Genomic DNA, 72089 nt, shown 5'->3' with positions numbered 1-72089 from the left:
GTTAAGTGGAAAGCTTGTAAAAGAAATTGTGACCTCTGAACTTCGAGGAGCATTGGCTCGAGTTATAATACGAATTGTGAAAGTATATGAGATAATTGAACTCTTTGGAGCATTGGCACCAGTGGTAAAGTGAGTTATGAAGTAAAAAGTGAAAGAAAGAGAATAAGTTATTGAATTATTCCCATGCCGGGATGTTTGTTGCTTTGTTGATTATCTCCCTTGCCGGGATGTTGAGATTTATTGATGTTGTTCCCTTGCCGGGATTTAGCTATTTAATTGTGTCCACTTGCTGAGATTTCTATTATTATTTGTTAATTCTCTTGCCCCATTGTTTGTGATTGTTATTTGGGTGAGGAAAAGTGTTCAAGCACGAAGAGTGATGTCGTGCATTATTTGCTATTGTGAGGAAAGCGTGTAAAGCACGAAGGGTAATGTCGTTCCGTACGATGTGCCATTCCATACCGATATTCATTGATTATATAGTGAGAAAAGAGAGTAAAAGAACGAAGGGTGATGCCATGCACATTGTTATTATATGATTGATTGGTGGGAACGAGAGTAAAAGTACGAAGGGTGATGTCGTGCACAGTTTTTTTATAATATTGTTTGGGTAAGGACGAGAGTAAAAGCACGAAGGGTGATGCCGTGCAGATTGTTGATTTCTGATTCTCGTTGATATTCTAGTTTTGTTGCTTCTCGCCTTACTTGATGTTTTCCATTCAGAATTGGTACCCATTAACCGAAGCATATTTCCCCCTCCTATCTTTATTTGTTTATTTCTGTATTTCTTTTCTGTTGTATATATATTTGAACTGCACAGGTTTATTTGGTAGTCTAATCCCTCGTCACTACTTCGCCGATGTTAGGCTAGGCACTTACCAACACATGGGATCGGTTGTACTGATACTACACTCTATGCTCTTTTGCACAGATCTAGGCATTAGACAGCAACAGTAGTGCAGGAGCCAGCCTTCAGTCCACCGACACACCGAGGTAGCCTTGTAGGGGTACACAGGCCCGGCATCTCCTCTATCTTATATTTCATTATGTTATCTCATGTATTCGAGACAAACAATATTATATTTCTTTCAAACAGTTGTATTTAGTACTCTTAGTAGTCCGTGAGTGATGTGACACAAGTTCTTGGGTAGGGATATATGTTGATTTCTGCGTTATTGTTCAGCTTATTTAATTTAAGTCTTCCGCTTTAATTTCATATTTTCGCTGTTATTTAAATATTTAACGCTTGAGGTTATGCTTGATAAAAATGATTTAAAATAAAGGAGTTAGTAGTTTATGATTTATGGCTTGCCTAGCTTCTACGAGTAGGTGTCATCACGACTCTCGAGGATGAGAATTTCGGGTCGTGACAATTATCATACATTTGTGATACAATTTCTCCAACAACTATAATACAAATACAATTATGATTCAATCATGATACAATTCTGATGTTCCTCATCTTCTTCAAGTTTCAATCACAACACTATACTTAAATTCTGAAACAATATTGTATTATAATTGTATTAGGTATTATTTTAGGTATTGATATATCAGATACGAATCAAATACAACTTTGAAACAATTGTGATACAATTATGAAACAAATATGATACAGTTATAATACAATCGTGATACAATTCAAAAACTTTTCTTCTTCGAGTTTCAATATGAAATTTCACCTAAAACCAACTCTAAACTTAATCAATCTCCCTCAAAATTGAGATATAAACTCCAAGTTATATTCTCAATCGTTTGCAAGAGCATGATTTTGGGGTGGGTCTCTTACGGTGAAGGGATTTGGTAATTGCAAACAGAAGTGATGATTTTGAGGTGGGTCTTTTACGGTGAAGGGATTTGGTAATTGCAAAGAGATGTGATAATTTGGGGGTGGGTTTCTTACGGTGAAGGAATTTTGGATAAGTATTGATTTTGGGTATCTTAAATGTAGGATATTTTGTGTAACTGATACCCACTATTTAAGGCATATTTCATTTCCTCTTTTTTGAGGTTTTGTATAAAACTAGTAAATATAGGTATATAAAGTAATTAATAAGGAACCTAAATAAAAGTAGTAAATATGTTTCTATTATAGTATAGCTAGGTAAAAAGCCCTATTATTTACATTACTCAAGAATTATTAGCTATAATATAGGGAGTATTTCCTATATATACTATGATAGGAACTTATTAATTTATTTTCTCTAGGTTTTGTAGTTTTCAAAAAGTATCTAGGTTTTTCTTACAAATTGTATATATTCCTCCCTTAAAAATCTCTCATCCCATTATTAATGCCTTTAATTTTCAATTATATCCTTTACCTTTTTCCACACTTCTCCTCATTTCATGCTTCCTAATTTTTTCAATACGCTGATCTCCTCTTGTCTCTCTTTTCAATCTCTCTCTCTCTCTCTCTCTTCAATGGTTGCACGTCTTCAGCAAGAAGCTACAAACTTTGCTTCAGCTGTTTAATAGGATAATAGCTCATAATTTACAATTGCTCATCACCATATACAATTATCATACATTAGTGATACAATTTCTGCAACAATTATAATACAAATACAATTATGATTCAATCGTGATACAATTCTGATCTTCCTCATCTTCTTCAAGTTTCAATCACAACTCTATACTTAAATTCTAAAACAATATTGTATTATAATTGTATTAGGTATTATTTTAGGTATAGATATATCAGATACAAATCAAATACAACTTTGATACAATTGTGATACAATTATGAAACAAATATGATACAGTTATAATACAATCGTGATACAATTCAGAAACTTTTCTTTTTCGAGCTTCAATATGAAATTTCACCTAAAAACAACTCTAAACTTAACTAATCTCCCTCAAAATTGAGATATAAACTCCAAGTTATATTCTCAATCGTTTGCAAGAGCACGATTTTGGGGTGGGTCTCTTACGGTGAAGGGATTTGGTAATTACAAACAGAGGTGGTGATTGTGGGGTGGGTCTCTTACGGTGAAGGGATTTGGTAATTGCAAAGAGTGATGATAATTTTGGGGCGGGTTTCTTATGGTGATGGGATTTTGGGTAAGTATTGATTTTAGGTATCTTAAATGCAGGTTTGTCTAATTGATACTCGCTATTTAAGGTATATTTCATTTCCTCTTTTTTTAATGTTTTGTATAAAACTAGTAAATATAGGTATATAAAGTAACTAATAAAGAACCTAAATAAAAGTAGTAAATATGTTTCTATTATAGTATAGCTAGGTAAAAAGCCCCATTTTCCCTATATATTCTATGATAGGAACTTATTAATTTATTTTCTCTAGGTTTTGTAGTTTTCAAAAAGTATCTAGGTTTTTCTTACAAATTGTACATATTCCTCCCTTAAAAATCTTTCATCCCATTATTAATGCCTTTAATTAAAGGATTCAATTATATCCTTTCCATTTTTCACACTTCTCCTCATTTCATGCTGTCACGACCCAAAATCTACTAAGGGTCGTGATGGCGCCCAACACCGTTGTCAGGCAGCCGACGCGGGAGTATTAGTAAACTCTTATTTACTTACCCAATTTGGTTAAAGCATTTCTTAATTTGCAATTAAAACAGGTGATGATAAGCAATATTTAATAATAATTATACAACCCAAAAGAACTGTCTACTAATGTGTGTATCAAGACCTAGTGTCACAAGTAGTGTGCATCTAGTAGAATGTATAAAAGAATAATACTATCCGACTGTCCGGGATAGATTAGACAGCAAAAGTAAAGAAATACCCCATCAAGCTGTTGGACGGCGCAGGAAGGGAGCAACTCACCGTGGAAGTCTCGGTCTATGAATCAGGGCCGCGCACCAGTCTGATAGCCAGATATACCTGCCTCAAATCTTGTACAATTAAGTACAGAAGTGTAGTATAATTACATAAACAATATGTACCCCATAAGTATCCCGTCTAATCTCGAAGAAGTAGAGACGAGAGGTTGACTTGATACTTACTAAGGTCAACAATACAATGTAGAGTTACACTAAGCATGGAAGTCACAAATACAACAGTTTGTAGCAAGAGGAAATATGTCATGTTCTCAACAAATTGTACAATTAGCCATTTACATTTCAAATATTTAGCCGGTCAAGTCATGGACAAGATTTCACATAGATAGACGAGGTCGACGGCCCGATCCAATAGGAAATAAACTATGCACTGCCGAGGTCGACGGCCCGAACCCTCCCATATGACCTCTACCCCTAGCCGAGGTACCTCTGAACTCTCCGGAGAATCGGGCCCTCTTATCCTACTGCATCTATTCTCTACCCCTATGGAGATATCCCTCAATACCGCAAGCAATATTTACCATTAGCTGATACTCTGTACCCATCTCCACCTCTTGGGCCATGCTAGATCGAATACCGGGGTGCAACCCCGTAACAAATCTTTGCACTCTCTATACATATGTGGGAAGTATCATGGGTGCATAGCGAGAACACTCAGAAAACCTCGCTTCATAATCGGTCACAGATATCTGACCTTGCTCAAGATGCTCAAACTGATACCGTAGCTCTTCCCTCTTAGAGGATGGAATGTACCTATCCAAGAACAACCGTGCGAACTGACCCCAAGTGAGGGGAGGAGAACCTGCTAGACTGCCACCACCTACGGGCCCTGCCCTCAAGCTGAAAAGTAGTGAAGTCAACTCCATGCAACTCCAATATCCTCATGTTGTGCAGTCTGTCCCTGCACCTATCTATGAAGTCCTGAGCATCCTCATGATGCTCACCCCCGAATATCGGAGGGTGAAGCCTAGTCCATCTATCCAATAACTTCTGTGGATCGCCATCCGCAACTGGCCTGGGCTGGGGTGCCACTGCAGCAACTGGCAGAGCTCCATCTGCGGGTAGTGCACCCAGAGTCTGATACACTACAACTGCATGACCAAGAGCCTGAGTAGTAGGGGTCTGTGCTCCCCCTCCTGCCTGAGATATAGATGGTTCTGCTGGAAATAAACCAGCCTGAGTTATAGAATCCATGAACCGCAGCATACGACCCATGACCTCCTGGAATCTTGGTGTTGACATGAAATCCATTGGGGCTGGCTCCGCTGCAGGCACCTCGCCCTGCTCCTCAATAGCAGGATCCTCCACAGGATCCACTGGTGGCATAACTGGAGCAACTCTGGGACACCCTCATCCTGTACCACGAGCTGGTGCCCTCCCCGGCCTCTGCCTCAGCCTCTAGCAACGGGGGAGCAGCTCCGCCCGGGTCTGGAACATCAACCGTGCTTGTCATCACCATCCGTGAGAGAATAGAAGAGGGAGATTTAGCATAGCAACCACTGCACGATAGGAAATGAATAAAGAGTAGTTTTCCTAACACCCTATAGCCTTTTGAAGATAAATACAGACGTCTCCATACCAATCCACAAGACTCTATTAGGTTTGGCCATGACCTGTGAGACCTACGTGAACCTAGAGCTCTGATACCATGTTATCACAACCCAAAATCCACTAAGGGTCGTGATGGCGCCCAACACCATTGTCAGGCAAGCCGACGTGGAAGTATTAGTAAACTCTTATTTTACTTACCCAATTTGGTTAAAACATTTCTTAATTTGCAAATTAAACAGGTGATGATAAGAAATATTTAATAATAATTATACAACCCAAAAGAACTATCTACTAATGTGTGTGCCAAGACCTGGTGTCACAAGCAGTGGGCATCTAGTAGAATGTACAAAAGAATAATACTATCCTACTATCCGGGATAGATTAGACAGCAAAAGTAAAATAATACCCCATCAAGCTGCTGGACGGCGCAGGAAGGGAGTAGCTACCGTGGAAGTCTCGGTCTATGAATCAGGGGCGCGCACCAGTCTGATAGCCAAATATTCCTGCCTCAGATCCTGTACAATTAAGTACAGAGGTGTAGTATGAGTATATAAACAATATGTACCCCGTAAGTATCCTGTCTAATCTCGAAGAAGTAGAGACGAGAGGTCGACTTGATACTTACTAAGGTCAATCATACAATGTAGAGTTACACTAAGCATGGAAGTCACAAATAATCAACAGTTTGTAGCAAGAGGAAATAGGTCATGTTCTCAACAAATTGTACAATTAGCCATTTAAATTTCAAATATTTAGCCGGCCAAGTCATAAACAAGATTTCACATAAATAGACGAGGTCGACGGCCCGATCCAATAGGAAATAAACTGTGCACTTCCAGAGGGTCGAATGGCGTATATCTATTCATACCAAGGCAATCGGCCCGATCCACAAATATCAATTAATATCAAGAAAACACACGAAGGTGCATTTATATTCAAATAAAGTCATGCATGGGTTTAACAAGTATATATGCTCACTGTTTTGCCTTTATAAGTCTCTAGCATACCCTAAGTGATCACATGAGCACAAAACATAGAGATATTCACTATATAGCATGATGTGAGTCCTACACTACCCGGACAATTAACATAATAGTAGCTACGCACGGACTCTCGTCACCTAGTGCGTACGTAGCCCCCACATTTAATAGCAATTTACTCAATTATTACACCTATGGGGACAATTCCCTCTTACAAGGTTAGAAAGAAGACTCACCTCGCTTCAAAGTGCACTTCCAATACCAAGAACGAGTCCAAGCCCTAAATTCGGAGCCGAACGATCCCAAACTAGTTAAATGAGGTAAGAACTAGTAAATATAGGTTCAAAAGATCGAATTCTAGCTATTTAAGAAATTCCCCAACCTTTAACACAAATTTCCTAAAATCCGACCCCGGGACCACGTGCTCGGATTTCGAATTTTTTCGAAGGAAGTTGTTCTCTACAACCTAGGGATCGATAATATATGATTTCTAATTTATTCCATAGTAAATTTCGTAGTTAAATCTAAATTTTACTAAAACCCTATGTTTTTGCTCTAATCCCATGATTTCATCTTAATACTAGTATTTAATCTACCCAAGACAAAAATCATTAAACTAGAAATAGGTAGAACACACTTACCTCAAGATGCTAGGTGAAGATTTTCTCTTAAAAGCTCTAAAATTGCCAATGGAAGAGTGGAAAAGTGATAAAAATAGCTTAGAACCCGTATTAAATGAACCTCACTGCCTCAGCGATTTCCGCATCTGCGGTCCGGGGACCGCATCTGCTGTCTAGCATCTGCGAAAATGGACCGAATCTACGAAATGGACCAAAAGAGTTGGGACCACATCTGCGGTCAAGAGGCCGCATCTGCGGCTTGGGAGCCGCTTCTGTGATTTTTGACCTGGCCTGTCTAGGCTGCTTCTGCGATGGAAGGACCGCATCTGCAGTCTCGCACCTGCGGTCCACCAACCGCAGGTGCGGTTATGACAGAAGCAGCAGCTTCAGCTCTTCCCAAAAATTTCCACTTCACTCGAGCCTCGTCCGATTGACGCTCGGGGCTCCCGAGCCTCGCCCGAATATACCGAAAAGTCTGAAATCACGAGACGGACCAACTCAAACCTTCGAAACACCCGAAACAATGCTAAATCTAGGAATTACCCTCTAAAACCAAATGAATCAAACTTATGAACTTCAAGCTCTCAATTTTCCTCCAACGGGCCAAAACGCCCTTAAACTACTCGGATTGACACCAAATTTTGTGGGTAGGTCTTAAATGATATATCGGACCTGTATCGGGCATCGGAACCAACATACGAGCCTGATACCCATGAAATCAATCATTAATTAGTTTTTTAAATCCTTAAAACTTTAGACTAACAATTTCTAATAAAAATTCATTACTCGCCCTAGGGACCTCGGAATTCAATTCCGGGCATACGCCCAGGTCCCATATTTTCCTACAGACCCTCCGGGACCGTCAAATTACGAATCCGGGTCTGTTTGCTCAAAATGTTGACCCAAGTCAACTTAGCCTTTTTAAGAAAATCCTAAGGAACCAAATGGGCATATTTCACTCCAAACTTTTCCAAATCCTGAACCAACCGTCTCCGCAAGTCGTAAATTAACTAAAGCAAGCGCGGGAAGTAGTATTTAAGGTAACATGGTTCAAAAGGCAAAATGACTAGTCGGGTCGTTACATTCTCCACCTCTTAAACAAACGTTCATCCTCGAACGGACATAGAAAAATACATGAGCTGCTGAATAAATGGGGATATCTGCTCCGCATGTCCTTCTCGGACTCCCAGGTCGCCTCCTCAACTAGTTGACCCCTCCACTGGACCCTCACCGCAGAAATTCTCTTGGACCTCAACTAGCGATCCTGCCTATCTATAATAGCAACTGGCTCCTCCTCATAACCCAAACTCTCATCCAGCTGAATAGTACTAAAGTCTAACACATGGGATAAGTCGGCATGATACTTCCTAAGTATCGATACATGAAAAACCGGATGAACTCCCGATAAGCTGGGGGTAAGGCAAGCTCATAGGCAACCTCCCCAACTCGTCTCAACACCTCAAAGGGGCCAATAAACCTGGGGCTCAACTTGCCCTTCTTCCCGAACCTCATAATGCCTTTCATTGGCGAGACATTCAAGAGAACCTTCTCGCCAACTATGAATGATACATCACGCGCCTTCTGATGTGCGTAACTCTTCTGTCTGGACTGAACTGTGTGAAGCCTTTCCTGAATCAACTTCACCTTATCCAAGGCATCCTATACCAAATCTATACCGTATAACTTAGCCTCACCAGGCTCAAACCACCTGATAGGAGAACGACACCACCGACCGTATAAAGCCTCAAATGGAGCTATCTCAATGCTGGACTGATAGCTATTATTGTAAGAAAACTCTGTCAAAGGCAAGAACTGATCCCACTGTCCTCCGAAGTCAATCACACATGCTCTAAGCATGTCCTCCAAGATCTGAACTGTCCGCTCTGACTGACCGTCGATCTATGGGTGAAATGTTGTGCTAAGCTCCACGCGGGTCCTCAACTCACCCTGAATAGATCTCTAGAAATGAGAAGTGAACTGGGGCCTCTATCTGATATGATGGAAACAGGCACACCGTGCAACCGAACTATCTCCCGAATGTAAATCTGAGCCAGTCTCTCCGAAGTATAAGTAGTCACAACCACTATAAAGTGTGCCGACTTGGTCAACCTATCCATGATGACCCACACTACATCAAACTTCCGCAAGGTTCGGGGCAAGACAACTACAGAATCTATAATAATGCGCTCCCACTTCCACTCTGGTATAGGCATCTGCTGAAGTAGGCCACCCAACCTCTGGTGCTCGTATTTGACATACTGGCTATTCAAACACCTAGCCACATACTCCACTATGTCTTTCTTCATCCTCCGCCACTAATAATGTTGTCTCAAGTCAGATACTTCTTCGTAGCACTCGGATGAATGGAATACCACAAACTGTGTGCCTCCTCTAGTATTCTCTCCCTTAGACCATCAACATTAGGAATACATAGGCGACCCTGGAGTCGCAAAACACCGTCCTCACCAATAGAAACCTCCTTGCCACTACCCTGAAGCACTGTTTCTCTGAGAACTACCAAATGTGGATCATCAAACTGTCGGGCCTTGATCTACCCTAATAGTGAAGACTGAGCAACAACGCACGCAAGAACTCGGCTGGGCTATGAAATATCTAACCTCACAAGTCTGTTAGCCAAGGACTGGATGTCCAAAGCTAGTGGCCTCTCCTCTACTGAGGAATGAATGACATCCGCGACCACATTAGCCTTGCCCGGATGATAAAGAACGGTGATGTCATAATCCTTCAGTAACTCAAGACACATGCGCTGCCTCAAATTAAGATCCATTTGTTTGAACAAATGTTGTAAACTGTGATGATCCATATAAACCTCACATGACACCCCATACAGATAATGCCTCCATATCTTAAGAGCATGAACGATCGCGGCCAACTCTAGGCCGTGTACAGGATAATTCTTCTCATAAACCTTCAGCTGGCGCAAAGCATAGGCAATAACTCGCCCCTCCTGCATCAATACATCCCAATCCAACGCGCGAAGCGTCACAATATACCGTATACGCCCCTGAACCAGAAGGCAACACAAGAACTGGTGTTGTAGTCAAGGCTTTCTTGAGCGTCTGAAAGCTCGCCTCACAATTACCGGACCACTGGAAAGGATCACCCTTCTGGGTCAATCTAGTCAGAGGTGATGTAATAGATGAAAAGCCCTGCACGAATCGCCTGTAATAACCTACTAACCCCAGGAAACTCCTAATCTCGGTCACCGAGGTAGGACGTGGCCAACCCTGAACTACCTCAATCTTCTTGGGGTCCACCTTAATACCCTCTCCTGACACAATATGCCCCAAGAATGGCACTGACTCTAGCCAGAACTCACATTTGGAGAACTTAGCATATAACTTCTACTCTCGCAAGGTCTAAAGCACTACCCTCAAATGCTGCTCGTGCTCCCCCAGGCTACGGGAGTATATCAAGATGTCGTCAATGAAGATGACGACAAATGAATCAATGTAAGGCCTGAATACCCTATTAATCAAGTCCATGAATGCTGCTGGGGCATTAGTCAAGCCAAAGGACATTACCAGGAACTCATAATGTCCATATCTAGTCCGGAATGCAGTCTTCGGAACATCCGAGTCCCGAATCTTCAGCTAATGATACCCTAACCTCAAGTCAATCTTGGAGAACACCCTAGCACCCTGCAACTGGTCGAACAAATCATCAATACGGGGCAACGGATATTGGTTCTTGATGGTGACTTTATTCAACTTGCGGCAATCAAAGCACATCCGCATAGTCCCATCCTTCTTCATCACAAACAACACGGGTACACCCCAAGGCGATACATTGGGTTTAACAAACCCCTTTGCTAATAACTCCTCAAGATGCTCCTTCAACTCCTTCGGAGCCCTATGGTACGGTGGGATAGATACAGGCTGGGTTCCTGGAGCCAAATCAATGCAGAAATCAATATCACGGTCCGGTGGCATGCCAGGAAGATCAGAAGGAAACACATCGGCGAACTCTCGAACCACCAAAATTGAATCAATCATCGGGGACTCTGCAGTGGTATCCCGAACATAAGCTAGATAAGCCAAACACTCCTTCTCGACCATATCTCAAGCCTTTAGGAAAGAAATAACCCTACTAGATATATCAACTGCGGAACCCTTCCACTCCAACCTTGGGAGCCCTGGCATCACTAATGAAATAGTCTTGGCATGGCAATCTAGGACGGCGTGATATGGGTACAACTAATCCATGCCTAGGATGATCTCAAAGTCGATCATATCAAGCAACAAGAGATCCGTACTAGTCTCAAAACCACAGAATGTGACCACAAAGTACTGGTAGATCCGATCCACAACCACAGAATCACCCACAGGAGTGGACATATGAACATGAGTGTACAAAGGCTCAGGAGAAATAACCAGGAAATGAGCAAACAGAGATAATACATAAGAATAAGTAGACCCTAGGTCAAATAATACTGAAGCATCTCTACCGCCGACGAAGATAATACCTATGATGACGGCATCTGAGGCCAATGCATCTGGCCTGGCCGGAAGGGCGTAGAATTTGGCTGGAGCGCCGGCTGGATGGCTTCCACCTGATTGTGCAATAGTTGGTTGACCTCTCCCTACCTGGCCTCCATATCTAGGACGGCCCCTTCCAGTCTGCCCTCCACCGCTAGGTGGTAGGGCAGCCGGTGCTGGAATCATAGGCTGCTGACCCTTCTGTACTGCCTTGCCCCGAAGCCTGGGGCAGTATCTCCTCATATGGCTATGATCTCCGCACTCAAAACAACCCCGCGGTGCAGCGACCTGCTATCCTGATGGCTGACCCGATAGCCTGTAGACTTACTAGAAGAAGCCTGAATAGCCGGTGGATGGTACTCCCCGACACAACACTAAAATAAGAATTAGAAGAACCTTGAGGACCTGAATACCCCCCGGAGGAACCCTGAATAGTCGGCGGGCGATACGAGCTCTCTGGCATGGCGCTGAAATAAGGACGCGATGGAGCACCTCGTGCAGGTGGTGGTGCTAAATATGGGGGCCTGCTGGGCTAACCCCTCCCATACTGACCTCTACCCCTAGCCGGAGTACTCTGAACTCTTGGGAGAATCGGGCCCTCCTATCCTGCTGCATCTGCTCTCTACCCCTCTAGTGATATCCGTCAATCTTGCTAGCAATCTCTACCACTAGATGATACTTTGTACCCATCTCTACCTCTCAGGCCATGCCAGATCGAATATCGGGGTGAAACCCCACAACAAATCTCTGCACTCTCTTTGCATATGTGGGAAGTATCATGAGTGCATGGCGAGACAACTCAGAAAACCTCGCCTCATAATCGGTCACAGACATCTGACCATGCTCAAGATGCTCAAACTGATACCGTAGCTCTTCCCTCTCAGATCATGGAATGTACCTATCCAAGAACAACTGTGCGAACTGACCCCAAGTGAGGGGAGGTGAACCTGCTAGCCTGCCAAGAACATAGGACTGTCACCACCTAAGGGCCCTACCCTTAAGCTGAAAAGTAGTGAAGTCAACTCCATGCGACTCCAATATCCTCATGGTGTGCAGTCTATCCCTGCACCTATCTATGAAGTCCTGAGCATCCACATGACAGAAGCAGCAGCTTCAGCTCTTCCCAAAAATTTCCACTTCACTCAAGCTTCGTTCGATTGATGCTCGAGGCTCCCGAGCCCAGCCCGAACATACCGGCAAGTCTGAAATGATGAGATGGAACTACTTGAACCTTTGGAACACCCGAAACAATGCTAAATCTAGGAATCACCCCCTAAAACCAAATTAATCAAGCTTATGAACTTCAAGTTCTCAATTTTCCTCCAACGGACCAAAACGCCCTTAAACTACTCGGATTGACACCAAATTATGCAAGCAAGCCTTAAATGATATATCAGACCTGTATCGAGCTTCGGAACCAACATACGATCCTGATACCTATGAAATCAATCATTAATTAGTTTCTTTAAATCCATAAAACTTCAGACTAACAATTTCTAATAAAAATTCATTACTCGGGCTAGGGACCTCGGAATTCGATTCCGGGCATACGCCCAGGTTCCATATTTTTCTACGGACCCTCCGAGACCGTCGAATTACGTATCTGGGTCCGTTTGCTCAAAATGTTGACCCAAGTCAATTTAGCCTTTTAAGAAAATCCTAAGGAACCAAATGGGCATATTTCACTCCAAACTCTTCCAAATCCCGAACCAACTGTCTCTACAAGTCGTAAATTAGCTACAGCAAGCGCGGGAAGTCGTATTTAAGGGAACAGGGTTCAGAAAGGCAAAACGACCAGTCAGGTCGTTAAACATGCTTCCTAATTTTTTCAATACGCAGATCTCCTCTTCTCTCTCTCTTCAATGGTTGCACGTCTTCAGCAAGAAGCTACTAACTTTGCTTCAGCTGTTTAACAGGATAATAGCTCATAACTTACAATTGCTCATCACCATATACAATTATCATACATTTGTGATACAATTTCTGCAACAATTATAATACAAATACAATTATGATTCAATCGTGATACAATTCTGATCTTCCTCATCTTTTTCATCTTCTTCAAGTTTTAATTACAACTCTATACTTAAATTCTGAAACAATATTGTATTATAATTATATTAGGTATTATTTTAGGTATTGATATATCAGATACAAATCAAATACAATTGTGATACAATTATGAAACATATATGATACTGTTATAATACAATCGTGATACAATTTAGAAACTTTTCTTCTTCGAGTTTAAATATAAAATTTCACCTAAAAATAACTCTAAACTTAACCAATCTCCCTTAAAATTGAGATATAAACTCCAAGTTATATTCTCAATCGTTTGCAAGAGCACGATTTTGGGGTGGGTCTCTTACGTTGAAGGGATTTGGTAATTGCAAACAGAGGTGATGATTTTGGGGTGGGTCTCCTACGGTGAAGGGATTTGGTAATTGCAAAGAGAGGTGATAATTTTGGGGTGGGTTTCTTACGATGAAGGAATTTTGGGTAAGTATTGATTTTGGGTATCTTAAATGTAGGATATTTTGTGTAACTGATACCCACTATTTAAGGTATATTTCATTTCCTCTTTTTTTAAGGTTTTGTATAAAACTAGTAAATATAGGTATATAAAGTAATTAATAAGGAACCTAAATAAAAGTAGTAAATATGTTTCTATTATAGTATAGCTAGGTAAAAAGCCCTATTATTTACATTACTCAAGCAATTTGATATTTTATTATTTTTCTTTGTGTCTTCTTCTCCAGAAAAAAATCCCATTTGAATTCAGAAGGGAAAATGTTTCAAAGTTACAATTTAAATGATATTTTTATCAAATGTATTCAATCCTTCCTCGTTAATTTTTATTGACCCAATTTGTATTTACAAAGTCAACAACTCTCTTCTTGTTTCTTTTTTAATTTGATTTTTGATAGTATACCATTTCAATTATTTCCTGATCATTTTTAATTCGGAAAATTGGTTGTTAATAGTCTTTTCTGTAGTTCGAAATATATACTTGTCACACCTCCTTTTTACCGCCCCGTGAGGGGTGATGGGAGTTTTTTTCAATTAAAGGACGATCGAAACGGGATTTATTTATTTATTTCAGAGTCGCCACTTGGGAGATTTAGGGTGTCTCAAGTCACCAATTTTAATCCCGAATCGAGGAAAAGAATGACTCTTATTACAGTCCGCAAACCAGAAATCCGGATAAGGAATTTTGTTAATCCGGGAGAAGGTATTAGGCATTCCCGAATTCCGTGATTTTAGCACGGTCGCTCAATTGTCATATTTGGCTCATTTATCTGATTTTTAGACAATTAAGAACTTATATGCAAATTTAACTTTTAAGACCGCTTTTATCATTATTTATTTTATACAAAATTGCAACGTCGTGAAAACGCATCTCGAACCACGCCACAACCAGTGCACACGTGATTTGTTGAGGCATTTTGACTTCGTCAAGATCGTGATTTGGGTTACATAAATGTACACCCGTATTTAAGAAAATAACCTTATTAAATATGCGCCAAAATACTACGTGTTATGATACTATTAGGTAGGACTGTGAATTTTACTAAATCGCCCATCTCGGAATCTAGGTATTTTCTTATATTAAAAAAAAAAGAATAAGATTGGAGGACTGCAATTTTTGTATTATTTATATTTATTTATTTTTTAGCGAGATCCTCCCTTATTTTATGAATACCCTTTAATAACTACATCTTTATTATTACTAAGTTTGTCTATAATTATGAAGTCAATCTCTACATACTTAAAAGTAACATATTAATTACTAATTTAAAACAAATATTAATGGAAAGTAATATTACTAAAATTATAATTACAAACAACATGGAATTGTCAAAAAATAAAAAATAAATTAATTATCCCATAGTTGGATTAAAATTCATATTGTTAGTATGACTTAAGCTTATTGAAATTAATTATTTACAAATACTGAAAATTGAAAAAAAAACTTGATTACTAAACCATATTTCTAAAAAATTAAATAATTTAACCTTAACTAACCTTGTTTTAATTCACATCATGTCCTAATACTTGATTCGCAAAATTAATTCATGTTTTAACTGAATTTAACTACATGATTTCGATTAACTTAACGTTGACAATACTAAAACCCTTATGAATAAGGAACTTAATCAATTTTTGCCAAACTGATTCAATAACGCCATTTTTTACGTTATTTCTTCTATTTTAATTATTAGACAGTTTTAATTAGTAATCAGGCTTAAATATATATTACCTAATAATCTGGTTAAGGCGTTATTTAATATATTGCTACAACATGCCTAGTTATGCCAAATGACAGGGATTTACAGAATAATAATACATGAATAATCTAAATACAATAAATAAATAAAAAACTAAATTAAAAATTTAACACTCCATTCTTCGTTTCATCTTACAAAATGCCAAAATTATAATTGTGTACCTGATATTGTCAATATAAGAAGAAGAAAGTCAACAACGTAATATGTAACACAGCAACAACAACAATAACCAGCAATAACCAGTCACAAAACCCCAGTGACAGATTTGAAAATTCAAACTAAAATCCAGGAATGCCGAAAATAACGGACAGAAACTAAGGGAAATTTTCAGATTTTTGAAAGACTAGTTAATCTTCGGGGGTGTACTACTCTCTCTTCTAATTTTCAACTTTTTTTTTATTTTCTTTGTATGTTTTTTCTTTTCTTGAGAGTTTCAATATTTTTTCGGAATAAATGTTCAGCTCGTTTTCTCTCTAATCTGTTCTCTCTCTATTCTCTCTCTGTCTTTTTTATCTCTCCCCTAAAATCTGATTCAAGACCTCTTATATATATCCATCCCAAACCTTTTAATTCATTAATAAAACCACACTTTCTCCTACCAACCTCATTATCTTCCCACTCATCCCCATTACATTAAATAAATATATCAACCTCACCTCATTATATTTTGTCCCCCATGCCTACCATAAACAATTACCATATTCCCCTCCACTACATTTTGTCTTGTCCCCTATTTATATTAAACAACTATATCACCTACACCCCATTACCTTTTGTTCCCCATGCTTAACATAAAGAATTACAAAATGTACAATTCCTAATGACGAAGACAAAAATGGAGAAGAAGAAGAAGAAGCGGGTGACGCAGTAGGGGAAGCCATGGATGAGCTTTGAGCTCACCATGGATGACGAAGCTCGATGGAGGAGGGAAGCTATGGAGTTGTTGGTGCGTGTGTGTATGAGTGTGATGGGGTGGTCGTGGTGGAGGGTGGTCGATGTTGGGCAGCCATGGTTGGAAGGTTTGGAGCTTTGGGGAAGATGAAGAAAAGAAGAAGAAGAATGATAGGGGGCGGGTAGTTTAGTGTTTAGGTTAGGGTTTTTTTGATTTTGTTTTTCTTTTTGTTTTTGTTTTAATTTTTGAAATGCAAGATAATAGGGGTGTTGGGTTATGGACCGGGTCGACCCGGTTTGAACTGGACCGGGTCGTGGGGAAGATTGGACAATTGTTTGGGCTTGGGTTGAAATTTGAAGAAATGGCTCAATCCGATTTTTCTTTGTATTTTTGCTCTTTTTCTTCTTTTTATTTTTCTAGAACTAAATTATAAAATACTTAATTTATTATTAAGAACTAAATTAAGTTATAAAAGCGCAAATTAATTCCCAATAACAATTAACGCATAATTAAGTAGTAATTAAGCATAAAATTGTATATTTGGACATTAAATGCTAAAAATGCAAAAGATGTCTATTTTTGTAATTTTTTAATTTTTGTAAAACAAACTTAATTACTAACAATTGTAGGACCAAATCCTAAATGCAAATGCGACATATTTTTTGTATTTTTTTGTTAATTTAACAAATAAACATGCACAGATAAAAATAATTATACAAAAATACCACAAAAATACAAAAATTGTATACAAAGGAAAATTGTTTTATTTTGAATTTTTTGGGAGTGATTCTCATATAGGCAAAAATCACGTGCTCACAGCTGCCCCTCTTTTAAAAGGAAATCAAACCAATGACTTAATTAGGCCAAGAACTTGTCAATTCAATTGTTACAAACTGGATGTTTTTTTGTCATACACTGAATTAGTACAATTGGGTCTTGCAGAAAGTGAATTGATAATCCCACCAAATAACCAAAAAAAAATAGAAAGAAAAGAGTTTAACAGAAATAGACAAACAAAATTGGATGAAGCATTTTAAGATTAATAAGAGCAAAAAAGAGGCAGCAGATTGCTTTAATGGTTTCAACCCACAAACCGCCCCGCCCTGCTTGAAAGTTTTACAAAAAGGTAGCCAGCCAGCCCCGCCCCGCTTCGCACCCGCGTAAGAGCAAACTCACCCGCCCCGCATCCGAGAAAACTCATCCCACCCCGCACCCGCCCCGCCCCATTTCCATCCATACTGATAGGATACGTAGCATAGTTGCTTGGTCTAGATTAGATCCCAAAATGTTTAGCATAACTGCTTTAACATTACGGTTAGGGACCGCTAAACCAGTTTTGTTAAACACGTACACATATATACATGATAGCTGATTTTTCTTTTAAATATACTCATCAAGATGGGGTATATGTGTAATGCATGTATCATAGGATTGATAATAATACATGAAAAGTACAAAGCCTTTTAGCGAAATATCATTTAATTTTTTTACTAGATCAATTATAATTTAAGTTATTCTCTTGTAATTTAGGACCTTAAAATCAACTAAAATTTTAGTTTTTAATTAATTTCTTATTAAGCTATGTAAGAAGTTGTAGATTCATGTGGATAATGTGGAATGCTATTTATGTGATGAACATAAAACTGAAACAAGTCAACACTTATTTGTAGAAAGTAACTAGATAAGTGATGTGTGGCTATAATTCCATAGTTTCGTACATTATTTGCCTTGCATTTTATATGCTTTAATGATAAATTATACTTTATTTGTGCGTAATGAAGTCTATTTCGTGTGTAGGTGAATTGAAGATGAAAGCAGGGCAAAGGGATACTTAAACGTTGAAAGCGTGCTCGAGAACAATGAACGAGAAACCCGGGCGACGCCAGGCTTGAAACGAACGTTAGCCTGGCGAGGCCAGGCAAAGGCCACTCTTGAAGTTGGCGTTAGGCTGACAAGGCCAGGCAAAGGCCAGGCTTGAAGCTGGCATTAGACTGGCGAGGCCAGGTCCATCAGGCGTTAGGCCAGCGACGCCAAGACAAGATCCAGTTCGAGTTTTGAAGGCTTATTTCGTCTCCTGGTTTGACTAGGACTTGGCCTACACGTTTAGGTCTTTTCCTACATGTATAAATAGATCTAAAAATGCCTCTTTCGAGAGAGATCGACTTTTGACACAATTTAGACCTAGGGATACCACGGAGCCGCCGTGGAGATTGGATAAGGAGACCGGGAATTCGACCTAAGGAGGCAAGAACACATTGGGAGCAAGACGGAGAATTCTTCCACGGGTTTTTCACTTCCTTCTTCCTATTTCCATTATTGGTTATGAATTCTAGTATTGTAGTTATGCATACTATTATGAATAACTAATTTGTTATCTTGGATTTTGATGGAGCCTATTGGAGGATAATTTTCCTATTACGTTAATATAGATTTGCTGTAGCTTTTTCATTATTTGTTTAGCTACGTTTATATTGTGGTTGGTTGAAGAACTCTCAATCGACTGTGCCTATTTATAATGTATTACCTAGGAGAGAGTTCATATTTAGGTAGTTATTGAATAACATCACTCCTAACGTATATGAGGGATCAATATAAAGGATTTAAAGGTGGGATTAGGGATGACGAAACCTTGGTGCGATCCGAGTGAGTCGTACTTAATGTCAGCTAGCATAATTCGGCAGAATATGTCTAGTAAATTGTGGTAATTACTCGGGAGAGAGTTACAACAGTCATAGTGCTCATGATCGGTAGAGAAGACTTAGGCAAATTTATAGATAATATAGCGGAAAGGATTCTGATAATAGGGAAAATCATAACTCTAGACCTCCTTAGTCTTGTCTCAATCCTTATCCTTGTTAATTGATAGTTTTACTGCTTTCTAGTATTTATTAGTTAATTAGATAAAAATAAATATTATAATATTTATAATTAGGAAATTGTTTGGACTTGTATTTCTTAGCAATATTGAACAATTGTAGCTAAGCCTTAGTTCTCTGTGGGATTCAACTCTGGACTTGTAAACCGGATTATATTTGTAACGACTGCTTAGTCCTTTTTATAAGGCATAGTTGGGCGTGATCAAATTTTGGCGCAGTTGCTGGGGAACTAACTGTGTAGCTATAGGTGTACATATTGCTAGGTTGCAAGTATGAACTTTTATTTTTATTTTCTTGTATTTGATTAGTTTTTCTTAGTTTTTATTTTTGACTTGAGAGACATAGCATTCTGGAATTATTAGAGTTTTGATGTTGATAATTCTACTTTTGATCCTCTTTATGCATATTGTGGAGGAAATCACCCATTGTAAAATTATCAAAATATATCCGAGAGCGAGTTATGTGCACCAACTCAATCTTATGTGTGAAATGTGTCTGATATGTGTGGTGGTCAAGATGGTAACTTTCATGGTTGTGATTATATGTTTTATCCTCCCTAACCCCTTATTATGATGATTCTACTTATTCTTATGAGGATAACAGGAACAAAGAACCTAGCGAAGCTGACCTAAAGGAGATCAAAGATATGTTAAAGTGTCATGTGGAACAATATGATGAGAAACCACGACAGATACAAAGGCAAGAGGAAACTATTCACCACTTGGAGGCTCAAGCAAATAAACTAATTGAACCTTATAAAGCGCAACAAGCTTATATTGTGGATAGTAGCCAAGAAGAGCATGAATTGGCTGCTGAAATTGCCATTATATTGGAGGCCTTAAAAAATACGAGGAGGTGCTAGTGGAGAAGGCCAGAGTAGAATACCAACAATCAATCGAACTAGATTTTGAGGATGCCGATGTTGTAGAAGAAATACTAAAGTTAACCAAGGACATTGATAATACATATTTAGTTGACTCTAATATCATTAGTGTTGAGGATGTTGACAATCCCAATGTTCATGCAGTTGAGCGCATTGGTCCACACTCCAAGCATTTTTCACATTGTGTTTGGATGATGATATAGAAATAGAATCATTTGAGCCACTTGAGGAGTCAAGGAATGAGGAACAAGGTGCCTACATTCTAAAATTCTTCTTGCCAGAAAGTTGAGATTACACACCTCATCTAAAGGACGAGAAGTGCAGAATACTACATTATTTTATTGGGTTAGTAAGATTCGTTCCACTACCCCAAGAGCATGATCATAGAGCAGAATAAAAATTTGGGTCCAATTCATAAGTTCAAATTGGAGGCAGAAAGTGATTCGCGTCGAGTCGCGACGTTAAATCAAGCGCTTGTTGGGAAGCAACCCAGCTTTACTGCTTTCTTTTATTCTTTTAATTGTATTATTTTTGTAGTGTCGATTTTTGATTTTCTAGGAGCATGGAAAGCAAAACTATTGGAAGGATGCAACAACAAACCAAATGGTTGAACTAAGTGTGAGGTGCCTGCACGAAAGATTAGGAGAAGTCTGAGTACCCCATGAGCTGCTAGTGCTTCGGCATTTGGTCTACAGGGAGTTTCTTTTACCCTTTTATTAGTTATGGTATGCATTAGGGACAATGCACAATTTTAAGCGTGGGGTGAGGAGATTTTTTGGGTGACTTTCTATGCAATTTTAGTTGTGTTAGTTTAATTAATTAATTTTTTTTATTGAGGGATTTAAGTCTAAACAAAAAGGATTTTCTTTCTAGGTAGTGTAGTAATTCTCCCTTGATTTTTCTTTGTACCGCGGTTCTTTTCCAATGGTTTTGCTTGAACCAGGTAGTAGTTTTTCCTTTTTTAGAGTAAATTAGAATTAGGAAATAAATGGAGGAAGAAAAATGAGATTCCTAGGCGCTCTTGACTTGTTTGATAGTAGCATATTTAGGCTTTGGCATATGTAGTATCTTCCCTATGAGCTAAAATTGCTTATGATGCCTTAGTTATTTGGATAGCATGTTTTGTGACGCCTACGTCTCATTTTTTTGACTTATGTTCACTTTGTGCTTAATGCTTAATATCTTGTGGCTATGTGAATACTTGCATTAGTTTGAGAATCGGAATCAGACCGCCTTAGTGAATCATGTTCCACGTGTGGTGAGATTTTGTGTAGTTCATGTAATGTACTTGTGTCTAGAACTTGCTTGGTATGTGAAAGCGAAATTTTAGGTGAATCTCTATGTGAAAAATAATTTTAGGCTTTCTTTGATGTCTTTTCGAGCTTTATCGCTATCACAAATAAAATTTGTCCCTAGCTAACCCCTTTGAGCATATAGACTTTTATTTGGCACCCATATTACAAGCCTATACCCTTTTTGTTCTTAATTGATATTTTTGATCCTTTTACCTCTTAAAGCACGTTAATTGTGAAATGAGCGCTAAAAGAAGTAAGAATGGACTAAGTGTAAGGTGGATTTTGAGTGGAACCAATAAAAATAAGAAAGGTGCACTTGTTCTGTAAAGTAATACATCACTAGCAAAAACTGCAAAGGAAAAAAAAGGAGAAAAATCTGAAGAAAAAAAGGAAAGAAAAATAGAGATTAATAAATTATTGTCTTGTTATTGCTAGTGGGTATGAATTAAAATAGTTCTTAAAGAAGAAGGGTACGTTGTTAGGGATGATTTTATTTGTGAAATTGAATGGGATTGAGAAATTTGCGCATAAAGATTATTAAGTGATGTGTAAAGTGCTTAGGAGGGTGAACTACTATTCCTAAATATATCATACTCGTTCCTTAGCCTAAATTACAACTTTGAAAAAGTCCTAATTGATTTTAGATCAAGTGAGCTTACATTAGTAGAGTTTTACATTATGGGCAAGCCTATGGTACCAATTGCATGCATGTGACTTCTTTTGTGAGAGTGAGTGATATTCTTTGATATATATGAGTCCTTAAAATATATTTGAGCATTTGATTTGAATATGTGGATTCAACTTACTCTCTTATTCTCGTGGTGAGGGCACATGATTTCACGAGGGATAGGTAACGTTAGTAGACTTCTCTCTATGACGTTAGATGTTCAAGCCACGAGTGCATTGTGACATTGAGTTGGTTTTTGAGGCTAGGATTGTTAGGAGCATGTTGTCTTTGTTGTGAATATTTATGAAGTAAGGCATAAGAAAAGGGAAGTGTAAGTAATTGCATATGCTAGAGTTTAATTATTGCTATAAACCATGGTCATTGGTGTGGTATGCCTCAATTATGTAAAAACAAAGTGCTCAAGGTTGTGTCTATAAGTGTAGTTTGATTGCTCGAGGACGAGCAATATTTAAGTGTGGGATATTGATGTGTGGCTATAATTCCATAGTTTCGTACATTATTTGCCTTGCATTTTATATGCTTTAATGATAATTACTGTATTTGCACGTAATGGAGTCTATTTTATGTGTAGGTGAATTGAAGATGAAAGTAGAGCAAAAGAGATACTTAAACATTAAAAGCGTGCTCGAGAACAATGAATGAGAAACCCTAGCGACGCCAGTCTTGAAGCGGGCGTTAGGCTGGCGAGGCCAGGCAAAAGCCAGGCTTGAAGTTGGCGTTAGGTTGGCGAGGCCAGGCAAAGGCCATACTTGAAGCTGGCATTAGGTTGCCGAGGCCAGGCAAAGGCCAGGTCCACCAGGCATTAGGCTGGCGACGCCAGGCTTCGGGCAAGATCCAGTCCGAGTTTTGAAGGCTTATTTCGTTTCCTGGTTTGACTAGGACTTGGCCTACACGTTTAGGTCTTTTCCTACACATATAAATAGACCTAAAAATGCCACCTTCTAGGGAGATCGACTTTTGACACAATTTAGACCTAGGGACCACGGAGCCGCCGTGGAGATTGGATAAGGAGACCGAGGATTCGACCTATGGAGGCAAGAACACACTAGGAGCAAGGTGGAGAATTCTTCCACGAGTTTTCACTTTCTTCTTCCTATTTCTATTATTGGTTATGAATTCTAGTATTGTAGTTATGCATACCATTATGAATAGCTAATTTGTTATCTAGGGTTTTGATGGAACTTATTGGAGGATGATTTTTCTGTTATGTTAATATAGATTTGCTGTAGCTTTTTCTCTATTTGTTCAACTACATTTATACTGTGGTTGGTTGAAGAGATCTCAATAGACTGTGCCTATTTAGTATGTATTACTCGGGAGAGAGTGCATATTTAGGTAGTTGTTGAACAACATCACTCCTAACGTATATGAGGGATCAATACGAAGGGTTTAAAGGTGGGATTAGGGATAACAAAACCTTGGTGCGATCCGAGTGAGCCGTATTTAATGCTAGCTAGCATAATTCAGGAGAATATGTATAGTAAATTGTGGTAATTACTCAGAAAAGAGTTACAACAGTCAGAGTGCTCATGATCGATAGAGAAGACTTAGGCAAATTTATAGATAATATAGCGAAAAGGATTCCGATGATAGGGAAAGTCATAACTCTAGACCTCCTTAGTCTTGTCTCAATCCTTGTCCTTGTTAATTGATAGTTTTACTGCTTTCTAGTATTTGTTAGTTAATTAGATAAAAATAAATATTATAATCTTTTTAATTAGGAAATTGTTTGGACTTGTATTTCTTAGTGATATTGATCAACTGTAGCTAAGCTTTAGTTCTCTGTGGGATTCGACTCCGGGCTTGTAAACCGAATTGTATTTGCAACGGCCGCTTAATCCTTTTTATAAGATATAATTGGGCGTGATCAATAAGTAAGGTGTGTGCTGAGGTGCTGAGATGACTTGGTGTACAATTGCAAGAAGGAGACATAGCGAGCACAATGAACAACATTAAAAAGAAAAAGTGGGAACAGCTAAAGTAAGAAGTGGTTACAGCAACAATGGGAGCTGTCTTCTATCATACATGGAAGGCAAGAAATTGGAAGATTTTTAAAGGAACTAATGTAAATAGCATAGATACATTAGAACAGATTAAGCATGAAATGTTAGTTGGAGTAAGTAATATTCATAAGTCAAGGAAGGCCGATAGCTGTAGAGATTCTTGAGAAATATCACTGATGTATAGCCTAGTTTGAGATGGAGCATTCATAGATCCTGTGAGGAGGAGATTATGATGTAAAGTGCTCAATAAGTGTAATCATTTGTTGATCAATAGTAATATTCACAATGTTATTAAAAAAGCTATGTAAAAAGTCCTAATATTTAAAGTTGCAAAAATACTATAATATAAATAATTAATATGCTTTTAATTTGTTTTCGATGTGGCCAACTTACGAAAGTTTTTTCCCCCCTTTCTATAAGTGTTCTTCTCTAACCCCGTAGGAATTCTTCTTTGATTTTGCATGACTAGGAAAACCAACAAATACATAAGTTACTATAAAGTCTTAAATAATAATTTATTCAAAGTTTACATTACAGTTTTAACCAACACAAATTGTAGTTTAATTATGAATCATCACTTAACTTTTACACAAAAATAATAAATTTTAGTTACATGTATATTTTATAACATTTTTCTTAAACATAAAATAGAAAATAAAGCATAATTTTTTTTTATGAAATAATGAAGGTGACTGGCATTTTTCAGATGGATTAAAATTGTGGTTGCTTGTTCCCGAAATAAAGTCAAAGAGGAAGATCACTAACTTTTAATTTATACACAAAGTAATTATAGGTCTTTTTATTTCTTTGTTGAGCTAACTAAATAAGATAAGCATTTCTCATTTACAAAAAGTTAAATTTTTTTTCTTTGATTTTTATTTTAAAACTCAAACACAAATACTTTAGTTATGTAATTTTTAAAAAAAATATTCATTAAATTGTGGTTGCTTGTTCCCGAAATAAAGTCAAAGAGGAAGATCACTAACTTTTAATTTATACAGAAAGTAATTATAGGTCTTTTTATTTCTTTGCTGAGCTAACTAAATAAGATAAGCATTTCTCATTTACAAAAAGTTAAATTTTTTTCTTTGATTTTTATTTTAAAACTCAAACACAAATACTTTAGTTATGTAATTTTAAAAAAAAAATATATATTCATTAAATTAGGGTACACGCGCAAAGGGCGTATCCAGAAACTAGTTAACACAATGTCATTAGTAAATAACATACATCATTGGTCGGGCATCGAGTAAAAAATAAAAAAGAAAAAAATAAAACTATGATTACTCTAAATTACACCACATTCTTGTAAGGTTTCAATTTAACCAAACCTTGTTATCTTAACTCTTCAATATTGTGGGGGAAAAAAGGAAAAATTAATAAATAAAGATTTGCATAAACATGCAGAGGCGATAGATTCAACCAAGCTCTATTAAATTGGGACTGTCTCGCGTACATGTGAATCTCTAATTGAACTCGCTATTATATTCTGTAATGCTGATCATTCTGATCTTGAATATTTGCCGCAATTCCTATTGACAGCATCGTCATGAGCACCGGCGGTTCGATGATTCCGAGCAATGTAGGGAAGACGATCCATGATATAAAGGAGATCGCTGGTGGCAAGCATAGCGACGATGACATTTACGCCATGCTCAAAGAATGCAACATGGATCCCAATGACACTGCTCAGAAGCTTTTGTATCTCGGTTCGTATATATTTCTCCACTTTAATTAATCTCTTGTTTTTTCTTAATCAGCTTTATGCATTTATATGATGAATGCTGCAATAAAAAGCCTTTGGATGATCATGAATCTCAACTAGTTTGAAATTACGGTGTAGCTTGATTGATGTATGCTCACGACCATTTTATGTTAATCTTATGACGTGCGGTTTCTCAGGTGTTTACTTTCTCCAATAACAACAACATACCTAGGAGGGTAGTGTGTATATATACCTTAATCCCAACCTTGAGAAGGTAGAGCGACTGTTTCCAAGAGACCATCGGCGCATAATCACAACAAATAGGATAAGGAAATACAACAAAGAAGAATCTATGTAAAGAGAAATAGTAATTACGGTTAGAAAAAAAGATAACCGAAGCAAAAGAAACAAGTATTATTAGAAATCTAAGAAATGGAAGTACAAGAATACATTAGTACTACAAGTATAGAAACGCAATACATGTACCAAAAGGAATTACGCTTGACGACTATCTAACCTACTACCCTAATCTTCGATCTCCACGCCCTCCTATCAAAGGTCATGTTCTCGGCAAGCTGAATATGTGTCATGTCCTGCTTAGTCGCCTCTCCTCAATACTTTTTCGGCCTACCTCTACCTTTCCTTGGCCTCACCATAGCCTACCTCACATGACCGAACCATCTTACCCGCACTTTCCCCATCTTGTCCACTGTGGAGGTCACTCTCACCTCATCCCGAATATCTTCATTCTTAATCATATCTCTCCTAGTATGCCCACACATCCATTTTAGCATCCTCATTTTTGCTACTTTCATCTTGTGAACATGAGATGTCTTAACTGGCCAACACTCCGCCCCATATATACAACATAGTCGGTCTAATAAACACTCTGTAGAACTTACCTTTAAGTCTTAATAGCACTTTCTTATCACACAAGATGCCATACGCAAACATCAATTTCATCCGCCCCGCTCGAACACGATGAGTGATATCAACGCCAAACTCCCTTTACCTTGGAGGCTTGGATCACAGACCCAAGATACTTGAAACTTCCTCTCTTGGGTATGACTTGTGTATCTAGCCTCATTTTCATGTTAGCCTTCAAAGTCACGTCATTGAACTTGCACTCCAAGTATTTTGTTTTAATCCTACTAAACTTGAAACCTTTAGACTCTAGTGTCTGCCTCCAAACCTCCAGCCTAGTATTATTAACACCGCCTCTGCGTCTCGTCAACAAGAACTATATCATCTGCAAATAACATGCACCAAGGTACCTCTCCTTGAATATGTCGCAGCAACTCATCTATCACTAGGGCAAATAAGAACCGGCTAAGAGCTGATACCTAGTGCAATCCTGAAAAGTGGACTGGGGTCTCTTCCCACTGTCCGCACACGGGTCTTGCTCCATCGCACATGTACATGTCCTTAATCCAAGTGTTTTTTTTTCCTTAGCTGAAATTATTAGGTTGGTTTTTGGTGAGATAAAAATAGGATTTTTGTTTTGTGTTTCAGTTTTTTGATAGGCTCAGATGTGTCTACTTGCCACGGGAACATAAAGAACTTGATATATGCATAATTGATTGATATTTTGTACTTAATACCTGCTTCTCAATTTATTTGTCATAAGCAGCTGCCTATAGAGTTTTCTTTAGTTAAGCTTTGAGCGTCCTTCGTGGAGTTAAGTATCACACAATTCTCAATCTCTTTGTGGTATATTTAGATCAATGTATTATTACTTTTTGTCCAAAAGAGCAGCCCCTCGCCCTCTTCTATTCCAACCAAGAGGGGGGGGGGGGAGGGATAAATGAGCATCGGTAATATCCTGTTTTCTGCATGCCAGAATGTTCCATTTCTATGTTCTATAGTGTACTGTGCTTTAAGTAGAGTTACCATGCTAATCAAGTAGGAAATTCTGGAACCTATATCTCTTTCTTTAGAAATATTGTTTGTATTCACTTTTTACTTCCAACTCAATATAAACAACCGCAGTTGTTTATTTATTGATATAATTTTTTTGCCTAATTTTTCGAATATCTGCATTCATGTGGAGTAATTGTTTAGCCTATTAAATTATTGTTTTTCTTTAAGCTCAAGCAAAAACTACCTAATTCTGCAGATACTTTCCATGAGGTCAAAAGGAAACGAGACAGAAAGAAAGCAGTAAGCATTTCCATCAACTTGGATTATAAAATTTTCACTTAGCTTGATAGTTCATAGTTTCACCATCTCTTTATCACAGAAAGCCAGCAACCAAACTTCTGAGGGTTACAGGTGGATGTCAGGCATGCAGCGGAGAGGGGCCAGGAATGGTCGTGAGAGAATTTCTGCAAATTACATCACTGATGGTATATAGGAGTTAATTTAATGTGGTCATGATCTTGATCGATTAACTCTCCTGCTTTTCTTGAGCATCCAGGATGTTGTGTGTTGAATTATGTTTTCAGCCTTTGAACATACAATTCAAGAATGATTGAAAACTTTCATGAGCAAAAAAAAGATCAGTTGTCCTCTCCTCTTTAATATTCGTCTGCTGGCTGTACAAGTATTCTGTCTTTTTTAAACTGTCATAGCTGGGGTCTGCACTTTTACTTATCATTTGAAGAACTGGTGTCAAGTTTATTGAAAAGATAAAAGTTAGTAAAATTTCTCATATTCTTCAGTCACAAGGTTAAGACACAAGAAAATGAAGAGACACAAGAAAATGAAGGTGTTTGCCTTAAGGATGATTGATCGTGGATATACATTTGGTTTACAATTATTATTATATGTCTGTAAATTGAGAAGAACTAGAACTTTTTTCATGGTTCCAATTGCATCTATAGTTCTTATATCCTGCTTGATAGGTTGATAGAGCATGTTCCTTTTCTTTTCCTATTGTAGTGGTAGTCCTGCCTTCATGTGCAATATTTTGATATATGCACGTTCTCTTATCACTTATATAGCGTGGCATCTGTTGGAACTTGAAAGGGTGTTTCTTATTGGTGGACAGAGATGTATTTTCTCGATTTATGGCTTGCAGGGTTAGCTAACCCCCTTTCCTTTATTGTCACCAGATGCCAGTGGCAGACGACACGTTAATAAAGAAAATGGAGTCATTAGTTTGAAGGATAGAAGTTCTAAGACCTCCATGCCGGTTGCACATAAAACTAATCCACATCCTAGCAAGGAATCTGCTATTGAGGTATCTGCAGATGATCCTAGTTACAGTAGAGTTGCTTCATTTGTTAATGTAAACAAGTTGGCAAAAGTTTCAACTCTACCTCCTAATTTAATAAACCATCATCCAAACTTGGATCCTGGCCCCACTCCTGCCCCCACCCCCACCTTTGCACCTGGAACCAGATTTCAAAGTAAAACTGTCATATCAAGACCTAATGAGCTTGTGACAAGCACAACTTTAGCATTGGTATCTGGTGTCTACTCCTCTGCCTCAGATCCTGTCCTAGTTCCAGCCTTGAATACCCGAAACTCAGGAATAGTTGGCACAATAAAACGTGAGATAGGCAGCCAGCGCACTGCTACCGAATCCACTGTGTCTCCTGTGAATGAAGGAAAATTAGATGCTTGTCAAAGTCCTCCCCGGAATACTCATTCACTCATTGGAACTGTCAACTGCATAAACACAGCAGCACCTTCTATAGAACCAGTTGTTGCAATTAATCGTGAAAGTCAGCATTCCAATCAAGTTAAAGGTCATTCAGAAGGTACCACTTCAATTTATATTGACTCTCCTTCAATTCATTTTATCTTTTTTGATAGTTTGAATTTAAGGGGGCTAAAACCTCCTTCAGTTAAGTAATAGGATGGAGCTCTTGTATTTATGTAAGCTGCTTAATGTCAAAGGTCTAAGTATAATATTATTAATGTGGTTTTTGAGATATACATGAGAGAAATAGCTGGCTATCTTACAAATCCATTTCACTGCCATCAATTCAAGATGTTGATAACTGCTACCTGGCCTTATCATTTGTTGAACCATTGAATTTGGTTGGCTTTCAAGACGCTAATAACTGCTACCTAGCTATATCGTCGGACTTGGACCATGGAATTTGGTCGTCTTTCAAGCAAAATCAGATAATAATAATAACATAACCTTCATGAGTTTACCCATGTGTTGCTTTTGCGGAGGAGGAAGATGTTGCGGAAGCCAAATGTATATAGTGTGAATAAGTCACAACTACTATACCAAAAATTATGACAGCCACCAAATAATAAATAAGACAATAAAGCAACAATAAAGGGAACACCAGAAGTTACGAGGTTCGGCTAATTTTGCCTACTCCTCGGACACAACCAATATTTTATTTCACTCCAAAAATACAAGTAAAATAATACTAAAGAGAGAAGATACAAATGCCTTAAACAGATGAGAAGGCAAATGAGAGGTGTGTTTCAATCCTAAACATTAGACCTTCTTTTATAGGGGAAAAATCTCCCCCAAACTTAACTCCCAACCAATGTGGGACTTTGGCATTTTGCCAAACTTCAACAAATCTCCACCTTGGCAAAATTCCACATTTTCAATTCTCTCTCAATAACAAATTTGGGTTGTGTCTTCATCTTCAATCTTCAGTGTTCAACAATGTTGATCAAATCCAAACAATGTTGAAACTTGATCGCAGTCACCACCTTAGTTAGCATATCAGCAGGATTCTCCGTAGTATGAATTTTCTTCACTGTGACTCCTCCTTCTTCTATGATTTCTCGTACGAAATGATACCGAACATCAATATGCTTCGTCCTTGCATGATAAACTTGGTTCTTCGCTAATTGAATAGCACTTTGACTATCACAAAAAATTGTGATACCTTTTTGTTCAACACCAAGCTCCTTTAGCAATCCTTGAAGCCAAATTGCCTCCTTCACAGCCTCTGTAATAGCCATGTACTCTGCCTCTGTTGTAGACAAAGCAACTGTTGACTGCAAAGTAGACTTCCAACTAACTGGTGCTTTTGCAAAAGTAAACACATAACCAGTAGTTGATCTTCGTTTGTCCAGATCACCCGCAAAATCTGAGTCACAATATCCAACTACAGACTGATTGTATTCCTGCTCAAAAACTAACCCGACATCTACAGTATTATGAATATACCGTAGAATCCACTTCACAGCTTGTCAATGCTCCTTCCCTGGATTGTGCATATATCTGCTAATAACTCCAACAGCTTGTGAAATGTCAGGCCTTGTGCAAACCATTGCATACATCAAGCTACCAACAGCATTTGCGTATGGTACCTTTGACATATACTTTCGTTCAGCTTCATCCATTGGAGACATAGTAGTACTTAGCTTAAAATGGGAAGCAAGTGGAGTACTAACTGGCTTAGTCTTGTCATCTATGCCAAAACGTTGAAGTACTCTCTTCAAATATTCCTTTTGAGATAAACAGAGTTTCTTTGAACGTCTATCTCTAATTATCTCCATGCCAAGAATTTTCTTTGCCTCACCCAAATCCTTCATCTCGAACTCCTTCTTCAGTTGAATCTTCAACTTATCAATTTCTTCCAAATTCTTGGAAGCTATCAACATATCATCAACATATAGGAGAAGATATACAAAAGAACCATCTTTAAGCTTGTGCAAATACACACAATGATCGTATTTGCTTCTCTTGTACCCTTGCCGCAACATAAACTCGTCAAAACGCTTGTACCATTGTCTAGAAGATTGTTTCAATCCGTACAACGATTTTTCAAGTTTGCACACCATATTTTCTTTTCCAGCAACTTTGAATCCTTCTGGCTGAGTCATGTAGATTTCCTCCTCCAAGTTTCCATGTAAAAACGCAGTTTTTACATCCATCTGAACTAGTTCCAAATCCAATTGTGCTACCAAAGCCAATATAATTCTAATGGAGGAATGTTTTACAACTGGAGAAAATACTTCATTGTAATCAATTCCCTCCTTTTGAGCATATCCTTTGGCCACCAATCTTGCTTTGTAGCGAACATCTACTTGGTTAGGAAATCCTTCCTTCTTTGCAAATACCCATTTGCACCCAATTGCTTTCTTTCCCTTCGGGAGATTGGCCAATCTCCATGTATGATTCTGATGAAGGGACTGTATTTCATCATTCATGGCAATCCTCCACTTATCTTCTTCTGAACTTTGGACTGCGTCTTTATAAGTGGTAGGAATATCATCAGCTACAATTGAGGTTGCACAAACAACCGTTTCTATGAGACGAACAGGTTTCGTTATTGTTCTTTTTGGCCTGCTGGTTGCTATTGATTCAAGTTGTTGTTGAGGTTCCTGAGTTGGAATCTCCTCTACTGGCTCTTCTTCCAGAGGGTAATCTTCATTTGTTTCCTCCTCTGCTTCTTGTGTAGGAAAAATAAATTTTCCCTCAAACTCCACCTGCTTAGAAGCACCTTTATTTTGTTTGGTATCTTCTGTTATCTTATTTACCATAGATTCATCAAAGGTAACATCCCTGCTGAATATTACTTTCTTTGTCATAAGACACCATAAGCGATATCCTTTGACTCCAGAAGTAATTCCCATAAAAATAGCCTTCTTTGCTCTTGGATCCAATTTTGACTCCGTCACATGATAATATGCAGTTGAGCCAAACACGTGCAAAGAGTTATAATCTACAGCAGGTTTTCCATACCATTTTTCAAATGGTGTCTTGCCATCAATAGCAGCATATGGTAGACGATTAATGAGGTGGCATGCATATGTAATTGCCTCAGCCCAAAATTCTTTGCCCAAGCCAGCATTGGACAACATACACCGTACCTTCTCCAGCAAGGTCCGGTTCATACGTTCTGCCACTCCATTCTGTTGTGGTGTATGTCTAACAGTGAAGTGTCGGACGATGCCATCATTTTCACGGACCTTATTGAAATGATCATTTTTGTATTCACCTCCATTGTCTGTGCGAATACACTTGATCCTCCTGCCTGTTTGATTCTCCACCATCGTCTTCCATTTGAGAAAAATTCCCAGCACTTCATCTTTTTTTTTCATTGTATACACCCACACTCTTCGAGAAAAATCATCAACAAAGGTTACAAAATAGTGCTTCCCACCCAATGAAGGTGTTTTGGAAGGACCCCAAACATCAGAGTGTACATAATCCAAAATGTCTTTAGTATTATGGATCGCTGTACCAAATTTAACCCTTGTCTGTTTTCCTTTGACACAATGCTCACAAAACTCCAAGTTGCAAGCCTTTACTCCTTTTAACAATCCTTGATCTGATAGAGTTTTCAAGGATTTTCCTCCAGCATGTCCCAAGCGCATGTGCCATAGCTTGGTTGTTTCTGCCTCTTTGTCGTCACTGGATGTCACTGTCACTGTCCCAATAACTGTACTGCCACGATAGCGGTACATATTATTATTCTTCCGATTAGCCTTCATTACCACTAGTGCACCGGAGCATACTCTCATCACTCCATTTTCTGCAATGATTTTAAACCCTTTTGATTCCAGGGCTCCCACAGAGATGAGATTCTTCTTCAAATCCGGTACATATCGAACATCTGTTAATGTTCTGATCATTCCATCATGGTTCCTTAATCGTATTGAACCAATGCCATATGAGGTAAGAGGGCTGTTATCCGCTGTGTGGACGACTCCATATTCTCCTTCTTGAAATTCCACGAACCAGTCCCTGTTGGGACACATATGATAGCTACAAGCCGAGTCCATCAACCATATGTCTGATGATGTTGATGACTCTGTTGTAACTAATGAGAAATCTGAATCATCAAAATCAGCTACATTTGAATCCATAATGGCCTTTCCATTGTTATGTTTGGCCTTATTCTTCAACTTCGGACAGTCTTTCTTCCAGTGCCCTTTTCTCGACAAAAGGCACATTCATCTTTGTTGGGTCTGGATCTTGACTTGGATCTTCCCTTCTTTGTCCTCGTTTGATTTTGAGGACGACCCCTTACAAATAGTGCTTCTCCTTCTCCGCCCTTCTGTTTTTCTCGCTTTCTTTGTTCATAGCTGTACAAAGCCGAACAAACTTCTCTGAGAGAAATTTCGTCATTTCCATGGAGTAGAGTAGTTTCAAGGTGCTCGTACTCATCAGGAAGTGACGCCAACAACATTAAGGCCAAGTCACCATCATCATAAGTTGTATCCATATTTTGCAAATCTGTGATCAACTTATTGAAACTGGTGATATGTTCATTCATCGTGGTACCAGGAACATAGGTGAAGTGAAACAGTCTCTTCTTTATGTACAATTTATTTTGACTGTTTTTCTTCAAAAATTTATCCTCTAGTGCTTTCCATAATTTACTTGCAGAAGTTTCCTTTGTATATGGATATTTCTGCTCTCTAGCAAGGTAGGATCGAATGGTACCGCAAGCAACACGGTTGAGAATCTTCCAATCTTCTTCTCCAATAACATCTGGTTTCTTTTCTTCAATGGCCAGATCTAGCCCTTGTTGAAAAAGGACATCTAGAACCTCGCCTTGCCACATCCCAAAATGTCCGGACCCGTCAAAAATTTCTACCGCAAATTTCGCATTTGACACAATTCTTGTCATAAGCGAAGATGCCAATGATGACGTATTGTTGACACTTGATGTAGATTCTTCTTGTTTATTGTCCCCCATATTTGACACAAATATTATTTAATAGCTGACGACACAAATCAAGATTATTTCCTTTCTGATGTAGAAGATCAGACTAAGCTGCAACTACAGAGCATAATCAGACAGAACCTTGACTCAGTTACCAAGATAAATCTTTTCTGATGTGGAAGATCAGACTATGCTGCAACCACAGAGCATACTTAGATAGTACCTTGGCTCTGATACCAATTGTTGCGGAAGCCAAATGTATATAGTGTGAATAAGTCACAACTACTATACCAAAAATTATGACAGCCACCAAATAATAAATAAGACAATAAAGCAACAATAAAGGGAACACCAGAAGTTACGAGGTTCGGCTAATTTTGTCTACTCCTCGGACACAACCAATATTTTATTTCACTCCAAAAATACAAGTAAAATAATACTAAAGAGAGAAGATACAAATGCCTTAAACAGATGAGAAGGCAAATGAGAGGTGTGTTTCAATCCTAAACATTAGGCCTTCTTTTATAGGGGAAAAATCTCCCCCAAACTTAACTCCCAACCAATGTGGGACTTTGGCATTTTGCCAAACTTCAACAGAAGAAGACTCTTGTGATTCAGACTTTCTTTTTTCTTTCCTTTCTTGGTGATCTCACTTTATCATAATTTTATGCAGTATTGCCATCTCAGGCTGCAGCTGTTGCAAAGGGAGCCCATTTACCTTCACTTTCTAAACTAAATTCTGCCATGGAAAAAGCAGTTCCACAGCTTGACATGAAATTGGAGAAGTTAAACATCTCTTCCCGTTGTCAGCCCGTTATTTTTCCGAATCATCTTCAAGTACCTGAATCTTTTAGGAGTGGATTGACTTTCGGTAGTTTGGATCCACACTTTGATCCAAGCATAAGCTGCGGCAAAGACTCGGTGCCTGTGGAGACTGTTCCAGCTAATGATAGAACTTCCATGGAAACCGGGAGGTCGGTAACGGAGTGACATGTCATGCTTTTGTATTCATTTATGATTTTATATATCTAATGTGTCTCTACTGAAGCATTTTTACTGATTTGTTGTGGTCTGAAGGCATGCCAATATTCTGTTGTAATCATGTATAACATTTTGATGAAGATTCCATGACAAAATTCCCTCTGGACTGTCAAGATTTTTTCTAGTGTAGCTTATAGTCACACAAGGATGACCACGTCATTATGCTTATCCTGGGCTTGTCTGTAGGACAGTAACGGTACACTGAGTACTCTTTTCTCTATATCTTATACTTGACCTCTCATCAACATACAGAACTAATTGCAGCTACCAGGATGCATCTTCAGCAGCTCAGGGAGGTGATTATCCTGATAATTCGCTTTCACACCAGCATGGATCTGAAAATATATCACCTTTTGAGGTATCTGGTGCCTCTCGTGTGTATGATCAGTCAAAGCCGGAGGTATATGCAGGCTCACAATTGCCACTGCAGACACCTCTTGATTATAGCTTGGGTTTTGTACCACCCGCACTAGGGCCCCAACTTGTACGTATTGAGGGACCAGAACAGCAGGTATGTCATTATGGCCCTAATACATCTCTACTCTCCATATATATTTCATTCTAAAATATTCTTTTGCCCTTGCTTCTGCCTGTGCTGTCAAATTGAATACTTAGTCAATTGCCTGTTACATAAGACAATGCTAACTCTATAAATAATTTGAATGAGTAGATCTTGCTGTGAGGGCAATTGAAGGATTACTTTAAGATAGAACAAATTTGGCATAACTTCTCGGTTCACTTGCAGATTAGTTGTTTATGTAGTTTTTCATCTCTTGAGTGGTGGTGCTTCATTTGTGTTGGACAACAATTGACTTAAAACAATTATACTTGTGTATATCCAGGGTAAGACACTTAATATGCAGCTGATACTTTCTTTTATACCAACAGAGTTGGATATGAACGAAAAATTCTTAAATACATTTAAGGCGTGTTTGGTATGAAGGAAATGTTTTCCACGGAAAATGATTTTCCTGGAAAATATTTTCTTGAAAATCAGTGGTTTTCTTACTTATTTTCTGGTATTTGGTTAGCTAGCAGAAAATAATTTTTGAAACATATATAATCTAGGCGAACACTAGACAATGGGTCAATGTGGGGTCAGGGGGTTGGGATAGGGGCCGTGCTCAGACCCGACCCTAGTAAGGTGAGGTCTGGGGTCTGGGGGTGGGGGTGGTGCGGGTGTAGATTTGGGGGTGAGGGTGGGGTTGGGGAACATTGAAAGAAAGTTTTGGAAAATAATTTCCCTACTTTTGCTAGGGAAGTTATTTTGCCGGAGATGCTTGTGATACTTGTAGAAGAATGTTTGTCTCTGCTTGATAATAAAGCTATTTGACATAACTTATGCATCTATTTGGTGCCTGTTGGCGCTTGTCAACTGTTCATTTCCACAGTTCCTTTGGAGTTTTGGAATGTTCAATAAGTAGTGAAATCCTTATCTTCCTTCCCTCTGCACACCACCCACTCTATCTCTTCTCTTTTTGTGTCTGCTATTTTTGGTCTGACTAAGTTTTTATATATCCATTGGCTGCTGCAGGGTGGGAATTCTCAAGCTCCTTCAATGTCTTGCTCTAATTCATCTGTGGCTCAACCCATAGGCCTTGGGCAGAGTTCTGTCACCGTGCCTCCGCACTTGTTTCCTTTAGTCCGGCAACCATTTCCTCCTAATTATATCCCATATAACCCTTATATTCCCCATCTTTACATGCCACAGAGTGCTCACCAGTTTTTGGGCCCGAGTGGCTTCCCTCAGCAGCCTTCTGCTGCCAACTTTTATATGTCACCATCAGTTACTGCTGCTGGTGTCAAACTACCTCTTCCGTCTCTATACAAACCAGCAGCTATTGCTGGAAACCTGAACCTCTTCGGCGTTCCTACTGGATACAGCTCATATGGGTCCTCAAGTGTCTCATACAGTGCAACTCCAGCTCCGGTTTGTTCAGCTAGCAACGAAGATCTCACTGCATCTGAGCAGAAAGAAAAGAACTACTCCATGCAAAAGCAGGTTTGTGTTTCTTTTTTCCTTTTCTAACTAATTTTAGTATGCAACGGTGCCATCTCCTTTCTATTTCTTCCTACTTCAGTAGCAAACTCTTCATGATTCTTGTACTTTTACCGTCATGCTTCAGTTTCAAATTTGTTATTTTACAAATTCGTATCCTTGTTTGATTTAAATGTGGCATATTATGATACGGAGATATCACCTGATCTTTTGTGCATGCAGAATGAAGATTCCCATTTCAGAACCTCGGCACCTGGACGTGATCTATCAATGCTGCAGGCTAATTACTTTTACAACTTCCCTCAGGACCAGCAAGTTGCTTTTGCACAAGCACATTCTGCTAATAGTTCTTTTCCTGGAATTAATCCATCTCAGACAATAGCTGTACCATCAAATGTTCAGCCCCTGGCCCAGCAACCTCAAACTGTTACCGGATCAGTGGAATCTGACCTTCCTACATCTGGTGCTCGTCAACAACCTCAAGCAAATATTAATTGGAACAACAAATTGTTGAACAGAAAAAACATTTAAGAATAAAGACCATAACTATGCTTTCTGTTTGCATCACTCAAGTATGCTATATAGACATCACTGATAGATCAAAGCCGTCCTCTTCCAAGTGTATATAAGATGTGGCTAGAAACTAGGCACTCTCGGTGAGATCACATTGGAATTTAAAATTTTCAACCTTTGGAGCTAAAATAGGGTTTCTTGCTTTTTGATAGTTAGCGGTTAGCTTTCCTCAATTCCCTAATCTTCTCGAGACTGGAGGAGGTTTTTTGAAGTATGAGTGGAGCAGGTGAAATATCTCAATTGTTTCCATTGCCTTTCTAGCTTGTATATCAAATTTTGACAAGAATGATACTATTACATTTTGAAACGCTTGACATTTGCGCCTCTGTCACTATAAAGATAACACATATCAGCTATTCCCCTTTCTCCTCTCTCCAAATTACTCATGGTGGTATTTGATCCTTCTTGGATGTGTTGATTTTTCTTTCCAACAAAATGGTAATGTGCATGCGAACTAATTTTCACCAACTTTGTGTGTTTAATGAATAAGATCCTTTTATGAAATTAACAAAGACAAAGTTAGCTGCTGATATGTTACAACATCTTACATCCAGAAATTGATTCTTTTGTGTTGTCATCTTCTGTACTCCTGAGTTTTGAAGGAGGTAAACTGTGCTGTGGAAATTGTTACTTGCCTTTTCTTTTATGTTAAAGGTATGTGTAAGCCGATATTCCACCAATAGCGGCAGTGGCACCACATATACTTAAGATATACTTGAATTGTCCTAGAACAACGCGTGAGATCACAGCTGCATGGAATAATATTTACAGCAATTCATGATAAAATCACTAATAGCTGCAATGGCAACCACAGTAGCATTGTGGTATCCCAACCAAAGGCCATACTACAATTTGAAGAACCACTTAGAAAGCGAAGGATTTGAAACTATTGTATGAGCGAAAGCATCATCCAAAAGACCTCATGATTGTAGAATTTAAAGATAATAAAACAGTGTAGAAAAGGACTCTGCCTCTAATATATATTATATTAAAACCACGAAAGCCATTAGCAAAATGTCGTTCGCATTTTTTACCCTTTAAAGATAAGTCTTATATTGGACGAAATCGCAATTAAATAATTTTAGTAAATTTTAGAACTTTGAAATCAACTAAAATTTTCTTTCCTTATCTATTCTACTTATTAAAAAATTTCCTTATTTAAAGAACCCTAATATTTAGAAATTTATATCAACTAAGAACTTTTATATCAATAAAATTCTAATTGTAAATAAGGGGTATCCACGTTAGTATAGAATTCGTTTACCTCACATTGCAAGATGCAAAAGTTTGACAAAATAAAGGACTTGGTATAGCTAGAAATTTGTAGCCATGAAATACCTTCTGCAGACGTAAGTATGTATTTTTATTCTTTCTTCCTAATTTTTGAGTTCTTTATCTTTTTTGTTTCATCTTCGATTCTTTTTTTTCGGTAATAGATTACTAAAAATATGTTAAAATAATTTATGGATCATCAATAACTCCTATATTAAGGGAGAACTTATCAAAGAATTATATAATATTTAAAGCACAAAACCCCTTAGTAAAATATTGTTTATTTTATTACCATTTAAAAATTAAGTTTATACTAGACATGATTATAATTTAATTATTTTTTTAATATTGAAGACAACCCACAAACACAATATTTAAAATATAAAAAATAATTCATATAGTATTTCGTATTAGTTAAAGAACAAGAACGAGTTGCATTTGTTCGCAAGTAGAAAGAAAAAAAAGCAGTTAGGTGACATGTGTCTTAAAGAATGGACTTAAGAATACATACGAACATATAACTCTTTAAGAAAATTTTTCGAAAAAAGCTCTTAAATATTCAAAGGTTATGTGTTCTAACTAAAACAAAAAAGCAAGCATGCTAATTTGTAAAGTTTAAACAATTAAGTTATTAAACCGAGATAAATTTTAAATTGAATCTATTAACCGAGATAATTGATGACCTTTTATGGGGTAAAATTTCTTTCTTGTTGAGTTAGTTAAATAGGATCGACGTTTATGATTTTCAGGAGCTTACTTTTTCTCTGTAACTTTTATTTCTTAGTCAAACACAATTTTTCATATAATATTTACGTACAATTTCAAAAAAATTAGATTCATTCAGACAGGTTTCACACGCAACGCGCGTACCTAAGACTAGTTTATATTAAAACCATGCAATTGTGTGCGGAGCAAAAGTGATCAGTAGCTTACTCCACTACTCTGTATCCCATAGTACACTCTCTCTAGTCCAAAATAATTGGTCCAAAGTAATTTATGTTCCACAAAACCAAGGAGGTATTTATTTTTTTTGGTCAGATTTGCCCTTGGCATATTCCTAATTTAATGTACACTTTTAACTATAATTCAGTCTTTACCTGCTCTTGGTCACTTGGTCACTTGTTTACTGAGGTAGCATTAAAGTATTAGTCGCTAAGCTGATATTGCTAGGAGTGTTTTCCTGAAAGGTAAGAAACTGCAAGAAAAATGAATAGGGTAACAAACACATATACATTTGTTTTCTCTGGGAAGAATAACAAGTTTTCTTCATCAAAAATAGAATGGCAAGTTTAGCAGCATAACGCATGAATACACATACTCATCAGTTTTGTATATGATTGTTATAGTTTGCCATCCGTTATAGCGGGAAGGTAATTAGTTTTAGTGCTCTAATTCAAATGAATGCTCTCTTGCTTCCCTTGACACCATGACTTAGACTTAAACATTGTCTCTGTATTCTTGCTCTTTTTCCTTCTAAGTGCAGCTGGTCCAATCCATTGCACTAATACTCAGATGAAAGACTAGGACCAGAAGCCCTCACTCCTCTTCCATGTGTCTTCATATGTGTTGATTCACATGTTGTTGTGAGATCAACTGTATCTACATGTATTACAACCAAGGCCAAATCAACGACATTGTTGATTAAGGTTGATTGAAATAACACTAGAGCATACAGTGTTTTTATGTTTTCTTTTGCATATATCATACTGAAAATACCTTATTATGCCTATGTTGTATATGTAACTCTATTTCTTGTGGTTACTTATTTTCATTTTCAATGTGTAAAACTATTTTTATTGGTACCAGCACAATTGAAGAATTATAGCAAAATACCGAACATGTTGGGCTCGTGCTAAGCTTAATAAGGGAGAATAGAGAAGCTTGCGGTCAATGTGAATTGACCAAAAAACTATGATATTTTCGTTTATTCCCTAAAATACTCTTTCATGTGAACATGCTTGCCTACTTTTACATGGCTATTATTAGTATTATATTTTCAGTCATTTCAGCCACATTTTTTAATTAAATATGAGCATACTTGCCTCACTCGGAAAATATGAGAACTCTGTTAGGAGTCTGCATATTAACCGTAGACGTAGAAGATGGGGGACCATTAATTTTTCAGCCCATCATTCCCTAACCCATTTTTTAATTTGGATAATCTTAAGCTATCTTGATTAAATAATAAGTGGTCAATTTGCTTTTATCACGCCCATTAAGAAAATACTAAATTCTATACAAAAATACATACTATGACTAAACTACCCCTAATTAAACATTTAATGTGGGGAGTAAGAAAACTTTTTAGGGATATGTACATATGAGTTATTTCGTAAAAACAAATTGAATTTTGTCTTGATTATATAACTGGACACTTATTTTGAACCAAAATGAAAAAACAATTAGGTCACTTATTGTGAATCGGAGGGAGTGCTTCCTAAATCTAAATAGAAAACTTTAATAATACATATTTATTAGACGAAAAGTTTTCGTTGTCTTACTAAAATTTTACTAAAATTTGAGGAAAAAGGGAGAAAGAATGTTGTTAGATAGTTAAAGTAACTAAACTATTTGGAGTTCATGTAGTGATACTTGAAATAAAATAGTTAAAAGTATTTTTATAATTACACGTAGAACCCATAGCTCGATTTTGGTGATTGCTCTTTGTTGATTTGCCTTGGATAATGGATACATGCATACGTAATTAGTGATTTCAATTTAAATGGTTTCAATTGATATTGTCACAATACCTTTATTAAAAGTTGTATTACTTTTTATATCTCACTTTGGTACTTGCAAAAAACAATAACAAAGAATTTGGAAAAGTAGCAAGCCATACCCATCACAGTATGAAAAGTAGGGGTGTGCATTCAAATCGGTTTATCGATAAACCGATAATAAATAATCGATTCGATTTTCTGAGTTATCGATTTCGATTTTGTCCTTTTCGATTATCGGTTTATCGATAAACCGCTAAGATATATTAAAAAGACAAATATGCCCTTATTTTATAATACTACCCTTTCCCTTCACTTGAGTCCCTAACCGGCTAACCCTATTTTTCCTCCCTTCTTCAGCGCCGCTTCTCTTCAGTCTTCACTGTGCGTTGATCCAAAACTAGGTGACTCTTCAGTCTTCACTTTCTGCTTACAAAGTACAAATCTAGCTCTGTTCTATCGCCACTCGCCACTGTCGCCGTTGATTATCGTCGTTTCCGGAAAGCTCTTGGCAGGTACCATGTAGAAATTAGTTTTTGTTTTTGGTTAAGAATGATTTATTCTAGTCAGTTCACGCTACCCCTAATTGATTATATTACCTTCTTATTAGTCATTACTAGTTTTATGATTCATCAATTGAATATAGTACTATACTTTGCCAGTATTGTCTTCAGTTCTTGTACTTGTAAGAAATCTCCAATGTCTCCAACTACAATGAGACATGACATTAAAGTGAAGAGAAGAAGAAGAGTTAAAAGTGGAAAGCCATGACATTAAAGAAAGCCCTTCTTGATTTAAACCAGAAATGACAGTAGGGAATAAAGATATGTTCAGAAACAAGATGATTAAGGTGAATGTTAGTTTGGTTGACATGATTATAATGCTGATGAGAGTCTGTATGTACTTTGCTCTACTGGGATAGAGAAGTATTATTGCAGTGATGGTTTGGAAGATTTTGTTTGTACAAATATACCTTCTTGCTGTTTATTGTCTATATGTAATGTGATAAGTTGTTGTCTCCACACATGGCTACCTTTTGCTATAATATCTTTATGAGACAGAAACATTGACCTTGACAGTAGAGTATATAAATTGTCTTGACTTCAACTTCTACTAGTTTCGATCAAATTTGAAAGCCTGAAACTTTTAGTTCTTAATGTTCTTCTAAGTGGATACAAACCAAATTTGACAGTGGAGTATATAAATTCCTTTTTAATTCTTAATGTTCTTCTAAGTGGATACAAACCAAAGCTGAAAACCTGAAATTTTTACTTGCAGTTGCGCTCACTTGACAGCTCTAAGACGAGATTCAATTGCGAAGAGTGTTGACTTCGTCTTGCTTTGCTTCATTCAACTCGTTTAAGACTGTAAGTTACATTCTTCATTCACTTTATATGGCTGAAAATAATTCTTCATTCACTTCATATGGCTGAAAATGATAAAATTGATCAAGTGGTAGAAACTATGCGATCAGTTGCATAGGGGTACCTTTATTTCTTGTGGTTCAATTCAAGCATACTTGCTCGATAGAGCGGTACAAATTGCAACTTTGGAGCTGATTTTGTTCATTAGAGTTGTTTTTGAGCTGTTTCTTCTGTTCGACTTTGCTTCTACTTGTTTGTAGTAATTTTTGAGCTTGTCTTTGTCAAGTTGCTTCTTTGAAAAGGATATGAGGTAACTCACCCTTTTAATTAAGCATTTATTTTGGTTCTGGTTGACTTGTTGTGGTATTGAAATTCCGGCCTCTCTGCTTCACTAAATTACTCTGAAGTGTTTGAAACCAGTTAGTACTTGGAATAAGCACTCCACTGTCAAATTATGTAATTTTGGGCTTTCAAGAATAATGACAGATGCAATTAGGAGAGATTCTACATCAATTGGCACTTCTAAAGAAGTATCGATGGCTGCAGAACTGATTCCTAACGAACCTTTCACGTAGTTGTGCTCCCATAGATGTAAAAAGTGTATCATTTGGTGATCATACAATATACAAGAGTGGATAATTGTTCCAAATTGTATCTAACTAATATCCAGTGATATTGTTTATGTATGTAATCCTTTATATGCATCAGATCCTCTTTCCTGTCATTTCATGTCAAAATCCTTTATATGCATCAGATCCTCTTTCGTGTCATTTCATATTGCCAATTCCTTCTATCTTTCTTATATTAGCTTCTTTTTGTCCATATTAGTTAGGCGTGTTTATAGCGATATACTTTCCGTGGAATCCCGCAAATTTTCTTATTGGTGTAATCGATAACCGAATCGATAAGCCCCAAAAATCGATAAATCGAAATCGAAAAAATCGAAACCTTATTGAAACGATAACAATAAGCATATGTACAAATCGATAATCGATAAGTAATTATCGATAAGGATCAAAATCGAATCGATAAATCGAATGCACGCCCCTAATGAGAAGGGTAACACGATGTATAATAAAAAAATCTAATTTTATTCACGTTGGGCTTCGGTCTTCACTAGTAGGAGTAATAGGTTTCTAACACGTTGTGATTTTGTATAAGTCATTACAAAATTGATGCTCAAATAAATATAGTAAACTTTTATTTTGCCATATTCAAGCAAATAAAAATTTAGAAATATAATCCAATTAAATTATACAAGCTTTTGGACGGGAGATGATCATTGTTACGCGGAAACTAATAAATATTCTATTTGAGTTGAAAAATATATTATGTTAAACCTCTTTTGATATAATCTTAATCTAATAAAATTTTACTTTATTAATCGAGTAATTTTTTCCCGCAATAGCCAAACATGCGTTTTTAAATATTATTAATGCTATGTTTATTATGGAAGCTAGTAAATAGTAATACGCTACCTTAACCCTTCTCGCCTCCATTTCCATCCCAGCAAGAAACCAAACTGTATGTATTTACGATGACCCTTTTCACTGTTTCTAACGTTTCTTTCTTCCCTTTTCTAATTCCCATTTTTTTAATTTTCATTTCTTTTTTTTTTTCTTTCTTTTTTCAGCACCAATTTGATTAAGTATGTCGGACGACGAGAGAGAAGAGAAGGAATTGGATCTGACAAGTCCAAAAGTTGTTACCAGGTATAAAAGTTCTGCTGAAATCCTCAACAGTTAATATTCTTGTTTATCTCATTCTTTTTTTGTTATTTAATTTCTTCTTTATGTTGTGTTAAAAATAGAATTTTTACATGTTTTCTGTATACCCCTATTGATTTTTCGATTGAAAATGTCCTCCCTGAAAATGGGGTTTCTCTATTTGCGTTATCTGATAACTGAAAATGACTGCTAATGTTACAAAATTTTGTACTAAAAAATAATCAAACTATGTAAAATGCATAGTAAAAGAACAGTTTGATTCCATAGTTAATATTCTTCAACCCCTTTTGTTCTTTATCTCATTCTTTTTGGTCATTTTTTGCTTTATTTAGTGTTAAAAAGAGAGGATATTTTCATGTTTTCTGTATACCCCGTTTGACTTTTGGATTGAAAATTCTCCCCTCGAAAATGGGGTTTGGGAAAATTATGTTATGGGTCTACTAGGAAAGAATATTTACCCGGTTTAGCCCCTGTGTTTCCTTAATTACCTGGTTTAGCCTGATTTTTCCTTGAACACCTCTTATGCACTATTATACACTTTTATACAAGGTGGACGTATTGTTTATCATAAGTGTATAATGTTTGTATAATGTCGTATGATGTTGTATACCGTGTGTATAAGCACACTTGCTAAGAAGTATAAGGGTGCTGCTGCAGTGGCGAATTTAGGATTTCTAGAATATGGGTGCACTGCTAAAGAAAGGAGAAAACAACTACTTAAGTGGGAATCGATACGTGTTCCTTTGAGTAAATAACTCAACATTTAATCAAGTGCACCATTCAGCATGAGTGTCAACATATAATATTAAACCAATTTTAGAAAATACATACATAAAATACCTAATTTGACGGAGAGACCATGGGTTCGCGTACCCTGTTAAATAACCTATAAATCCACCCCTGTGCTGCTGAAATCGTCAACCATAAGTATTCTTTATCCCATTCTTTTTTTGTCATTTTCTGCTTTTTGTATGTGAAAGATAGAATATTTACATGTTTTTGTATACCCTTTTTGATTCTTGGATTGAAAATTGTTCCCCTAAAAATGGGGTTTCTCTATTTGGGTTATTGAAAAACACTGCTGATGTTACTAAGTATAAGGGTGCTGCTAAAATCGTCAACACTCAACAATTAATATTCTTCTTTATCTCATTCTTTTTTGTCATTTTTTGCCTTTTTTGTGTTAAAGATAGAATATTTACATGTTTTTTATGTACCCCTTTTGATTCTTGGATTGAAAATTTTCACCCTTAAAATGGGATTTCTCTATTTGGGCTGTCTGATTACTGAAAATCACTGCTAATGTTGCCAACTTTTGTACTAAGAAGTATTCAAATTATGTAAAAGTTGGTAGTAAAGAACAGTTAATATTCTTTATCTCATTATTTTTTATCAATTTGTACCTTTTTGTGTTAAAGATAGAATATTTACATGTTTTCTGGACACCCCTTTTGATTCTTGGATTGAAAATTGCCCTTTAATGGTGTTTCTCTTTTGGGGTTATCTGATAACTGAAAAATCAAAATCACTGCTAAAAGGGATAATTGCACTTTTGGTCCCTTGATTATTGATGATTTTGATAATGTCCTTGTTATATTTGGTGAGTCCATTACTCAAATGGTCACTCACCTATCCCAAATTATCGGCTAAAGTTACTTTTCTTTCATTTGTAACAACAAAGTCTTAACTATACATATAGCACTCAAAAGTTCACTCAACTAGATTTTTCAAATTTTGGGTTGCCAAATACCTATTTTACTCTCTAAATTATAAACATTTATATTCTTTTTTTAAAAACGTTTTTAATATTATGATTTTTCTTTTTTTAATTTATATTATGGACTTACCTATAGAATAAATAAATTTTATTTATAAATTAAAAAAATAAAAAGCATTTAAGCATATATAATGCCGGAATAACAAAATAATAAGCATAGTAAGAAAAATTAATTAGAATAATTTGTTCGTAATAATAATTTTAATATTAGCAATAAAAATTCAAAAATTTATTTACACAATTGAGAATGAAAGAAAATAAAGGTTGTAAAATATATATTCCATGCATGTAATATAAAAATAGTTATTTAAATAAAGGTATTTTTATAATATACATTATATATTCTTGAAAGTTATGCTCAATTATATTATTATTCTGTCATTATATGAGTTGAAAACTATTTTTTTATTTTATAAATAAAATATATTTATTCTATAGCCCACAATGTAGATTAAGAAGAGAACAAATTATAATATTTAAAAAGTTAAAAAAATTGATAATTTAGAGGGTAAAATAGGTATTTCACAATCAAAAATTTGGAAAATCTAGTTGAGTGACCTTCTGAGTGCTATAGCCTATAGGCATAGTTTAGTGACTTTGTTGTTACAAACGAAAGAAAAGTAACTTTAGCAGATAATTTAGGATAGTTGAGTGACCATTTGAGTAATGGACTCGTTATTTGGTTAAGCACATTTAACCTTTTACTAAGTATAAGAGTGCTGCCGAAATTGTCAACAGTTAATATTATTTATCTCATTCTTTTTTTGTCATTTTCTTGCCAAGATAGAATATTTATATGTTTTTTATACCCTTTTTGGTTTTTGGATTGAGAATTGTCCCCTCGAAAATGGGGTTTCTCTATTTAAGTAATCTGATAACTGAAAATCACTGTTAATGTTGCCAAACTTTGTACTAAAAAATATTCAAATTATGTAAAAGATGGTAATAAAAGACATGTTTCCATTTTTTGCTTTGTTGTTTGTCAAAAATAGGATATTTTCATGTTTTCTGTATACACCTTTTGATTTTTGGATTGAACATTGTCCCCTGAAAATGGCATTTCTATTTTTGGGTTATCTGATAACTGAAAATCACTGCTAATGTTACAAACTTTTGTGCTAAAAAATATTCAACTATATAAAAGATGGTAGTAAAAGAATAGGTTGGTTCCACAAATAGTATTTTATCAAAAGAGGAAGAAGAAAATAAACAGTTTGACACCCAATTAGTAATGATAAAATAAAACAAAGTTGGTAATAAATTTGGGCAAGTTACACATTTGGCCGGTCAACCAAAAATAGTTACATTTGCTAGCCGAATATACAAAAACATACACTATTTTGTATAAAAATGTACATATGTTATGTATAATATTACATTAAGTCATTAATAATATACAAAAATTATACAAACTATTATTTTGGTGGGCGGCTATTTATGTCAATTTATCATTAGATTTTTCTGATATTTTGCTATTGATTTATACAGTTACCAGTTTCAAAAAAAATATTTTGCTATTGATTCTGCAGAGGCTATGCAGCTAGTGGTGTCTGAATGCAAGACAAAAGCTAAGATAGTTGATCTTTGTGAAAAAGGAGATGCCTTTATCAAAGAGTATGAGCATTTCTCTTTTTTATATCTTCTCAGCCAGATTTTCTATTTCCGAGTTTCTGTTTATGAGTGAATCCTGGTACAGGCAAACAGGGAATATATACAAGAACGTGAAGAAGAAAATCGAGAGGGGCGTGGCATTTCCGACCTGCATTTCAGTTAACAATACCGTCTGCCATTTTTCTCCACTGTCTAGTGATGAGACAGTATTGGAAGAAGGTGATATGGTGAAAATGCAAGTAATAGTTAGAGCATTTTGAGGCGATTTAATTTCTTTCAATGATTGTGCATGGTAGGAAAGAGACGTGTAGTCTGTGATCCAGTTGTAACTCTACAGGGGTCGTTTGGTTGTTGGTTGGAGTTATGCACGGTTTAGTTATTCATGTATTTTATTCATGTATTTCTTATTCATACATAGATTCTCTCATAACTTATACATGTACTCCCTCCGTTCCAATTTATATGGCACCATTTGACTAGGCACAAAGTTTAAGAAAGAAAGGAAGACTTTTGAAATTTATGGTCTAAAACAAACCTTAGACTGTTACATTTGTGTGGCTATACATCTTAATTAAGTGTAAAAGGGTAATTTTAAAGTTAAGTTGCTTCTAGTTATAGAAAGGTGATATTCTTTTGGGGGCAAACTAAAACAGAGGGTGTGTCGCATAAATTGGGACGGAGGGTGTATTAGTTATGCGGGGTCGTAAACTAGAAACCAAACACCATACTTGATGTGCTGAATTTTATGCATAGCAACTAAATACTACCAAATATAGAATTGGTTATGCTGGTTTCAATACACGAATAACTCACTTCTTAACCAGTGACCTAACGACCCCTTAAGGTTTAATTGTTTAATGCTGATCAGTCAAACCCTCATCCACTCGACCTCCTGAAATTGTGGAAATTTTCAACTACTAGGGCAAACCTCACTTGTCAATTAATTACCTTTGGAATTGTAATTTAGGTTATATATGTTGCGGAAGCCAAATGTATATAGTGTGAATAAGTCACAACTACTATACCAAAAATTATGACAGCCACCAAATAATAAATAAGACAATAAAGCAATAATAAAGGGAACACCAGAATTTACGAGGTTCGGCTAATTTTGCCTACTCCTCGGACACAACCAATATTTTATTCCACTCCAAAAATACAAGTGAAATAATACTAAAGAGAGAAGATACAAATGCCTTAAACAGATGAGAAGGCAAATGAGAGGTGTGTTTCAATCCTAAACATTAGGCCTTCTTTTATAGGGGAAAAATCCCCCCAAACTTAACTCCCAACCAATGTGGGACTTTGGCATTTTGCCAAACTTCAACAAATCTCCACCTTGGCAAAATTCCACATTTTCAATTCTCTCTCAATAACAAATTTTGGTTGTGTCTTCATCTTCAATCTTCAGTGTTCAACAATGTTGATCAAATCCAAACAATGTTGAAACTTGACCGCAGTCACCACCTTTGTCAGCATATCAGCAGGATTCTCTGTAGTATGAATTTTCTTCACCGTGACTCCACCTTCTTCTATGATTTCGCGTACGAAATGATACCGAACATCAATGTGCTTCGTCCTTGCATGATAAACTTGGTTCTTCCCTTCTTTGTCCTCGTTTGATTTTGAGGACGACCCCTCACAAACAGTGCTTCTCCTTCTCCGCCCTTCTGTTTTTCTCGCTTTCTTTGTTCATAGCTGTACAAAGCTGAACAAACTTCTCTGAGAGAAATTTCATCATTTCCATGGAGTAGAGTAGTTTCAAGGTGCTCGTACTCATCAGGAAGTGACGCCAACAACATTAAGGCCAAGTCACCATCATCATAAGTTGTATCCATATTTTGCAAATCTGTGACCAACTTATTGAAACTGGTGATATGTTCATTCATCGTGGTACCAGGAACATAGGTGAAGTGAAACAGTCTCTTCTTCATGTACAATTTATTTTGACTGTTTTTCTTCAAAAATTTATCCTCCAGTGCTTTCCATAATTTACTTGCAGAAGTTTCCTTTGTGTATGGATATTTCTGCTCTCTAGCAAGGTAGGATCGAATGGTACCGCAAGCAACACGGTTGATAATTCTCCAATCTTCTTCTCCAATAACATCTGGTTTCTTTTCTTCAATGGCCAGATCTAGCCCTTGTTGAAAAAGGACATCTAGAACCTCGCCTTGCCACATCCCAAAATGTCCGGACCCGTCAAAAATTTCTACCGCAAATTTCGCATTTGACACAATTCTTGTCATAAGCGAAGATGCCAATGATGACGTATTGTTGACACTTGATGTAGATTCTTCTTGTTTATTGTCCCCCATATTTGACACAAATATTATTTAATAGCTGACGACACAAATCAAGATTATTTCCTTTCTGATGTAGAAGATCAGACTAAGCTGCAACTACAGAGCATACTCAGACAGAACCTTGACTCAGTTACCAAGATAAATCTTTTCTGATGTGGAAGATCAGACTATGCTGCAACCACAGAGCATACTTAGACAGTACCTTGGCTCTGATACCAATTGTTGCGGAAGCCAAATGTATATAGTGTGAATAAGTCACAACTACTATACCAAAAATTATGACAGCCACCAAATAATAAATAAGACAATAAAGCAATAATAAAGGGAACACCAGAATTTACGAGGTTCGGCTAATTTTGCCTACTCCTCGGACACAACCAATATTTTATTCCACTCCAAAAATACAAGTGAAATAATACTAAAGAGAGAAGATACAAATGCCTTAAACAGATGAGAAGGCAAATGAGAAGTGTGTTTCAATCCTAAACATTAGGCCTTCTTTTATAGGGGAAAAATCCCCCCCAAACTTAACTCCCAACCAATGTGGGACTTTGGCATTTTGCCAAACTTCAACATCATATAGATGGCTTTATTGCTGTAGTTGCTCATACGCATGTGATCCAGGGAGGACCTGTTACTGGTAGAGCTGCTGATGTAGTTGCAGCTGCTAATACAGCGGCTGAAGTTACTGTGAGGCTTGTGAAACCAGGAAGGAAGGTAATGTGTAATCTAACTCTTTCTTATTCTGGCACGCTAGAATATTTGATGTTATATAATGGAAGAGTCGGGAAACGTTATCTTGCGTCAAGTCGAGCTTTTCAAACTTTAGTTACCACCACTTATATGTATAGGACGGTTCACAGTAACAATTATCATTCCCTTATGGAGACTGCAGGAGTAACAATGCGGGTCAAGTGCCAGTTGCTAAAGATTAGTTGTGTGTTTTACACTTTTACCTCAAAATATTGTTATCTATCTTATCAAAATGTTGACGGGTGCGTATCAGATTCTTCAAAAGTACTGCATTTTTGGAGAGTCCGAGCAACATAGGTTTTAGCCTTTAGGTGGGCTTGATTAGATAGAAGGAATGTGATGAATATATGGGTAAGTCTGTTAAGTGCTGCTTGGAGGATGTTTATTGCCATCTGCCCAGCCTGATTGTGCTAGGAAAGTGGATTTGAAGTTCAAACTTGAGCATCAAAGTGAAATTTGAAAATCAAGATTTGTTTGGCTTGAATCTTGATCCTAGCTCTAGAAGCAAGACCTTTACTGTCTCAAGTCTTGGGAAAAAAGATCATTTAGTTGGAAGTGCCTAATGCGCGAGTAGTCATTAAGCAGTGGTGACTTATGGTTATATGATCATGTTTTAAAAGTGTGAACTTGTTTCTTAAAATAAGAGTGTATTTAGCTAAAGATAAGACACAATGGAAGAAAAAGATTCATATAGGTGATAGCACTAGTTAAGGATATGTTTTTAGACTTTTTAGAAAGCTTCTAATATTATTATTTAGTGATTTGTTTTAATTATTTTTATATATATTTAACTTATTTACTTTTAGTTTATTTACTACTCCCTCCGGTTCACAATAAGTGATCAATTTGCTTTTTCATTTTGGTTCAAAATAAGTGTCAAGTTATGTAATCAAGAAAGAATTCAATTTGTTTTTACAAAATAACCGCTATGTACATATCCCTAAAAAGTTTTCTTACTCCTCACTCACATTAAATGTTTAATTAGGGGTAGTTTAGTCATAGTAGGTATTTTTGTATAGAATTTAGTATTTTCTTAATGGGCGTGCTAAAAGCAAATTGGACACTTATTGTGAACCGGAGAGAGTATCTTATAAGACACATTAAAGGAAGAAATGTTCCCTAATTAATAATATATCACGTTTGAGACTGCTATTATCCCCTCCTAGTTGCCTCAATATGCTGTGTGAGTTAATTATTTATGCCTTGGTCTTGTTTGAGTGTTTTGAAAATACTACATAGGTGGATTTAAGTTCAAGATTAATGACGACTTGCCTTTTATCTTATGCTTGTTGTTTTGACAGTTCATCCCAGTAGTTCTTTTCTAGCTACTGTTGTTATAGCGACTAGTTTCTGTTAGATATTTGTTGCTCAGTTTCTTTGACGTTGCAGAAATCGGATGTAACAGAAGCTATTCAGAAAGTTGCTGCAGCATATGACTGCAAGATCGTTGAGGGTGTTTTGAGCCATCAAATGAAGCAGTTTGTGATTGACGGAAACAAAGTCGTCTCAAGTGTGTCCAATCCTGATACCAGAGTAGACGATGCAGAGTTTGAGGAGAATGAGGTCTATTCGGTTAACATTGTTACAAGCACCGGTGAAGGAAAGGTAAAATGTTGAAACTTTGAGGCCGGACAATTACATGGAAACCAAAACTTATCAATTGAAAATGGGCTTTTCTCGTTTTTGGCCCGTCGGCCGAAGCTATTTACGTCCGTTAGCCAGAATATACAGAACATACACACTTATTATGTATATTTGTATATTTATGTATACTATATGTATATTTATACTTGATATACAAAACCTATGCATTTGCTGGCTATTAATTTTTTGAGCGGTCCAAAAATGGAATTATCCCAGTGAAAATCTCACAAGTATTTACTTTCTTGTGCCATTCAAATTTCGCAGCCAATATTGTTGGACGGGAAACAAACAACCATCTACAAGAGAGCTGTAGATAAAAGCTACAACCTGAAGATGAAAGCATCGAGGGTTATCTTCAGAGAAATCAGTCAGAAGGTCCCTATCATGCCATTTACAGCAAGGTTGTCATGATTTTCAATTTTTTTCTTTTTAACGAATTGTGCCGTAGTAAGTATAGTTGTTTCATGATTATCATGTTGTATCCTTGTTCTTCATAACAGGGATTTGGAGGAGAAAAGAGCTCGTGTGGGACTAGTCGAATGCGTTAAACATGAACTTTTGCAGCCATATCCTGTTCTACATGAGAAACCTGGTCCGTAAAATATTTTAGCGCTTTGCATTTAAAAAAATAAAATATTTCACCTCTCTGTTCTACACCATAACTCCATATGCTTAAGCTGCTGTAATTTGGGTCATGTTTGGCCGTCGACGGAAATTAAATAAGGTCGCTACCCAAATATACAAAACATATACACTGATTATGTGTGTATTTAAAATACAAAACCTCTACATTTACTGGCTATTATTCTTTTGAGGGGCCCAAAAATGTAATTATCTCTCATTTCTTTTCTGTGTTGTCATCATATTCCGGTAATGTCCCTTGTACTTGCAAACTTTATGCAGGTGATTTGGTTGCTCACATAAAATTCACTGTGCTATTGATGCCTAATGGGCCAGATAGGATCACATCTCATGCTATCCAGGAGCTGACACCTGCGAAGACAATAGACAATGAGCCTGAAATCAAGACCTGGCTAGCCTTACCTGTGAAGACCAAGAAGAAAAAGAAAGGTACATTTGAAAAATAACTGAAGTAATGTAGTGTTTAGGTTGTCATAACACAAGCATGTTGTTGGAGATAAATGTAGTAGTAACACTTGACAACATAGGTAGATGATATCAGTTAGGTTGGATTGAGTTTTGTTAGTTTTAGTGCGTTACGTCGTTTAGTGTTGTCAGAAATTTATGTGCCGGCAGTTAATATAGAGAACGTTTCTAGTGCTTTTTTTCTTTTTTAATTGAGTTAATTGCACTTTGTCATTAAGTATTGGAGTAACCTTTACTTCATATTTGACATTAATATTATTCATGAATAGTCCAAATGTAACATATTTTAGACATGAAAGGACCAAAATGCTCACTTTAATTAATTTAAGGTTAAATATGCTGAGTCGTATATCAGAAGGATCAACAAATCCCACAAGTGGGATCTAGGGATGGTACCTTGGTAGTTATATCAAAAGGATCAATATTACGTATACCAAGGATCAAAAGTAGAATATACCAATAACTTAGTGACCAAAAGTGCTATTGTTCCTTTTTAATTTTATTTTACGTAATATTGATTCTTGATGAATTAGAATGGAGCTACGTGGGCAGTGAAGATTTTATCGGAACATTGGATTATATACAACCTCGTGAAATTACAACCAATCAGAGTCTTGTATACATAAAGAACTCTCTATTTATTCTTTATTGACTTCCACTTGCTTATGATTAAGACTAATTTGTAGTGATCAATAACTCATTGAATTCTCATGATCACTGATTCTCTATCCTTTGATTAGCAGCTGAGAAAATGTCACTGGAATATAAGTTGGTGGGTGAAATGTTACTGAATGGAATGTTGCAGAGTCTCAACCTATGGAAGGAGAAATAATTGTTGCTGAATCTTAACAAGTTGATGGTGCTTGATTGATTCAATTCCAAGAACTATTTGGTTCTCATTGTTATTTGATCTAGGATTAATGAGGTCGTTTTGGACCTTTATTGTGGCCTTTTTGCTATACAAGACAGTTCTTTGTCCGGAGACTTTTGTCTTGTTAAATTATCCAGTGGGGTTTTCAATTTTCTAATGCTTTTATTGTCCAAAGCTTCAATGGGTGTGCTGTACTCTTCTCACTTTTGAAGTTGGATACGCGAGGGTTGGTGCACTGTGTGGTCTAGTGGTCACTGAAGTGGGAAGAGAATTGTGCGTTTTAAAGTTAAAACTCTAGTTGAAGCAAAAGTGACAAGATGATATTTCCTCATTTGTTACTTTAGTGGATAGACTTATATCTTGCCCTTGTGTTGGTCGGCTCCGATAGAAATAATTGAGGCTATGACATAACAAAAGAAAGAAGGATGGATATATATAAATGAGAGTTCTCTGATTCTATTTGCGAAAGAGAGTGCACATTGCAGGGACCCTACAAAAAGACAGAGCAAGTGCCATTGTTTTATTAAAGTGAATAAACGAAACAGCACTTTTTAAAATGAGTGATTTAACTTGGCAACTGAAAAGAAGAGATGGCATGAGCTTCAACACAGTAATCCCTATTTCTTTCTTGATCTGTTACATTGTTGGTCCCCATCGCAGTTTAAGATTTCTTTTATTAATTAGTAGAATCAGTTGGTGGTCATCATATTCGTTTAAATTTGTAGTTAATTGAAATGTATTTTGCTTTCTTCACTTTTTAATGTTCATGTATTTAATGGGCTCGTACAGCTAAACTACATAATCGCCCATGTTTTCCTAAATGTATTTTGCTTATCGCTCTTAAGGTCAAGATTAAAAGAGTCTAACAAGTAATCATAATTTGGGGGAGGGGACATGTCATCTTTTCCTAATAAAACAGTGAAGGATAATTCTAGTAGTTGTAAATAACTAGAACATAATTACATTCAATGTGGGGAAAAAATCTCATAATATAATCAATAGAAAAGAGAGAAAGGAAGAAGACGAAAAAGAAAGATTAGGGGGACAAAAGACGATAAGGGGAAAAGACAAGTACATTTACAACAACAACATGTAAAAGATAAAATAGCATCAAATAGTAACAAATTGGAAAATACGATACACAGAGCAAACAATAAGCAAATACTGGAGGTCAAAAAATACGAGAAAAACAAGGGAGCTACTAAGTACTAATACTATTAAAAAAGAACGGAGAACTCTCGACTACTTACTAGCCAACTACCTTAATCTTAGACCCCCACACCCTTTTATTCCGGGTCATATCTCAGTGAGTTGAAGTAGCGTCATATCCTGCTTAATCACCTCTCCCCAATACTTCTTCGGCCTTTATCTACCCCTTTTCAGCGCTGCCATGACGAACCACTCACACCTCCTAACAGGAGCATCTGTATTCCTCCTTTGCACGTGCCCGAACCATCTCAGACTCAACTCCCGCATCTTGTTTTCCACGGGGGCCACTCCCACTTTGTCTCGAATAAATTCGTTCCTAATCTTATAAAGGCATCAAATAAAATTCAATAAAAACATATTTATGAACATTTAGTGTATTTAATAATAATGTATATACAAGGTTTGGACAAACACTACTAGAAATTCGGCAAAAACTGATCACGGTCTACCATCAAAAAACCGGTTAAAAACCGACAAAAGTTTGGTCGGTTTTTCAAAATATTTTATTTTTTAAATTTTTTTTACGAAACAGACCAACTTTGATCGGTTTTCTTTGGTGCAAAAATGCGGGAAACTATTTTTGAGTCTCGCAAAATTTATTTTTCAAGAAACCGACCAACTCTGGTCGGTTTTTCACTTAAAATAAATTAAAACTAATATTTAAGAAACCGACCAAACTTTAGACGGTTACTTTCGTGCGAAAATATAATTAAAGAGTATAAATCAAATAAAAGACAGTCTTAAAATAAAATGCACAAATGGTCTAGTGGTAGAATAGTATCCTGCCACAGTACAGACCCCGGTTCGATTCCCAGATGATGAATCTTTTGATTACATAATTAAAATACCGACCAACTTTGGTCGGAAAAAACCGACCAACTTTTGCCGGTTTGTTAAATTCCGATCAACTTTGGTGGGTATGCCCTTCCGACCATCAAAATACCGCCCACACATAAATGGTCACGTTCTGGACTGTTATTGACCATTACCGACCAACTTTGGTTGTTTTTTTTGGTCATTTTTTGTCGAATTTCTAGTAATGAAAAGGACTGGATTTTCCTGAAAATGTATTCTAGGTTCTTCCTGGAACTACAACTCAAGTAAGTTACCAAATTGTGCAAATATGTCTGTTTTGAATGTTCACAATGTAGAAAAAGAATGATGGATTACAAGTGTTGCTGCAGTTAGTTCTCCAACAACCTCAGGCTAGGCTATGGTGTGACTGAAGCCTATATCGCAAATGTGTGTGTGTGTGTTATCTACGTACTCTGATGAAATTTTAATAAGGGTCGAAGGAATTTTATTAGAGCGAAAAACTGTTTGTCAGCCTTAAGAGAATTTGTTGTAATTGTTTCTGAAAAGTAATCATTTTCCTCTTACTTACGTTTTTTTTTTAATTTGAAAAGTGTTCCCCACCTTAACAACCTATTGATTGAAAGTAAATGATGTTCACCACTTGAGCAACCCACTTGTCTTTTCTCTTACCGTTTTACACTGAATTGGCACTAATCCTGGAAGAGTGAATTGCTGAGAAGTGCGAGTCATAATAGTATTAGATTTTGAGCCTGCCTCAAATTCAACAATTTTTACCATTATTTCGACGCAACTAGCAACTTTCTACAATTTGTTACGGCTGAATTTCACAAAGTATCATATAATTACAATTTTTTCCCATGGAAGTCATATAACTATGTTTTCTCACATAAAATTATAAGACTTCTACTAACTCACACAAAAATCATAATGACTAGAAAATACAACTTTTCAATAGTATTTTCTTTTCATTGTTTTATATTTTTTATTTCCAGTCTAATAAATAATAATTAAATTAAAATAGGAATGGTTCAACCTGACATGACCCACCCAACTCAATAACCATATATATAAATTAAAATAATACTAAAAGTAAATCCTTGAAAATATGATTCTTCAATCTTTTATTTTTCTTTTCAAGATATTCATACTTGTTTTAAGATCACTCCAATTATACTTTTTTTTTTTGTCAGAGTTGTTTCATGCATTCCAAATTAAGTTTTTTTGTGAGGGAAAAATTTATTTTTAGTATTATTTTAATTTATGTAAATGGGTATTGTGTCAGGTTAGGTTGGTCTATTCCTATTTTAAGGAAAAAATATAAAATTAATCGGTCAGCCGAAACTAATTGCATTCGCTAACCAAAATATGTATATTATACACATAAATATATAAAATATATATTTTTTATTAGTTATTATTTTTTAGAGCTGCTAAAAATATATATATTTTCCTATTTTAGTTGTGTTATTATTTATTAGATTGGAAAAAATAAAAGAACCTGGAATAAGAAAATAGTACTGGGAAATTGAGTTTTTCGGTCACTATAATTTTTGCGTGAGTTAGTGAAAGTTTTATAATTTTTGTGTGAGAAAACAAAGATATATACTTTGGTGAAAAAAAAGTCATAATTATATGACCATTTGTGAAATTTACCCAATTTGTTACCTTTTACCTCTCTCGAATTGTTTTGGTTTTGTGACATAATACCTGTGAGCACGTGATTTTTATTTTCGCGCGACAATCGCTCCAAAAAGAATTAAAAAAAAATATAATTGGCCCTGCTGTATAATTTTCGGATTTCTGTGCGGCACCTTATTGATTTATTTGTGACTTTGACCCATTTTTATTTATTTACTTCATTAAAATAAAATTCAAAAAAAATATGTGTCCTGCATAATTCAAACCGTAATCCGGTCGTTAAATAGAAAATCATGAATAGGCATTTTCGTCCGTGATTTTATTTGGTTTGACTTTACCTGTTTTGAAATATTTTAGTATGTGTGCAAATAATTGTATTTGAGTGTGTATTTAATTTTAATTTGATTTTTTTTTGGCTTAGTTTTGTTTTAAAATAAATAAGAAAAAGGAAATAAATAAAAAAAATATAATAAAAAAAAATAAAGAAAAGACCCCTTCCCTTCCGGACTTGGGCCAATTTTAACAAAATTGGCCCAAACAAACAGCCCAAGACCCAAGCCTGCCCGGTCCAGGCCACCTGATGCCCAGGACGTCCAAACGACGTCGTTTGAGTCGTGCCTGATCTGGGCCGTTGATCTCAGAGTGATCAACGGCCAAGATCAATTCCCCATAACCCATCAATAAACCCGACCCATCTTACCCGGACCGACCCCAACCCTCAACCCTCAAAACGACACCGTTCCATTTAAGCCTTCAGATCCAGACCGTAGATCTAGATTGATCTAACGGTCGAGGTTCACCCACCCACTAACTATATAAACCATTCACCATACCCTGCCCCCCCTAGCCAACACCCCCGCCTTCGTCTTCACCAAACCCATCCCCTTCAAACCCTAGCCGCCCCTGCACACCTTCACCAAAAACCCGGCGGCCTGAACGCCGGTGACCTCCACTTGAACACCATAGAACCCCCTCACCACCCTGAACATAGACCTGTTAACCGTTTGGTTCGAATCACCCCCCAGGTCCTCGAATCTTCATTTGAAGATTCGAGTCAAACTCGATCTAACCCAACCAACCCCAGTTTCATACCAGACACTCCCCGGACCCTCCTCGTGACCAAACCATACTTGGTTTGGTCCGAATCTAACCAGGGAAACACAAATCCCAGATCTAAGTTTTTTAACTCTAGTTTTCCCTGTGCATGTTCCGTGTTTTGTTCAAAACGAAGAGATTAAGGTCTAATGGACCTTAATCGAGGTGTTTCTCACCCGAGAAACACTTCGTTTAAAAGTCCATTCAACCTTAAAGAAGGTCTGTTCAAACACCGGTGGATTTTTCTGATTTGTTCCTTAAAAAGATTTGAGGTGAGTCTTGTTTTCTTTCCTTTATTTGTTTCTAGCCGTGTGATTTGTTTTAAAAGACTGTTCATATTTGTTTTAATTTTATCAACTTTTGTTTGTCCACTTTGTTTGAACCTCTGGATTTGCCTGAATCCCTCCCCTCCTGTTCTGATAAGGCATGTGTATTGGTTGTGTTCCAAATTTGTTTTGATTAACTGATCCCTCGAAGTATAATTTTGTTTAGCCAGTACAATTCAAGTCATGTTGCCCTATACTTTGAATGTCTGATTTTTGGTTACGGTTGTATGTGTTATGATTAATATAGTCGAGTCGACATATGTCGTCAATTAGTTTCAACTGTCCGAACAATAACAAATTGACTTGCTTCTGTTGAACATTTGCCTGAATCAATTAAGAACCAAGTCCAGGTACTTATAGCTGTTAATGTGATTTCAGAAACCTAAGGCTTGGTCTGTTAATTGAAATCTGAGTTGATGGCATGTGCACTTGTGCACAGCATGTGCATTGTGCACAGCCTGTTTTCCTGCATAGGAAGGCTTTTGATTTTTAAAAAAAATTGTTTGACAGCATATGCTGTCAGATATATTCTACTGTCCATGCTTGCTTTTAGTTAATAAAATAGGAAAGGAAAGCCTGCCAGGGAATATGGATGGGGTTATATACTTAAATAACTAATTGGGATCTGAAAAGGTAAAAGACACATGGGAGGGGTACTGTGACATTTGGAAAGGAGGCTGTTAAAAGAGATGGTGTCGAGGCTTATAAAAGGGGAGGAGATACAGAATTAGAGGAAGGGAGCGAGAGAGCTAAAAAAGGGAGTGAGGCATAGGAGCAAATACAGAATTAGAGGGGAGAGGAGATCAGAAAATAAAGGAAAGGGGAACACACTGTGAGGAGTGTTGAAAGAGAAAGCTTGAAAGACATACAAAGAGATACAGAAATTATACAATCTACAATCAGAAATTGTTTCTTCCTATTTGTTATTTGGGTTTTCAGTTGTTTAACTCGTTGAAATCAACTCTGATTGTTTGAAGTTCCAGTTGTGTCTACTTAGTCAAGTGTTTTCCATTGGTTCACTACTGGTTTGGTCTGCTTGGAGTTCTTGATTCTATTCCACTGGGTTGTGCTCTCATTTGGCTATTTCTTTCTATTGGCCATAGTTGCATTTCTGCACTTGAGCCTTTTCTGCTGTTCGTTTTGTTTTGCTGCTGCCCTGTCCTGCTGCTATTGCTAGTCCTGTTTCTTTTGCTGCTGATTTCCACATCTTCTTCTTCTTCTCCTTTGCACATTCAGCATTTTCAGGTACACATTTCAAGTCCCATATTGATGTAATTGAAACAGTTTGAAAGCATGAAATGAAAAAGGTTGAAGAAGTTCAAGCATTTGCTGTAATATTCATAGTACATTAACAGGCTTGTGAAAATTGATTAGTTTATAATCCAGCAGTTTGAAAGTATGTATTGATATTTGACCGAGTTTGCCCTGTTGTATTTTAACTCTGTAGTTGTTTGTGGGCATGTATATTTCGACCCTATACAATACTGTTCTGGTTTCACTAGTTTTTGTTTAGTTAAGACTAGTCCACATAAGCTTAGTTGAGTTCAACTCGAGAAGTGTTCGGATTAAGTGTTGTATTTCGTTTAGCTCGTACAGGATTCCTTGCCAAACTAAAGTATTTTACTTTGCCAGTTATCCTTTAATCTAGTCCAAATAAGTTCAGTTAAGTTCAATTCAAGAAATATTCGGATTAGGTATTGCATTTCATCAATCTCATATGTAGTTTTTTTGTTCGACTGAAACATCCTCGCGAGGCATGACGTTTTTACTTTATAAGTAGTTAATCAGAAACTGACAAAAATCCGGATTAGACAAAAGCCTATAATTGAATCAGCATGTACCTTTTCTTCTAGTCTTAGAGACAAATGCGTTAGAAATGTAGCCATTTTAGGATATCCTTTTTCTAAAATAGAGATGAGCCTCGCCAAATAAAGATGCAAAATTGTGGGGCCCTCAATAAATAATCATGATAATTATTTAGAATTCAAGATAGGCCATTTAATAAATTTCATGGTCTTCTACAAGGATAATAACGCGTTAGACTTTGTAGGCGCGGCTTAATTAAATCACATTCTTAAATTCGGGTGCACATTGATGTGACCCAAATCCGAATCTCAACGAAGTCCAAATGTGTCGACGATCACGGGTGCATTGATTGTGACGTGGTTCGAGATGCGTTTTCACGACGTTGCAATTCTATAAAAAATAAGTGATAATAATAAAAGCGGTTTTAAACTTAATAAAAGCACGTAAGTCATAATATGTATTTAAATCAGATATTTAGCCATTATAACAATTTAAGCGACCGTGCTAGAACCACGGGATTCGAGGGTGCCTAACACCTTCCCTCGGGTCAACAAAATTCCTTACTTAGAATTTCTGGTTCGCAGACTTCATTTGGAAAAGTCGAAAATCTCCTCGATTTGGGATTCAAGATAAAACCGGTGACTTGGGACACCAAAAGCCAAACCTTTCCTAAGTGGCGACTCTGAATTAAATAAATAATCCCATTTTCGAATATTGTCACTTAAATTGGAAAAACTCCACTCGCGCATTTAACCCTTCGGGAGGGCGCGGAAAAAGGAGGTGTGACAGCTCTGGCGACTCTGCTGGGGAGACGAACCCAGAACCACTGGTTCAGGGTTCAAGAATTCGAGCTTAGAATAATTGTTATATTTGGCTTTATTATCTGATATTTATTACATGTTTTTGCATAACGTGCTAAATGTTGTCTTTTACCGCTTTGATATTATCTGAACTGTATATAAACTGTGCCGAAACCCTTCTTTTCTTACCTCCGGGGAGAAGCTCGCTGGTCGAGACTCCCTATTCTGTTAGTGTCAATACCTGAAATAAGAAAGAGGTTGGACAAGTTACAAAGCCGGACGATCTCGCGGGTCCCCGGTACGTAGCCCCCTCCTCGACTCGAGTTGTCCGCTCGGGTACACAGTCTAGAACATATACCAAGGTTTAAACCTAGTATAACGAAACTTCATGCCGGATCCCTAGTAGGAACGCTTATTTGCATCATATTGCATTTGACTTAGGGGACTCAACACAGGGGTTGGGTCCGTCTAGGACAGGCAACCAGAAATGGAAAAGACCATCATGCTGCATTCCTATATGTGTTGTGCATTTATTTGCTTCGGTTCCGCATGTCGACCGGTTCCTAAAAAAAAAGAGGAAAATAGCAGCGTAGGGGAGATAATTACTTATTTTTGGAAAATAAAACCAATGTCCAAGTAGTGTCAAAACCTCGCCGGAATTTTTCTAAAAAAAAAACAAAACTGTCTTGTTTATTGAGAGTTATTAAAAAAAATATATAAAATTTTTCTTTTATCACTTTCAAAAAAGGGGGGTTATTTATTTTAAAAGTAAAAAAAAAAAATTTAAAAAAAAAATGTGTTGTTTCTTTCGTAGTACCCCTTTTATGAATTCAGACTAATAGTCCAAATTTTTCCAAAAAAAAAATAATATAAAAAAATAAATAGTTTCTTTTAATCTTTATCTCTTTTCAAAAAAAATACGCATTCCTGATTTCTAGGTTTATTCGATTTTTTCCTATATGCCCGAACTACGCCGGTTTGATTCTCACCGGATGTGAGATACGTAGGCAACCCTCGTCGGGTTCAACCCCATTTTTCTAAATAGCCAAAAATCAGTAAATAAATAAATAAAAGATGTGTCAAATTTTTAATAGAGTCGTAAATAAGTCAGGTGACATTGTTTTATCATAAATAGCCAAATGTTCCCGAAAGGGACGCCGGAAGGCTGACTTTGCATAAACAGCCACCTTTGGGTCTTGTTTAGCGTTTTTTTAGACCCGCACAGCCTTAAAATCTTTGTCTCTGAAGTGTTTAAAGGCCGTGGGCAAAGCTTGATCCTCTCTAAAAAAATATATATTTTTTTGAGTCAGTCAATTTTGTTAAAATCGCCTTAATAAATGTGCAGGATGAGCACGATGCAAAATGAACATTTTTCAATAATGACCAAAATCCCTGTCAAGTTACGGCTATGGTGGAATGATCTAGGTGTTGAAGGACAAAATGAGGTTAAGAAATATTTGAAAGGTCTTGTGGGTCTGTTGGAAGTCCAGCCTCGGGGAGATATCATAAGAGCTTTGGTTACCTATTGGGACCCGGCGCACAATGTTTTCCATTTCTCTGATTTTGAGCTCACCCCAACTTTGGAAGAAATGGCCGGATACATCGGGAATACTGAACTCCCGTTGAGGGAAAAATACTTGGTCGCCCCAAGAGTCGTCACGGTACATCAGTTCCTGGATTCATTGAAAATACCTAGAACGGTCCACAACCCGGATCTAGCAGCCGGATTCTGTACTCCATGCTTCATATATGATAGATACGGTCACGAGGGGGGATTCAATAATCCAATCAACAAACTGTGCAGCAAAGGAGTTCGTCAGAAGTGGGACGAGCACAGACGGGTGGCGTTCATGATAACGTTTCTGGGTCTTCTGGTATTTCCGAGAAAAGATGGAAACATTGATTTGAAGATATCTGGGGTTGCCAGCATTTTACTCACGCAAAGTGGCAGCACTCTCGCGCCAATGGTGGTATCTGACATCTTTCGAGCTCTCACAACTTGTAAAGCTGGGGGAAATTTCTTCGAAGGTTGTAACTTGCTCCTACAGATATGGATGACCGAGCACCTCTGCCATCATTCCGGGGTATTGAGCCATGGTTCCCCGGAAAAAACCCGCATAGAAGAATCTTACACGAGAACCAGAGAGATCACTTGGCCTAAAGGAGTCCTGGCATGGACCTCGTTCTTGCAAGCTCTTACTGCCAGCCAAATACAATGGGCGTTGGGATGGTTACCTGTTGATGAGATCTTATATATGTCGGCGGCTAAAACTCATTTCTTACTGATGGGGCTTAAGAGCATTCAACCTTACGCACCCTGCCGAGTTTTGAGACAGTTCGGAAGGTGCCAGACAGTACCTCATGAGGAAGATCTTAGCACTCAAACAGTTGAGATAAGTCCTAACGGACAATTCCCAGAAGCGAAGATTCGCCAAATCTGGAATGAGGGTCAGTATTTGAAATCAGATACTTGCGTGCGGGATCGAGCCAAGGGAGAAACGGCGCCACGTTACCTTGCATGGTATAGAAGGGAACTCGAGCATGAAAGGCCAGCTAAGAGACCCAAATCCAGGATTTCACCGAGTCATCGAAAAGGCATTGGGATTGGTTAGCAAAGGAAAGAGGTTATTGTGCCGAAATCAGCAGATTAAAACAACAAGTAGAAGGCATGAAATATGAGCACAGCGTGCAAATTGCTACCGATCTGGGAGAACGGAACAGGTTAACTCAAGAAAATGAGATGCTCAGAGCTCAGATCAAACAAATAAGGTTGGACGCAGATAGACAACCAAGGCGTCGATCGGACGAGCAGCTGATAAAAGGGCTAAAAGGTGAAATCAGGGAATGGCGAGATGGTTTGGAGAAATCTGAAAACATCATAGCAGAGTTCAAGGCACAGTGGGATACAAGAGCAGATAAGCATCGCAGACACCTGAATCAATTGGAAGGCGACCACGAGAAGACTGTTGCTAAAATAAAGAGAGAGATGGCAGCACTTGAAATCAAAGCAGCTAGTCAGGCCAAGGATTTCCAAATGGAAAGCAGATACTGGTATGACACAATAGCCCATATGAAATTGGAAGTACGGCGATTGAAGCATCAACACGTGCAAGATGTTCAAGTCTTCAAGATATGCAGCGATCAGATAAAGCACCTGCTTGTAGAGAAGAAGCAAACCAGAGATAGGATCAAAGCCGTTGCCCACGCCATCACCAGACAATGTCTACGATGTGAGAACATGTCTAGTGTTACCTTCCTCTCGGCAGTAATGGTTTATGTCAAGCAGACTATGCACGAGCTAGAGCAACTTGAGAGGGATCTCACGCCTAGGACCGCGGCGAGGCCGAACGACGCCCCGCGGAAACCAATTTTTAAAACCATAATGCATTCATAGGTCAAATCTGTATCTTAGCATCTTCTGCCTGTTTTTTCATCAGGGTGATTTTTAGTCTATTTTTTGAGTCTAGGTTTATTTTCAAGGTTTGCTTTTTCTTTTGCAAAATGTAGTTTGTAATAGACTGCTTCAATAATAAAGAGTTTGCTTCTTTCACGCTCATTCGTGTTTTTCGAACTACGTAATGATCTGATTCACATAAGCATCGTGATACGTAGGCAATCCTCATCGGATCCGGTCACATTTTCTTTTACTACAAAAAATAAAATAAATAAAATAAAAGGAAAACAAAAGAAAAAAAAGAAAAAAAAGGGAAATAAGAGGAAAAATACCGGAATGACGCATGCTCTCGTAGCAGACATATAGTAATCCACTTAACTGTATAGGTGCATCATGCCCAACGTGAGATTAACTATCTGTTATTTGCTGCAAATTAACCGTGCGCTTGTCATTGAGCATTTTTTTTCCAGGGTTTTTGAAAAGACGGTTGGTTTGGTGAAAGTCTGGCCTCGCACTCATACTTCACGAGGTCAAGGAGAGGTGTTCAACTACCTGTTGTTAGGACCAGAAGCAGTACTCACACTTACTTCACCAGGTCAAAAGGAAGTGTGGAAATGTCTTCGGAAATTCCATTGCAAACAGTCCCCGTCTCTGAGGAGAGCTCAATCTCAGCCGTCCTCACACCTGAATCCGTAACTGCGGAGGAAAATAGAATCCTACGGCTCCGCATGTTGGAAATGTTGGATGACTGGAACAATGGGAAAGAGCCGCCAAGTGTCATCCCCGGATTCCCTGAACTATTCTCCAGGTCAAGTGGGACTTCTAATGTTCCCATAAATTACCCTGCCACCCCATTTGGGTACCCAGCCACCTCCGCCTTCTCTGCAGGATCACCTTCTAAGCCTCATCCCCGAATGTCGGCCAATGATGCAAGCATGAACATCTTTTCTGCATCGCCTTGCCCAGCTACGGCACAGCCTGCCACATACAAGCCAAGCCTTGACTCATCCTCTTTTACATTCCAAGCACCGTCATTCTCAATGGAACCAAATAGGTTCGCTACCAGTACTAATCCTCTACCACCTCAATGCGAGCTCGTACCAGGGCAGGATCAGAACCCCAGAGTTGTAGAACAAAATGAGATGGCCAAAAGGATGAGAAGCCTTGAGCAAAGTCTGAAAAATATGCAAGGATTGAGCGGGCAAAAGAGCGTCTCTTACGCCGACCTATGCATGTTTCCTCACATACACCTGCCAACGGGTTTTAAGACCCCCAAGTTTGAGAAGTACGATGGGCACGGTGACCCCATCGCACATCTTAAGAAATACTGCAACCAATTGCGGGGAGCCGGCGGAAAAGAAGAACTACTAATGGCATACTTTGGGGAAAGTTTAGTAGGGATAGCTTCGGAATGGTATATGGATCAGGAAATGTCCCGATGGCATATATGGGATGATCTCGCCAGAGATTTTGTAAAACAATTCCAGTATAACATCGACATTGCGCCAGACCAAAACTCTCTTTCAAATTTAAAGAAGAAGCCTTCAGAAAGCTTTAGAGAGTATGCTATTAAGTGGCGTGAACAGGCATCGAGAGTGAAGCCTCCCATGGATGAAGTGGAAATGGTCACTACCTTTCTCCAGGCTCAAGAGTCTGACTATTTCCAGAACATGATGTCGGCCATGGGTAAGCCATTCGCGGAAGCGATCAAGATTGGAGAGATGGTGGAGAACGGTTTGAAAACGGGAAGGATTTTGAGTCAAGCAGCCATAAGGGCCACCTCCCAGGCCGTCCAAAGCGGGTCTGGAGGAACAACAAGGGGGAAGAAGAAAGAAGAAACGACTATGGCAGCCTCTGAAGCAAGAGAGTATCGTCATCCCAGGCCCCATTTTCCGGAAAGAGCCCCACAACACTATTACCCCCATTCAAATTCGGCATATGCTCATCAACCTTATATGGTCATGAATGCCCAACCTTATAACCATCCACCACAACAAGCCAACCGAGGCCCCGCTCCACCTCCCAGAAATCAGCCTCCTTACCGCAACCACTATAACCCACAACCCCCGCAGAATAACTACCGTCCCCAAGAGCCACCTCGACGGCGGACTTTCACGCCCATCGGTGAGCCATACTCAACTTTGTTCCCAAAGTTGGTCCAGTTGGGTTTCTTGCAACCCATCCCTCAAACAAGGCAAAACCCGACATCTCATTCTTACAAAGCCGGAGTCAGATGCGCCTATCATTCAGGGGCCGAGGGACATGATACAAACGACTGCTGGTCATTGAAAAGAGTGGTCGAAAATTTGATAGAGCAGGGGAAAATAGTGCTAAGGGACGAGGAGATCCCGAATGTAACAAACAATCCATTGCCCGCTCACAATAATGGGCCGTTGATCGGCATGATTTGTGAAGACAAAGAGTTCGACCCTGCTTTGAAAGCCATAATTGCCATTGTCGACATGGGGAAGAGGCCTGAAATAGACCAAAAATCAGAAAAAGGGGAGGAGGCCAAGGTCGCAGAGAGCAAGTCTGAAAAGAAGGTGGAAAAGAAAGTGGTACCAGCAAAGGGCGGAGTTCTTTACGTACCGCGAGGTCAAGCTGAGAAGACGCAGAGATCCGGGATCAAAAAGACAAAACCTATGTATGTGCCAAAAGGGGCCTATGTGGTCCGGGGGACGATTCAACCACCTCGGCTGAATGAGCCAGTGGTTATCGGACGCGTGCCACAAAAGCCAATGACCAACCCGACCATAGTGCCGTGGAATTATCAAAAGACCTTGGTGATGTACAAAGGAAAAGAAGTCGTGGGAAAACTTCCGGAAAATACTTTCATTAGAGGGTACTCAAATAACCAAGAACTGAACAACGCCACACAAAGGCGCTTTCCTCCGAAGAAGCCTGTGAGTGTTGAAGAGGCGAAAGTGTTCTTCCAACAAATGAAGATGCCGGATTACGAAGTGATAGATCAACTGCGCAAGCACCCTGAGCAGGTGTCCATGCTATCACTATTGACAAGGTCGGCCGAGCATCAAAAGATCTTACTGAAGACCCTGAATGAGGAATATGTGCCGGTGGAAACCTCGGTGGAGCAATTAGAGAGGATGACAGAAAGATTCTTAGCCGTCAACCAAATCTCCTTCAGCAAGAACGATCTACCCCCAGAAGGAGCAGCACACAACAAGGCATTGCATTTAACAGTCAAATGTGAGGACTACTATGTCAAGCGGGTAATGCTGGATGGGGGATCAGGTGTTGACATTTGCCCGCTCTCCACGCTGCAAAGAATGGAAATTGAGACCGGAAGAATCCGACCCAACAACGTCTGCGTAAGAGCTTTCGACGGCATCAAGAGAGACACCATGGGAGAAATAGACCTGCTGCTGGTCATAGGACCAGTCGAATTTCGAGTCACTTTCCAAGTGATCGACATGGACACATCCTACAATTTCCTCCTTGGCAGGCCTTGGATCCATGCGGCAGGAGCCGTGCCTTCCACTCTTCACCAGATGGTGAAGTTCGAGTACGAAGACCAGGAGATCGTGGTCCATGGGGAAGACGAACATGCCATTTATCGGGACCCATCCATCCCGTATCTTGAACCGAGAGAAGGGAGCGAACATACGGTCTATCAAGCTTTCGAGGTGGTACTGGCAGAGCAGCACGAAGAGGGAGTACCTTGCCCCCAGCCTTTCTTGTCTAACGCTTCGGTTATGGTGGCCAAAGAGATGATCCGACACGGATTTAGGCCGGGGAAGGGGCTTGGACGAACCCTTCAGGGAATGACAGAACCCATTACTTTACCAGTCATCAAGAAACCTTTTGGACTAGGTTTCAAACCTACCCCAACAGACAAAAAATGGGCAAAGAAAAGGAGAAATGAGGGCTGGAAGTTGCCTCAACCACTGCCGGATTTACATGCGACTTTCGTCAGGCCAAGGTACGCTGAAGAAGAAGATGATGAGGTCTTCACAGCTGAGGAAATCGAGGAAATATGTGGGGCAATGAGGGAAATGCTCTACGAGGTCCACATGGTTCAACCAGGCGAAGGCACGAGCACTGCTGAGATGATGTACATGGGGCCAAACGCCAAACTCCAAAACTGGGAGATCACGCCATTCCCAACTAGACGGAAGTCCGGGTAGACCTGTCCTGCCACCTTTCCTATATCACAAGTTATCTCCGGGACATGACTTGAACGTTTTCTTCTTTTCAATTATTGTTCCTAGTTGTAAACGTTGTTGTCTTCCAATTTCCCAAAGAAAATATACAAAAAAAAATCATCATTGCTTTCCTATTCTTTCTTTGTTCTGATTTTTATTGGTTTTCCTTTCATCTTCCTTTTCAGTCCTAATAATGCGGCTTTAAATATGACATGCTTGCGGACTTCACGCCCAGATCACAATGAGCTATTTAACTGCGAATTAATGAACCCAGAACCAGAATATGATGCGGAAGAGGCTTTTAGGGAGATAAACCGAGAGTTGGAATATTTTGAGAATAAACCTAAGCCGAATCTAAATGACACTGAACCGGTAAATTTAGGAACCCCGGAAGAAATCCGAGAGACCAAGATAAGCATTCACACGGACAAGAAAACGAGAGAGGCGATAATTCAACTTCTTTTCGAATTCAAAGACGTGTTTGCTTGGTCATATGATGACATGCCGGGACTAGGTGTCGATCTAGTGGTTCACAAATTGCCGATTCATCCTGATTGTCCTCCGGTTCAACAAAAGCAACGAAAGTTCAAAACCGAGGTCAGTGACAAAATTAAAGAGGAGATCACCAAGCAACTGAAAACAGGAGTGATCCGGGTAGTCCAATACACAACGTGGTTGGCGAATGTGGTTCCAGTACCGAAAAAGGACGGGAAAACTCGGGTATGTGTAGATTACCGAGATCTGAACAGAGCAAGTCCCAAAGATAATTTCCCGCTGCCCAACATCCACATCCTCGTTGATAATTGTGCCAAACACGAGATACAGTCTTTTGTAGATTGTTATGCTGGGTATCATCAGGTACTGATGGATGAAGAGGACGCCGAGAAAACCGCTTTCACCACGCCTTGGGGCACCTACTGTTATCGGGTCATGCCATTTGGTCTAAAGAATGCTGGGGCTACTTACATGAGGGCCATGACCGCCATTTTCCATGACATGATGCATCAGGAAATAGAGGTGTACGTGGACGATGTAATAGTCAAGTCCAGGACGCAGGATAATCACATCCAAGACTTGAGGAAATTTTTCGAGAGGCTAAGGAAGTATGACTTGAAGCTAAATCCAGCCAAATGCGCTTTCGGAGTTCCGTCAGGTAAACTTTTGGGCTTCATCGTAAGCAGGAGAGGTATCGAGCTAGACCCGACTAAGATAAAATCTATCAAAGATCTACCTCCCCCGAGAACGAAGAAAGACGTGATGAGTCTTTTGGGCAGGCTGAACTACATCAGTCGATTTATTGCCCAGCTGACAAGCACGTGTGAGCCCATATTCAAGTTGTTAAGAAAAGATGCGGCGATTAAGTGGACAACGGAGTGTCAAGAAGCCTTTGATAAAGTCAAAGAGTACCTTTCGAATCCCCCAGTCTTGGTCCCTCCAGAACCAG

At 37.8% G+C, this 72089-nt stretch overlaps 2 protein-coding genes across 6 annotated transcripts; both read left to right on the top strand.

The window, feature by feature from the left end:
- Positions 1-25634: 25634 nt before the first annotated feature.
- Positions 25635-38618, top strand: LOC107823397 (GBF-interacting protein 1-like). 2 transcript variants are annotated; one of them, XM_075223103.1, is made up of 9 exons: positions 25635-25849; positions 25934-26100; positions 28213-28256; positions 28336-28441; positions 29150-29800; positions 35313-35613; positions 35933-36191; positions 37215-37682; positions 37902-38618. In XM_075223103.1, exons 2-9 carry the CDS (start codon positions 25941-25943, stop codon positions 38208-38210), a joined length of 2298 nt encoding a protein of 765 aa, XP_075079204.1. In that variant the 5' UTR covers positions 25635-25849; positions 25934-25940; the 3' UTR covers positions 38211-38618. The 2 variants fall into 2 exon arrangements, with proteins under 2 accessions (XP_075079204.1, XP_075079203.1); XM_075223102.1 differs by having other exon boundaries at positions 25635-26100.
- A 3943-nt stretch (positions 38619-42561) lies between these two features.
- On the top strand, positions 42562-55763 carry LOC107823398 (ERBB-3 BINDING PROTEIN 1). Of its 4 annotated transcripts, none has more exons than XM_075223101.1 (10): positions 42562-42756; positions 43520-43608; positions 45239-45317; positions 48639-48723; positions 48806-48939; positions 53166-53381; positions 53685-53821; positions 53921-54012; positions 54324-54491; positions 55271-55763. In XM_075223101.1, the coding sequence occupies exons 5-10, from the start codon at positions 48919-48921 to the stop codon at positions 55357-55359; spliced, it is 723 nt and encodes a 240-aa protein (XP_075079202.1). In that variant the 5' UTR covers positions 42562-42756; positions 43520-43608; positions 45239-45317; positions 48639-48723; positions 48806-48918; the 3' UTR covers positions 55360-55763. The 4 variants fall into 4 exon arrangements, with proteins under 4 accessions (XP_075079202.1, XP_016505519.1, XP_016505517.1 ...); XM_016650033.2 differs by having other exon boundaries at positions 55268-55763; XM_016650031.2 differs by having other exon boundaries at positions 48806-48959.
- Positions 55764-72089: the final 16326 nt, after the last annotated feature.

This window comes from Nicotiana tabacum, chromosome 10, assembly GCF_000715075.1.
Source record: "Nicotiana tabacum cultivar K326 chromosome 10, ASM71507v2, whole genome shotgun sequence".
In the NCBI taxonomy this organism is placed as follows: Eukaryota; Viridiplantae; Streptophyta; class Magnoliopsida; order Solanales; family Solanaceae; genus Nicotiana; species Nicotiana tabacum.
The sequence above is the reverse complement of the archived record's forward strand: the minus strand, read 5'-3'. Positions and strand labels throughout refer to the sequence as shown.

What these genes read in the sequence shown, in the direction of transcription:
- LOC107823397 (XM_075223103.1), top strand. Translation starts at nt 25,941, where the DNA reads ATGAGCACCGGCGGTTCGATGATTCCGAGCAATGTAGGGAAGACGATC. An exon ending in AACGAGACAGAAAGAAAGCA is followed by an intron (nt 28,257 to 28,335) that starts GTAAGCATTTCC and finishes TCTTTATCACAG; the next exon opens with AAAGCCAGCAACCAAACTTC. An exon ending in ACTACTCCATGCAAAAGCAG is followed by an intron (nt 37,683 to 37,901) that starts GTTTGTGTTTCT and finishes TTGTGCATGCAG; the next exon opens with AATGAAGATTCCCATTTCAG.
- LOC107823398 (XM_016650030.2), top strand. Translation starts at nt 48,644, where the DNA reads ATGCAGCTAGTGGTGTCTGAATGCAAGACAAAAGCTAAGATAGTTGAT. An exon ending in CAAGCACCGGTGAAGGAAAG is followed by an intron (nt 53,382 to 53,684) that starts GTAAAATGTTGA and finishes CAAATTTCGCAG; the next exon opens with CCAATATTGTTGGACGGGAA. An exon ending in GACCAAGAAGAAAAAGAAAG is followed by an intron (nt 54,492 to 55,267) that starts GTACATTTGAAA and finishes TCCTTTGATTAG; the next exon opens with CAGCTGAGAAAATGTCACTG.